At 49.5% G+C, this 59,660-nt stretch overlaps 1 protein-coding gene and 1 pseudogene across 1 annotated transcript; both read left to right on the forward strand.

Annotated features, from left to right (window-relative positions):
• The first annotated feature begins 28,054 nt into the window (after positions 1-28,054).
• On the forward strand, positions 28,055-28,972 carry LOC135882905 (plasma membrane calcium-transporting ATPase 1-like; annotated as a pseudogene).
• A 513-nt stretch (positions 28,973-29,485) lies between these two features.
• On the forward strand, positions 29,486-31,477 carry LOC135882906 (plasma membrane calcium-transporting ATPase 1-like). The gene is made up of 2 exons (XM_065409938.1): positions 29,486-29,672; positions 30,558-31,477. The coding sequence occupies exons 1-2, from the start codon at positions 29,486-29,488 to the stop codon at positions 31,475-31,477; spliced, it is 1,107 nt and encodes a 368-aa protein (XP_065266010.1).
• Positions 31,478-59,660: the final 28,183 nt, after the last annotated feature.

Here is a 59,660-nt window from a genome sequence, read left to right on the forward strand (position 1 = left end):
GTTACCATCCGTCCGTATTTCCCCGGACATGTCCGGCTTTTGCGACTCTAAATAGCCGTCCGGGAGGAATTGTTAACAAGGTTAAAAGGTCCGGGTTTTTCCCCCCCTCGCCTCCCTCCCTCCCTCCCATGCAGAGTGCGGCTGCTGATTGGGTGGCTGGGCCGATTGAGCCGCTCCCATTGGCCTCCAGCAGCCAGAGCCCTCCCCTGCTCCCCCCTCCCCCTGCCTGCAGCCCTGTGTAACACACAAACAGACCCACCCAGCAGCGTGTTTTGCCTACACGTGGAGCCAGCATAGTAAGGGGAGTCCCGGGGGGGGCAGTCAGGGAGCAGGGGGAGGGTTGGATGGGTCCCCAGCCTCCACCTGCCACCCCCCTTCCGCGCATCCCCCCCCCCATGGGCCCCCATCTCTGCCTGCCTCTCCCTTGCCTGCTTGTACTGCCAGAGCCAGCAGCAACTGCTGTCTGTTGCCCCCGGGTCCTAGTGCCCCCCATCCACTAATGGGAAGACAGGCTGCCTTTATCCTGCCCTTCCACCCTAGCCCTGAGCCTCTCCAACGCCCCAAACCCCTCAACCCCAGCCCCAGCCCTCACCCCCCTGCACCCTAATCCTCTGCCCCAGCCCTGAGCCTCCTCCTGCATTATGAACCCCTCATCCCCAGCCCTGAGCCCTCATCCCCCTGCACCCTAGTCCTCTGCTCTATCCCTGAGCCCCCTCCTGCATCATGAACCCCTCATCCTCAGACCCACAGCCCTCACCCCTGCACCCCCTATCCCCAAACTCCCTCCCAAACCCCCTCCCCCTTCCCGCACACACCCTCCTGCCCTCAAACTCCCTCCCAAAGCCTGCACCCCCTCCCTTTGCACCCCCTCCCACCCCCAAACTCCATCCCAGAGCCTGCACACCCACCCCCTGCCCCAGCCTGGAGCCTGCACCCAGCACCCAAACTCTATCCCAGAGCCTGCACCCTGCACCCCTCCTGCACCCTAATCCCCAGCCCAGGACCTGCACCCCAGAGCTCCTCCCCCCACCCAACCCCCCTCCCAGAGCCTTAGGTAGGTGGGGGGGGCGGGTTCTGGGCACCACCAAAATTTCTACAACCCTGCCACCCATGTGAGTGGATAAGGGTCAGGGCAGTCAGGGGACAGGTAGGGTCCTGGGGGGCAGTTAGGGTGGGGGGTTCTCAGCAGGGGGCAGTCAGGGGACAAGAAGTGGGAGGGGTTGGGGGTTCTGAGGGGGGAAGTCAGGGGGTGGGAAGTGGGAGGGAGTGGATGGGGGCGGGGCTAGGGCAGGGCTTCTCCCCCCCCCCGCCAGTGTCCTCTTTTTTTGATTGTGGAAATATGGTAACCCTACTTAACATCTGATTCCAGGTGGAAGCAGAGGTTGGTAAAGGAAGAAACACAACTTTAAGTCTAACTTGCTAGCAAAAATGGATGCTATCTCTTGAAATTGGTAGCAGCTGAGAATTTAAAAGCTAGTGTTTGTGTTGATGCAAATTACCTGACTGACTGGGGGAGGAAAGACTTGCCAATAGCTGTTAGCAAAGAAAACACCCAATCAGCCAGTGAATTCTGTTAAGCAAAAGAAATCAGTATTTGATCCTACAGGACAAAGAGAAAAGAGAATTTAATTTTGCAAAGGGAAGCCACAGAGTAACCCTAAAATACCAAAACTCCAATGGTATTGGGCCAGAGGTATGGCATGACAAAAATGATTGCAAATGGACACTTGGCATTTCCAGGGGCATGCACACTGGAATAGTATAATGAATATAGAAAAGGAAAACATTTATTTACAGAGGGATGAATGACATAGGTGCTGGAACTAGGGGAGTGCTGGAACCCCCTGACTTGAAGTGGTTCCATTATATGTGACATGCGTCTGACGAAGTGGGTATTCACCCATGAAAGCTTATGCTCCAATACTTCTGTTAGTTTATAAGGTGCCACAGGACTCTTTGTCCTTTTTACAGATCCAGACTAACACGGCTACCCCTCTGATACTCGGCTGCTGTGGGGAGCCCTGGACCTGTCCTGGACAGTGCACCCAGGGGACCGGGAAACGTGGGCTAGGGGCTGCTCTCGGGCACTCTGGTTCCTCACCCAGGGCAGGTGGGGGATCCGGGGTTCCCCACAGCTGCCCGGACTCAACTAGCAGCTCTTACTGCAGTCTACATCCTGTTTTGGCCAGGACAGTCCCCTTTTTAAGTTCTATGAAGTCCTGACTTTTTTGGCAAAACTGGGCATTTGTCCATCAGTTGGCAAGAGCAAAGGGGACAAATGCCCAGTTTTGCCAAAAAGGGCTTTGGGGGGAGGGGGAGAGGAGCTTGGGGGAGCCTCTAGAAGGGAAGGTCTGTTTACAAATACAGGGAGCAAAGTAGCAGTGTGTATATATTTAAAAGAGAGGGGCTGTCAAGGCTCCTTCCCCACTCTGAACTTTAGGGTACAGATGTGGGGGCCTGCATGAAAACTTCTAAGCTTAACTACCAGCTTAGATCTGGTCCGCTGCCACCACTCCCAATGTGCTAATTCCCTTCCCTGGGTAGCCTTGAGAGACTCTTCACCAATTCCCTGGTGAATACAGATCCAAACCCCTTGGATCTTAAAACAAGGAGAAATTAACCACCCCCCCCCTTTCTCCCACCAACTCCTGGTGGATCCAGACCCAATCCCCTTGGATCTAAAAACAAGGAAAATCAATCAGGTTCTTAAAAAGAAGGCCTTTAATTAAAGAAAAAGGTCAGCATCATCTCTGTAAAATCAGGATGGAAAATAACTTTACAGGGTAATCAAACTTAAAGAGCCCAGAGGACCCCCCTCTAGCCTTAGGTTCAAAGTTACAGCAAACAGAGGTAAACACCCTAGTAAAAGGTACATTTACAAGTTGAGAAAACAAAGATAAAACTAACACACTTTGCCTGGCTGTACTTACAAGTTTGAAATATGAGAGACTTGTTCAGAAAGATTTGGAGAGCATGGATTGATGTCTGGTCCCTCTTAGTCCCAAGAGCGAACTCTCACCAAAACAAAGAGCACAAACAAAAGCCTTCCCCCCACCAAGATTTGAAAGTATCTTGTCTCCTTATTGGTCCTTTGGGTCAGGTGTCAGCCAGGTTATCTGAGCTTCTTAACCCTTTACAGGTAAAAGGATTTTGGAGTCTCTGGCCAGGAGGGATTTTATAGTATTGTACACAGGAGGGCTGTTACCCTTCCCTTTATAGTTATGACAGGGGCAATTTTGGCTGTCTATAAGGCCCATTCAAATAGGGAAGGAATTAATCTGAGTGAGGGTGAGAGGGGAGCAGAGAAGCCTAGATAGCACTTATATAATTTTCTGGGCTGGCTGGAAAAGTCTTTTGAAAAAAACAGCTATGGAGGAAAACAACAAAGGCACAGTATACAGTTGCTGCACTTTATTTTACTGCCTTTATTGTTTTAAATGAGTTAGAACTGCCTATCTTATTGCAACTGGTGAATAAAGAAAAACATGTAATGATTTAAAATACTTCAATTATTCCTGTTTAACTTAGATATGAAATGTAAATTTTCCTTTTTAAGTGGTTTGAGAAGCTGATGTAGTCAGAACATCTCAGCACAGGCTGTGGAGCCAGAAAAATGAGTTCTCTTCCTCACTAGGTGATCTTTGCTTGTTGCATAATTTTGCATTGTCTGAGTTTCCACATCATAAAATGATTTTTACTTACTTACCTCCCAGCAGGGAGTGAGGATTAATTTAGCTTTTATAAAACAGCTTTAAGTTTAAAACATTAAATATAAACTCTGTGCAGGAGGGAAGGAGAGGGGATCGGGGCGGGGCCAGCTTTGAGCAGGAGGGAGGGGGGAAGGAGAGAGGCTCGGGGGGGCAGCTCCACATGGGGTGGGAGAAGAAGAGGAGATGGGGGGCAGCTCCTGTACCCAAACTCCCTCCTAGAGCTCACACCCCCTCCTGCACACCAACCCCGTGTCCCAGCCCAGAGCTCCCTCCTGCATCCAAACTCCCTCCAGGAGCATGCACCCTTCACCCCATCCCACACCCCAGCCCTCTGCCCCAGCCCTGAGCCCCCTTCCAGAGCCAGCACCCCAAACCCCCTCCCGCACTCCACCTCCCTCCTGCCCCAGCCCTGAGCCTCCTCCTGCACCCAAACTCCCTCCCAGAGCCCTCACCCCCTCCTGCACTTGATTGCTTGCTTGTTTGTTTGAAAAGTGTGAATTGGGAGTGCTTTGTTCCAGGTAGGCCTTGAGTGGGCCTGACTGGTATATAAGGGCAGTCAGCAGCGAACCAGCTGAGCGGCGAACAGCAGAGGCTAACAGAGGGAGTTTGCCTGGGGAGAGCTCACTGAGGCTTTCATCTGCAGGTTTCTCTGAGTAGTTCCTGCAACAGGTGAGGAAGCTCTTAAGAGGAAGGTGATATGGAAGGTGAGCGATCAGCTGTTGTAACCTGCACAGGTTGTGCCATGTTTGTCTTTCTTCCACAGGACAGAAGCAACTTTGTCTGTACAAAGTGCAAGCTATTCTCCATATTGGAAGAGAAGGTTCGAGGTCTGGAGAAACGAGTATCAACTCTGCGTTGCATAAGGGAAAATGAAGATTTCCTGGACAGACGTCAGGAGATGCTTTTACGGCCACAATGTTCTGAAGATTCAGAGCAGGCGCAGCAGGGACAGAAGGATGGTGAAGTTTGGCAGCATGTGACCTCCAGAAGGAGAAAGAGGAGCATCCATGTACCAGCAATGGAGATATAGGAGAGCAATCGTTTCCATGCTCTCTCTACAGGTACAATGCGGAGAGTGGACTAGATGACCCATCTGAGGGAAGGGAGCAGAAGGAGACTCCACTGGTTAGAAGGCAAAAGATGCACTGTCCTCGGGATGGGGGTTCCACGACAACCACTCCCAAGAGGAGGAGGAGGGTGGTGGTGGTCGGGGACTCCCTCCTCAGGGGGACTGAGTCATCTATCTGCCGCCCCGACCGGGAAAACCGAGAGGTCTGCTGCTTGCCAGGAGCTAGGATACACGATGTGACGGAGAGACTGCCGAGACTCATCAAGCCCTCGGATCACTACCCCTTCCTGCTTCTCCACGTGGGCACCAATGATACTGCCAAGAATGACCTTGAGTGGATCACTGCAGACTACGTGGCTCTGGGGAAAAGGATAAAGAAGTTTGAGGCGCAAGTGGTGTTCTCGTCCATCCTCCCTGTGCAAGGAAAAGGCCTGGGTAGAGACCGTCGAATCGTGGAAGTCAACAAATGGCTACGCAGGTGGTGTCGGAGAGAAGGCTTTGGATTCTTCGACCATGGGATGGTGTTCCAAGAAGGAGGAGTGCTAGGCAGAGATGGGCTCCACCTAACGAAGAGAGGGAAGAGCATCTTCGCAAGCAGGCTGGCTAACCTAGTGAGGAGGGCTTTAAACTAGGTTCACCAGGGGAAGGAGACCAAAGCCCTGAGGTAAGTGGGGAAATGGGATCCTGGGAGGAAGCACAAGCAGGAGAGCGCAAGAGGGGAGGACTCCTGTCTCATACTGAGAAAGAGGGACGATCGATGAGTTATCTTAAGTGCCTATACACAAATGCAAGAAGCCTGGGAAACAAGCAGGGAGAACTGGAAGTCCTGGCACAGTCAGGGAACTATGATGCGATTGGAATAACAGAGACTTGGTGGGGTAACTCACATGACTGGAGTACTGTCATGGATGGATATAAACTGTTCAGGAAGGACAGGCAGGGCAGAAAAGGTGGGGGAGTTGCATTGTATGTAAGAGAGGAGTATGACTGCTCAGAGCTCCGGTATGAAACTGCAGAAAAACCTGAGAGTCTCTGGATAAAGTTGAGAAGTGTGAGCAACAAGGGTGATGTCGTGGTCGGAGTCTGCTATAGACCACCAGACCAGGGGGATGAGGTGGACGAGGCTTTCTTCTGGAAACTAGCAGAAGTTGCTAGATAGCAGGCCCTGGTTCTCATGGGAGACTTTAATCATCCTGATATCTGCTGGGAGAGCAATACAGCGGTGCAGACAATCCAGGAAGCTTTTGGAAAGTGTAGGGGACAATTTCCTGGTGCAAGTGCTGGAGGAACCAACTAGGGGCAGAGCTTTTCTTGACCTGCTGCTCACAAACAGGGAAGAATTAGTAGGGGAAGCAAAAGTGGATGGGAACCTGGGAGGCAGTGACCATGAGATGGTCGAGTTCAGGATCCTGACACAAGGAAGAAAAGAGAGCAGCAGAATACGGACCCTGGACTTCAGAAAAGCAGACTTTGACTCCCCCAGGGAACAGATGGGCAGGATCACCTGGGAGAATAACATGAAGGGCAAAGGGGTCCAGGAGAGCTGGCTGTATTTTAAAGAATCCTTATTGCGGTTGCAGGAACAAACCATCCCGATGTGTGGAAAAAATAGTAAATATGGCAGGAGACCAGCTTGGCTAAACAGTGAAATCCTTGCTGATCTTAAACGCAAAAAAGAAGCTTACAAGAAGTGGAAGATTGGACAAATGACCAGGGAGGAGTATAAAAATATTGCTCAGGCATGCAGGAGTGAAATCAGGAAGGCCAAATCGCATTTGGAGTTGCAGCTAGCATGAGATGTTAAGAGTAACAAGAAGGGTTTCTTCAGGTATGTTAGCAACAAGAAGAAAGTCAAGGAAAGTGTGGGCCCCTTACTGAATGAGGGAGGCAACCTAGTGACCGAGGATGTGGAAAAAGCTAATGTACTCAATGATTTTTTTTGCCTCTGTCTTCATGAACAAGGTCAGCTCCCAGACTGCTGCACTGGGCAGCACAGTATGGGGAGAAGGTGACCAGCCCTCTGTGGAGAAAGAAGTGGTTCGGGACTATATAGAGAAACTGGATGAGCACAAATCCATGGGGCCGGATGCGCTGCATCCGAGGGTGCTAAAGGAGTTGGCGGATGTGATTGCGGAGCCATTGGCCATCATCTTTGAAAACTCATGGCGATCAGGGGAGGTCCCAGATGACTGGAAAAAGGCTAATGTAGTGCCCATCTTTAAAAAAGGGAAGAAGGAGGATCCGGGGAACTACAGGCCAGTCAGCCTCACCTCAGTCCCTGGAAAAATCATGGAGCAGGTCCTCAAGGAATCAATTATGAAACACTTAGAGGAGAGGAAAGTGATCAGGAACAGTCAGCATGGATTCACCAAGGGGAAGTCGTGCCTGACTAACTAATTGCCTTCTATGATGAGATAACTGGCTCTGTGGATGAGGGGAAAGCGGTGGATGTGTTATTCCTTGACTTTAGCAAAGCTTTTGATACGGTCTCCCACAGTATTCTTGCCGCCAAGTTAAAGAAACATGGGCTGGATGAATGGACTGTAAGGTGGATAGAAAGCTGGCTAGATCGTCGGGCTCAACGGGTAGTGATCAAGGGCTCCATGTCTAGTTGGCAGCCGGTTTCAAGCAGAGTGCCCCAAGGGTCGGTCCTGGGGCCGGTTTTGTTTAATATCTTTATTAATGATCTGGAGGATGGTGTGGACTGCACTCTCAGCAAGTTTGCAGATGACACTAAACTGGGAGGCGTGGTAGATACACTAGAGGGTAGGGATCGGATACAGAGGGACCTAGACAAATTAGAGGATTGGGCCAAAAAAACCCTCATGAGGTTCAACAAGGACAAGTGCAGAGTCCTGCACTTAGCACGGAAGAATCCCATGCACTGCTACAGACTAGGGACCGAATGGCTAAGTAGCAGTTCTGCAGAAACGGACCTAGGGGTCACAGTGGACAAGAAGCTGGATATGAGTCAACAGTGTGCTCTTGTTGCCAAGAAGGCTAACGGCATTTTGGGCTGTATAAGTAGGGGCATTGCCAGCAGATCGAGGAACGTGATCGTTCCCCTTTATTTGACATTGTTGAGGCCTCATCTGGAGTACTGTGTCCAGTTTTGGGCCTCACACTACAAGAAGGATGTGGAAAAATTGGAAAGAGTCCAGCGGAGGGCAACAAAAATGATTAGGGGTCTGGAGCACATGACTTATGAGGAGAGGCTTAGGGAACTGGGATTGTTTATTCTCCAGAAGAGAAGAATGAGGGGGGATTTGATAGCTGCTTTCAACTACCTGAGGGGGGGTTCCAAAGAGGATGGAACTCGGCTGTTCTCAGTGGTGGCAGATGAGAGAACAAGGAGCAATGGTCTCAAGTTGCAATGGGGGAGGTCTAGGTTGGATATTAGGAAACACTATTTCACTAGGAGGGTGGTGAAGCACTGGAATGCGTTACCTAGGGAGGTGGTGGAATCTTCTTCCTTGGAGGTTTTTAAGGCCCGGCTTGACAAAGCCCTGGCTGGGATGATTTAGTTGGGGATTGGTCCTGCTTTGAGCAGGGGGTTGGACTAGATGACCTCCTGAGGTCCCTTCCAACCCTGATATTCTAAAATCACACCTGCAAAATCAGGATGGAAGGTAACTTTACAGGGTAATAAAAAGATTTTAAACACAGAGGATTCCCCTCTAGGCTCAGCTTCATAGTTACAAAAACAGGAATAAAACTACCGCTGTAGCATAGGAAAAATTCACAAGCAAAAACAAAAGATAACTTAACTTATTTCCTTGCCCTACTTACAATTTCTGTGGTTTTAGATGGATTATTCCAGGTATAATTTCAGATGTTTTACCTGCTTGGCTTCTCTCTCCTTCTGGACAGGGAACAACAAAAGAGAACAAACAACAAATCTTCCCCCCCCCCCCGCCCAGATTTGAAAATATCTTCTCTCCTCATTGGTCCTTCTGGTCAGGTGCCAACTAGGTTATTTGAACTGTTTAACCCCTTACAGGTAAGGCAATTCAGTACAGCTGCCAAGGAGGGATTTTATGCTACTGCATCCATAAAGGTTGTTACCCTTCCCTCTATATTTATGACAGATGCCTATTATAACAATATCCTCATTTAATAGGAGGCACTCTAGTTCACCCATCTTATTATTTAGACTTCTAGCATTGGTATATAAGCACTTAAAAAAACTTGCCACTTTTTAACTGTCTGCCATTATGTGGTAGGGGGCTTTTTTTCATTTGTCAGTTTCTCATCAGATCCTACCCGCATTTTATCATCATCATCTCTCCTTACTAGGACATAGAGAATCTCCATTGATAGATCCTCCCCTAAGGGATGTCTCTGTCCGAACCACATGCTCCTCCACACTCTCAGCTTTCCCCCAGCCCTTAGTTTAAAAACTGCTCTACGACCTTTTTAATTTTAAGTGCCAGCAATCTGGTTCTATTTTGGTTTAGGTGGAGCCCATCCTTCCTGTCTAGGCTCCCCCTTTCCCAAATGTTGCCCCAGTTTCTAATAAATCTAAACTCCTCCTCCCTACACCATCATCTGATCCACACGTTGAGACCTGCAGTTCTGCCTGCCTAACTGTCCCTGCATGTGGAACTGGAAGCATTTCAGAGAATGCTACCATGGAGGTCCTGGACTTCAGTCTCTTACCTAGAAGCCTAAATTTGGTCTCCAGGACCTCTCTCCTATCCTTCCCTATGTCACTGGTACCTACATGAACCACGACCACCGGCTCTTCTCCAGCACTACACATAAGTCTATCCCGATGTCTCAAGAGATCCACAACCTTCGCATCAGGCAGGCAAGTCACCATGCAGTTCTCCCGGTCATTGCAAACCCAGCTATCTCTGTTTCTAATGATCGAATCCCCCATAACTATTATCAGTCTCTTCCTAATAACTGGAGTTCCCTCCCCCCAAGAGGTATCCTTAGTGCAAGAGGATACCACAACATCATCTGGAAGGAGGGTCCCGACTATGGGATCATTTCCCCATGGGCAGCCTTCACCTAGTGCAGCCACTGCAGTGGAACCCTGGATATGGGTTTGGCATGGAAAATTTTTGCTTTTTCCGGGGTGGCTGAGGAGGCAGTATGAGCTATTCAGCTTCCTGGGTTCATCAGTAATCTCCCTGGACTCCAGGGAGATTACTGATGAACCTGGGATGCTGAGTAACCCATACCGCCTCCTCAGCTGCCCCAGAACCTGCATGGGGCATAGCAAAAGCTCAGGTTCTTCTTTCAGAAAAGAGAACAACATTTGAATTTTCATGGGGAGGCTTGGGATCTGCAGAGGGGAGGCACGGCTGCGGGGGCTCTGGCCAGCCCAGGCCTCCTCCGAGCAGGTTGGGGAGGGGAGGGGCTCAGGGGTCTGGCTGGCCCGGGGCTCCTCCGGCCATGGAGAGAGAGGGGCTTGGGCCACGCGGCGGGGGGGAGAAAGTCTCAGGGCTCAGGCCATGGGGGGAGACGGGGTTCTCGGGGTTCCGGCCACGGAGGAGGGAGGGGGGCTCAGGCTAAAAGGGGGTCAGGGGTCTTGGGGCTCCGGCCATGGGGGGGCAGAAGGGGCAGAGCTGAGGGATAGCCTCCCCGAAGTGGAGCTCCACCTGCTGCCCATGCATTTCCCTCTGCTCCAGTTGGATGTTCTCCTTCCCTGAGATTTTCATCTTCCTCAACAGCACAGAGACTGTCAGACCGGGTGTGGGACCATTCTACTGTGTCCTGGAAAGTCTCATCTATGAACCTCTCTGTCTCCCTTAGCTCCTCCAGTTCAGCCACTCTGGTCTCCAAAGTCTGTACACAGTCTCTGAGGGCCATGAGCTCCTTGCACCGAATGCACACATATGCCACCTGCTCATAGGGCACGTAATCATACATGCTGCATTGGATGTAATAAACTGGATAGTACCCACTCTGTTGCTGGACTTCTGCCTGCATTCTCCTTTTACTGCTGCAGCTCGTTCCTTTGTTGATGTTTTGTTTTTATCAGGGGATGCTTTTGGCCTTAAGTTTAAAGAATGTTAAGTGTATCTAGCCCCCACTCACACTCCCCTCTAAACTCACTCGCAATACTCCCTTGTTAGCTGCTCCTGGTCGCCAGCTCCATATGGATACATTGGGTATATGGATTGGAGTTTAAGTCAAGGTACTAGCTGGTTGGAGAATGTCATGTATGTGTTGTTGGCTGTTTAGGAGGGAAGATGCAGAGATATGTTCATGCAAGATTATAATTTAGAGAGGCTTCCTCATAAGGGACAGTATTATGAATATAGAAATTTTGAGGTGTGCCCTGGAAGCAGGGGTGAGAACACATGTAGCTGTACAGAGATGCTCTCTAGTTTGGTTTTAATAAAAGTTGTGTTCCTTTCTCATTCACTAGTTTGTTGTTAAATTAACCTCAGGGTCATTGCACCTAATGCTCTACCTTCCACCTTGTGAACTCTGCTGGGGCTGTGACCATCCCCTGAGGCCCAGGCCTGTGGTGGCCACACCCTCACTTGGGCCTGATTGGCAGCCAGTGCTGTTCAGACTGTGTCAGCCACAACCACAGCACCTTGCAGTTACTGGTACACTGTTGGCAGGTAGGCTGGGCCTGCAAGGCCACACTTGGCACTACAAGGCTGGGCCACACTGAGCACTGTTAGGCCACACTGGGCACTGTCAGGCCAGACCAAGCTAGGCACTGCAAGGCAGGCCACACGGGGGAAGGTTAGGCTGGGAGAAACTGGGCACTCTCTGGCTGAGCCATTCTGGGCATTGTCAGGGCATGCTGGGCTCTGTCAGGCTGGATGGGGCACCATGAGGCTTGGCCATGCTGGCCACAGTCAGGCCACGCTGCACTGGGCACTGTGAGGCCGTGCTGGGCACTGTGAAGCTGGGCTGGTCACCATCAGGCCAGACTTGTCACTGTCAGGCCAGGCCATGCTGGGCTTTGTGAGGCCGTGTTGGGCACTGTAAGACCAGCTGGGCCAGGCTGTGATTTAGCACCATGTAGCTGGGTTGGGCCAGGCTGTACCAGACACTAGGAGCCTGTGCTGGGCACTGTGAGGCCACGCTAGGCACCCTCAGGCCAGGTAACACTGGGATTTGTCAGGCCAGGCCAGCTGGGCTGGGCAGTGTCAGACTGGGCTGAGCCATGCAGGGCGTTATCGGGTCTGGCTGAGCTGGGCATCATCAGGCCGGGCCAGGCTATGCTGGGCATCATTAGGCTATGCTGGACTGGGAACCATCAGGCTGTGCTGAGCACCACAGGTTGGCTCTGTTGTGCTGGGCACCAAGGGACTCAGCCGGGTTGTGCCAGTCTGCCCTGATAAATGGGGTGAGTTGGACTGTATGATGGGAATGCGTGTGATGGTGGGGCACAGGGCTCAGCAGCCCTGGGCGTCCCTTCTGGTTTATGTCTTATGTTCCTAATATCTCATATTTCAGGGCTTCAGCTGGTCACTTACAGAGGTCAGGAACAGATCCCCCCCTGCCCCCCCCATTGTACTGTAATTATGTGACTGCCTAGACAAAATACCTATGGTGCAAATGGGCCAGGAATACTGCAATTTGGAGGCAAGCACTGTAGGTGCTAAGTGTGGTGAATTCCAATAAACACTCAGACACAGGGCTAAGTGAAAGGATATTTTACTAGGGCTGGCAGGGAAAGGAAAGGTCACAGCTACCCTGCTTAAGGAATTATTGTTCAAAGTATGCAATACTGGTTCCTGTTTGGGTACCTGGGAAAGTCCAATCAAGAGTCAGGGATCTTCAGGCCCAGAGCCTGGGGTGCCATCTCCAGTTAAGTCTTTATTGAAGTACATAGGCACCTGCAGGTTTCCAATCCAGGTTCCAAATCAGTGTCTCTCTCAGTGGGACCCTTCTGCACTGGCTCTCTGCCCAGCCACTGCTACTCCCCCATAAGTCCCATACAAACCTACACCCAGCAGTGTCATTCAGCTGTCACAGCCTGTTCCACATGTAGCTCTGTCCACAGTTTCTGGGGCTTCTCCCTGCTGCCATATTGATCCCACTCCCCAAACAGAGCCCAGCCACATGCTGGGTCGGGAGTTGGACCTTTCCCCCTACCTGGCCCAGGGAAAAAGATGTGCAGTGGGGAAGGGGCTGATGGGTGTTGTATTCCCCTACTTTTCAAATACATCACAGTATTCAGTGGGTTGTGTTTTTCTGTTTTTTTTTATCTCCTTTGTCTGAAGCATGAGAGCTGGCCACAGCTGGAGATGGGACACTGGATGGTCTGGGGTTGGTGATCTGACATAGTACCAAGCATTCTCTCACTCGGGTGCTTGCTGGCTGGTTCTTGCTCACATGCCCAGGGTCTAACTGATTGCCATATGTGGTGTTGGCAAGGAATTTTCCCCCAGGTCAGATTGGCAGTGAACTTGGGTTTATTTTATTTTTTATTGCCTTTCTCTGCAGCCTGGGTCACATGGCAGGATCATAGAATCATAGAATATCAGGGTTGGAAGAGACCTCAGGAGGTCATCTAGTCCAACCCCCTGCTCAAAGCAGGACCAACCCCAAATAAATAATCCCAGCCAGGGCTTTGTCAAGCTGGGCCTTAAAAACCTCTAAGGATGGCGATTCCACCACCTCCCGAGGTAACCCATTCCAGTGCTTCACCATCCTTCTAGTGAAATAGTTTTTCCTAATATCCAACCTAGGCCTGCCCCACTACAACTTGAGACCACTGCTTCTTGTTCTGTCATCTGCCACCACTGAGAACAGCTGAGCTCCATCCTCTTTGGAACCCCCCCTTAAGGTAGTTGAAGACTGCTATCAAAACCTCTCTTGCTCTTCTCTTCTGCAGACTAAACAAGCCCAGTTCCCTCAGCCTCTCCTCATAAGTCATGTGCCCCAGCCCCCTAATCATTTTCGTTGCCTTCTGCTGGACTCTCTCCAATTTGTCCACATCCTTTCTGTAGTGGGGGGACCAAAACTGGACGCAATACTCCAGATGTGGCCTCACTAATGCCGAATAGAAGGGAATAATCACTTCCCTAGATCTGCTGGCAATGCCCCTTCTAATGCAGTCCAATATGCCGTTAGCTTTCTTGGCAACAAGGGCACACTGTTGACTCATATCCAGCTTCTCGTCCACTGTAATCCCCAGGTCCTTTTCTGCAGAACTGCTGCTTAGCCAGTTGGTTCCCAGCCCGTACCAGTGCATGGGATTCTTCTATCCTAAGTGCAGGACTCTGCACTTGTCCTTGTTGAACCTCATCAGATTTCTTTTGGCCCAATCTTCCAATTTGTCTAGGTCACTCTGGACCCTATCCCTACCCTCCAACATATCTACCTCTCCCCCCAGTTTAGTGTCATCCGCGAACTTGCTGAGGGTGCAATCCATCCCATCATCCAGATCATTAAGGATCAATGAGTATATCTCACTTAATCATTTTCCTGACATTGCGGGGGCCTCAGGCATTGATGGACCTCAGTCCCTCCTATTCTCTGCCTGTGGCACACAACAGTTTAATCTCCTGAGGGCTGTGATACTTTGGTCTAATATCAATTGCTGGGTTTAGTGTGCAGATGCTGGCTAGTGTTGGTAGCCTGTGATGTACAAGATATCAGATTGGATGATCTGGTGGTCCCTTTTGGCTTTAAATTCTGTGACTCTAATTAGAGATGGAGGGAAAATGTGTGGGGAAGGAAGAGAAGTGACAGTAATGAAGAAACTTTAGAACTATTGTAATAGTGGCTGAAAAGCCTCCTGCTGCAGCATGAATCTCAGTGATATTTGTATTTTCAAAATAATTCCTCACAATTTTGGCATCTCCTTTAGCACCTGCTACCAAGGCTGTCAATAAGGCTAGGCTTTGCTGGCAACTCCAGAATAAAAAGAAGTTTCAGTTTAGGTTAACCAAAAATGAAAAATTTCAAAATTTTCAGTGACTTGAAAAGTTGGAAAACATTTTGAGTTGGGTCAAAAAGTTTTTGTTCAACCTGATTCAACATTTATGTTTTGATTTTGAGAATTTTCACCAAAATAAAGGCAGTGTAGCTTCCCAGAATGGCTGGAGGAGAAGGAGGTGCCCTCCTTATATCATTTAGCCCAGTGGTTAGGGCATGGAGGATATCCACATTCAATTCCCTACAGTGTCTAATGGAGAGAAGGAGTTTGAACTTGGGTCTGAAAAGGCCCTGACTGCTGGGCTATGGGATATTCTGAGATGCACTTTTTTCAGTCTCTCCTGGTGAGGATATTCCACTTTGTATAAATAATTAAGCAGTCATTGGAGCAATGACCTGAACTTAGGACCCTCATGCTAGATCCATATAGAAACCACCAGGCTATAGTGTCAGTCTTGCGTTCTTTACCTGGACAAATGACTATGAATTGCCCTCCTCTTGATTTTGACTTCTGGCTGTCCCTTCCTTTCCTCACAATCTCCCACACTTCAAATCTTCCGTGTTGATGACCCATCTGACCCCTTACCTGTATGTTTCCTCACCCTCCCCTCTTTGTTGGTTCAATTCTGCCACTCACTTGCCTTTGTCTTCATCAAACTCTGATCTGTCTGTTGCTGAGTTCCTCCTCTCTGACCATCTCCTGGTCTCTTTCAATACTGCCTATCAGCCCTCTGCCCCTTGTGCCATGTCACAGCTTTCTATGACTTTCAGTCCATCAGCATTGATGACTTCTCATTTGTTCTGAGTCCTCTCCTTTCTTTCACCAATATGGTTGTTGACTCTCTCCATGCTTCACTCTCCTCCATGCTTCACTCTTTTGCTCCTCTCTCCCATCATGAGGTCTGCCCTACCAAATCCCAGTCCTGGTTCACCTGCAATATCTGCTTCCTCTGCTCCTGCTCTCACACTGCAGAGTGACTCTAATGGAAATCTCATGTTCAGGCTGACTTCCTCCACTACAAATTAATTCCCTCTTTCAGTTCTACCATGTTCCTAACTAAACAACTCAACTTCTCCATCTTAATTGAATCCTATGCCTGTAATCCAAGCCACCTTTGACTCACTTCTAAAATTCGCTCCCTCTCCTGCATCCAATTCTCTTTTCGCACAGTATCTCTCCAATTTCTTCCAAGGGAAAATTGCCAAAAGACATTATGACATTGCCCCCCCCATCTCACTTTCCCTTCTCCTCCTACAACTCTCTTTCTCCCTGGTCACAGGGGTAGACGTTTCTTGTCTGCTCTCCTCCTCTAATCCCTGCACTTGCCCTAATGACCACATCCCATCCCAGCTCCTGATCTCTCTCGAGCCCACCCCCATCCCTCTCTTACTCTTCTCCTTAACCTCTCACTTGCCTCTGAATCTTTCCCCTCACAAAGCAAACATGCTCTAGTCTCTCCAAGCTTAAAAAACCCAGCCTGACCTCACTTGCCTATCAATTACAACCTCATCTCCTGTCTCCCTTTCATCTGTCAGCCCATCGAACACACTGTCTACAATTATTGTCTGGAGTTTCTCTTCTCCAATTCCATCCTAGACTCTTTCCAATCTGGTGTCTGCCCCTGTACTCAACTGAAACTGCTCTTGCAAAAGTCTCTAATGACCTTTTCCTAGTTAAAGCTCAGAACCAGTACTCTATTCTCATCCTCCTTAACCTGCAAGCCACCTTTGGCACCATTGACTATGCTCTTCTTCTTGAAATCTTGTCCTCACTTGCAAATCGGTTCTCTCCTGGTTCTCTTCCTACCTCTCTAATGCGACTTCAGTGTGTCCTTCATAGATCCTCCTCATCTGCCCTCCAACTTTCTCTGGCGTTCCACAGAACTCTGTCTTTGGTCCCTTTCTCTTCTCCTTCTACACCTTATCTCTGAATAATCTCATTTGCAAACACAAATTCAATTACCTTTTCTATGCTGATGACTCACAGATCTACCTCTCTATTCCATATTTGTCCAAAGTAAAATCTCAGCCTGTCTTTTCTTTCAGTATCCTGGGCCCAGGCCACTTAGGGTACATTTACGCTACAATTAAAAACCTGCAACTGGCAGTGCCAGCTGACTCAGGCTCAGGGGCTTGGGCGAATGGGATGTTTAATTGTAGTGCAGATGTTTGGGCTCAGGCTGGAGCTTGGGCTCTAGGACCCTGGGAAGTGGGAGGATTCCAGAGCTCAGGCTGCAGCCCGAACCCAAATGTCTACACTTCAATTAAACAGCCCATTGGCCTGAGGCCAGCAAGCCCAAATCAGCTGGACTAGGCCAGCTGCGAGTATCTAATTGCAATATAGACTTACCCTCAGAGTCTTAGGCCTGGTCTACACTAGGCGTTTATGTCGAATTTAGCACCGTTACATCGAATTAACCCTGCACCCGTCCACACCACGAGGCTATTTAGTTCGACATAGAGGTCTCTTAAATTTGACTTCTGTACTCCTTCCCAACGAGGGGAGTAGCGCTAAATTCGACATGGCCATATCGAATTAGGCTTGGTGTGGATGGAAATCGACGCTAATAGCTCCGGGAGCTATCCCACAGTGCACCACTCTGTTGACGCTCTGGACAGCAGTCCGAGCTCGGATGCTCTGACCAGCCACACAGGAAAAGCCCCGGGAAAATTTGAATTCCTTTTCCTGTCTGGGCAGTTTGAATCTCATTTCCTGTTTGGACATCGTGGCGAGCTCAGCAGCACTGGCAACGATGCAGAGCTCTCCAGCAGAGGTGACCATGCAATCGCTGAATAGAAAGAGGGCCCCAGCATGGACTGATCGGGAAGTCTTGGATCTCATCGCTGTGTGGGGCGATGAGTCCGTGCTTTCCGAGCTGCGCTCCAAAAGACAGAACGCAAAGATCTATGAGAAGATCTCTAAAGCCATGGCAGAGAGAGGATACAGCCGGGATGCAACGCAGTGCCGCGTGAAAATCAAGGAGCTGAGACAAGGCTACCAGAAGACCAAAGAGGCAAACGGACGCTCCAGATCCCAGCCCCACACATCCCGTTTCTACGAGGCACTGCATTCCATCCTTGGTGCGGCCGCCACCACTACCCCACCACTGACCATGGACTCTGAGGATGGGATATTGTCCACGGCCGGTTCCTCGGACATGTTAGCGGACGGGGAAGATGAGGAAGGAGATGAGGAGGACGAGGCAGTCGACAGCGCTTACCAAGCTGATTTCCCCGACAGCCAGGAGCTCTTCATCACCCTTACAGAGATCCCCTACCAACCCTCCCCAGCATGTAACCCGGACACAGATTCAGGGGAAGGATCAAGCGGTAAGTGCTTTAAACATCTAAACATTTATTTTTTACAAAACTGGAATATTAAGAATAAGAACAATGTGTGCTTCATGATTTCTTTACCCTGGGCGCTTAAGTAATCAGTTCCAACTATTTAAAAAAAATCAAACAGTGTCCGGTTGTGCATGATTCTGCTGCCCAAGCTGCTCCACTCTATAGTCCCTGCAACTGCAGCTATATGAAAATCCGGTCTATATGTCCGGGGATAGAGCAATAGTCCTCCACTGACATCTCAACGAAGCTCTCCTGCAGGTAATGGGAAAGCCTGTTCATCAGGTTCCTGGGGAGAGCGGCCTTACTGGGTCCTCCGAAGTAGGAGACATTCCCACGCCAGGAGACGAGCAAGTACTCCAGTATCATTGCCTTGCACAGCATGGCGGCATAGGGCCCTGGTCTTTGCAGGCTTTCTCGAAACATCCTTTCCTTCTCGGTGTCCGAGATCCTCAGGATAGTTATGTCGCTCATGATGACCTGCTTTGAATTAGGTAGGGGACTGTTAGTATTGGGACTGCTTGCAAGTTCCTTTACAGAACTGTAACCGCTGGTTTGCAGCCACGCGATGGATGCGGGAGAGGGGCAGCATACAGGGATCTTTCCCTGGGACATCCGCGAGGGGGTGGGACAGGGCCAGAGTTCATGCTTGGCCGATTGCTGGCAGCAGAGACTGGCATTGCTTTCAATGTGAAAGGAGGCCAGTGGTACTACTAAAGTTTTAAGCAGCCACAAGTCGACGGCTTACCATCTTTGCCTGCTACAGAGATTACGGTGTCCTGCCACGCTTCCCAGATCTGCAGTGCAAAACCCCAGGCACTGAAGGCGAGGTCCGAAAATTCGACCTTGTCCTGAGTGCGCATGTGATAGGTGCGGTGCATGGTCTTGTTCACAGAGAAAGACTATGTTCTTTGTTCACAACTACATTTATCTTTCGGAGGAATTCACTACCTTTTTCTCATTCCCACAGCCACATCTGCGACTGTCTCCCAACCCAGCCTGGCATCACACTCCCAGAGGCTAGCGCACATTAGGCGGAGGAAGAAGAAGACGCGAGAGGACATGTTCTCAGAACTAATGGGCTGCTCCCGAGCCCAGGCAGCACAGCAGAACCATTGGAGGGAGAATTTGTCCCAAATGCACCGGACACACATGGAACGTGAGGAGAGGTGGCGGCAGGAAGACCAGCAGGCGACTCAAACGCTGCTTGGACTTCTGAGGGAGCAAACGGACACGCTCCGGCGCCTTGTTGATGTTCTGCAGGAACGGAGGCAGGAGGACAGAGCCCCGCTGCAGTCTATCAGTAACCGCACTCCCCCGCCACCAAGTCCCATACCCCCCTCGCCCAAAGTCCAAAGAAGGAGGGGCGGCAGAGTCCGTGAAAACTCTCACTCCACCCCTGCAGACTGCTCAAGCACCAGAAGGCTGTCATTCCCCAAAATTTGAAAAGTCCTTTCCTGCCCGCCTCACCCAAGCCCCCGTCCAAGTTTCACCCCCCAGTTTCATGTGTGGTTGTTAATAAAAAATACGTTTCTGTTCATTACTGTTTCAGTCATGTTCTTTTGAGGGAGAGTCTGTCTGAAGGGGGGGAAGGGGCTTGGTAATTGGACAGGACAGTCACCTTTAGCAGGGTACAGAGGCGGGGGCAGGTCCAGCAGCAGGGCACATACACAGTGCAGTGACTAGTTACCCTGGTCAGTCTGGGAGGTGGTTTTCATGTTCTGTGCGTGGGGGGAGGGGGGGTTGCACTGTGACTTTGTTGCGGGGGAGGGCAGTTACAAATCTTATGCAGCGGTCCTTGTCCTGGATCACAGAGCCATGCAGCAGGGGATCTGTAACCCTCCTCCCCCTGCCATAAACTCACATAGCCCCCACATACACGCAGTTCCGCTCAGGAGGGCTGGCAGGCTCCGTTGAAACAACCAGTCCGCCACTGCGAATCCTGTCATTCCTGGAGTTTAGAAGGATCATTTGCATCAGTACACTACACCCGCTCCCCACCACAGTCTGCGTCCCAGGTTTCAAACATTCCCGCGAAAACAGTACTAAAGACAACGGTGTTCATTAACAAAATAAAACTGATTTTATTTTTTTGGAAGGGGGTGGAGGGGGTCTGTAACTGGAGAGGATAGTCAACGTTAACTGGGTAAAGAAACGGTCGCAGGTTCAGCTTCTCTGTACAGAAACTTAAAAGTCACTGGTTACCCTGCTCACTGTGGAACCTAGCTTTCAAAGCCTCCCGGATGCACAGCGCGTCCCGCTGGGCTCTTCTAATCGCCCGGCTGTCTGGCTGGGCGTAATCAGATGCCAGGCTATTTGCCTCAACCTCCCACCCCGCCATAAAGGTCTCCCCCTTGCTCTCACACAGATTGTGGAGCACACAGCAAGCTGCTATAACAATGGGGATATTGGTTTCGCTGAGATCACAGCGAGTCAGTAAGCTTCTCCATCTCCCCTTGAGACGGCCAAAAGCACACTCCACCACCATTCTGCACTTGCTCAGCCGGTAGTTGAACAGTTCTTTTTCAGTGTCTATGGCTCCAGTGTAGGGCTTCATGAGCCAGGGCATTAGCGGGTAGGCTGGGTCCCCAAGGATCACTGTAGGCATCTCCACATCCCCAAGAGTTATTTTGTGGTCCGGGAAGTAAATACCTTCCTGCAGCCGTCTAAACAGACCAGAGTTCCTGAAGACGCGAGCGTCATGAACCTTGCCCGGCCATCCGACGTTGATGTTTGTAAAACGTCCCCGATGGTCCACCAGTGCTTGCAGCACCATTGAAAAGTATCCCTTTCTGTTAATGTACTGGCTGGCCTGGTGGTCCGGTCCCAGGATAGGGATGTGAGTTCCATTTATAGCCCCACCGCAGTTTGGGAATCCCATCGCGGCGAAGCCATCTATGATGACCTCCACGTTTCCTAGGGTCACTACCTTTGAGAGCAGTACCTTAACGATTGCGTTGGCTACTTGCATCACAACAACCCCCACGGTAGATTTGCCCATGCCAAACTGGTTCGCGACAGACCGGTAGCTGTCCGGCGTTGCAAGCTTCCAGAGGGCTATGGCCACTCGCTTCTGGACAGTCAGGGCTGCTCGCATCCGGGTGTCATTGCGCTTCAGGGCAGGGGACAGCAACTCACAAAGTTCCATGAAAGTCCCCTTCCGCATGCGAAAGTTTCGCAGCCACTGGGATTCATCCCAGACCTGCAGCACTGTGCGGTCCCACCAGTCCGTGCTTGTTTCCCGTGCCCAGAATCGCCGTTCCACAACATCCACATGACCCATTGTCACTGTGATGTCCTCGGCGCTGGGTCCTGTGCTTTGTGACAGGTCTGTGCCACTCTCAGACTTCAGGCCCTCACCGCGGTGCCGTAGCCTCCTCGCCTGGTTTATCTGCATCTGCCTCTGGGAAAGGTGGATGATAAGCTGCGAGGCATTGACAACGGCCACAACTGCAGCGATGGTCGCAGCGGGATCCATGCTCGCAGTGCTGTGGCGTCCGCGCTGTCACTGACTGGAAAAGTGCGCGAACTGATTTCCCGCCGGCGCTTTCAGGGAGGGAGGGAGGGCGGTAGTGACGGACGGATGACGACAATTACCCAAAAGCACCCTCTACCCTTTTTTTTACCCAGAAGGCATTGGCGGCTTGACCCAGAATTCTAATGGGCAGCGGGGACTGCGGGAACTGTGGGATAGCTGCCCACAGTGCACCGCTTCCAATGTCGACGCTTTCCCCGTTAGTGTGGACTCACAAAGTCGAATTACTGTCCTTAGTGTGGACACACACGTTCGACTTTGCAATATCGATTCCACAAATTCAATTTAAGAGAAATCGAACTACCCTCGTAGTGTAGACATACCCTTAGAATCATAGAATATCAGGGTTGGAAGGGACCTCAGGAGGTCATCTAGTCCAACCCCCTGCTCAAAGCAGGACCAATCCCCAGCCAGATTTTTACCCCAGTTCCCTAAATGGCCCCCTCAAGGATTGAACTCACAATCCTGGGTTTAGCAGGCCAAAGCTCAAACCACTGAGCTATCCCTCCCCCCTTGGAGGACCTTTACTCATTATTTTATGGGAAGCCAGTGTAGAGAGTGGAGGCTAGGTTTGATGTGCTCACAGTAGCCTCTGTAGCTGGGGGACATGCTGCAGCATTCTGCACTAATTGGAGTTTCCTACAGGATAAGGGCTCATGGCTATGCATTGCTGTAGTCCAGATACCAGGTGACAAAAATGTGTGTGATGATACATGACCATAAGTTTCTGTACTAATTGCATATTTTGATCTGACTCCAAAATGTGATTGTTGTGTTTGATTTCTAAGATTTTATATTAAACTAACAGGAGTCAGTTTCCAAACTCTCACCTACAGGGAACAAAAATTCATTAGGCCAGTGATGATTACTCATCAAAACTGAATGGGGGAATTCTCTTGGCTAGGCCCTGCTGGATGTTCCAGTTGACTTGAAAAAAAATAGTTCGAACAGAGAAGGAACATGACAGAAACCCACAGGCACAGGAGGCTCTGGGCTTGCTCCAAGAATGTAAGCCATGTCTGTTCTATTCCTGGAACTTAAGAGGAAAGCCCATCTAACTTGGCCTGTAGTGAAGCGTAAGTTTAGATTTGCATGCAGGATGTTTGTTATTTTGAAATCCTTTTTTCTTTAATGCTTTGTTCCAGTTGCTAAATAAAGTGAGAGTTCTGAAGGTAAAGGTGCTTCCCAACAGTACCCTTTGGGTGTGTCCCTCCAGGAAGGGCTCAAACCATTTTAGCTCATTCCCCTGAACTCCTGCCACCAGGCTCAGGCAAGACAGCAGTATATCATGGTCAACAGTCTAATAGTTGCATCCTCGAAGATGAGAATAGATGTCTGCCCTCCATCCAATGACAGTAGGAGATCATCCATCAGTGCCACTCAAGCTGTTTCCATCTAATGTCCTGATCTGAATCCAGGTTGTGCTTGGTCTTAGGGTATGTCAGCACTTAAAACACAGTGCTGCAGCTGTGCTGCTGTAGCACTTCAGAGTAGACACTACCTATTCTGACAGTAAGGGTTCTCCTATCAGTGTAGATAATCCCCTATTGACGTTCCCCTGGTGTTATCTGGACCAGTGATCTGCTAGGCCACTCCAATCCTCGGCTCTGGGAGCCAGACTTACCCTGCTCTGCTGTGAGAACCCCCACTCCTGGGCTGTTCACGCACAGCCTCTGGCATGTAAGCTGCTCCCAGATACGTGAATGAGCACTTTTGGCCAGCTGCTGCTTGGATTGTGTAACCGAATGACACTAGACAATAACTCCGGTCCCAGACAGAACCCTAGGAACCTCTGTCTTGCAGTGTCCGGTTATGCCCACTGGATGCTGCAAGCTTATATGAGTTCGTCAATTTAACAAAGAAATTGACATGTACCAGGCTTGTTCTCTGACATGCTTCAAACCAAATGCACTGCTTCAGGTAGAATAAACAAACAAATTTATTAACTACAAAAGGTAGATTTTAAGTTATTATAAGTCAAAGCACAACAAGTGCTATGATGAGATTACTGGCTCTCTGAATATGGGGAAAGCGATGGATGTGACACATCTTGACATTAGCAAAGCTTTTAATATGGTCTCCCACAGTATTCTTGCCAGCAAGTTAAAGAAGTATGGATTGGATGAATGGACTATAAAGTGGATAGAAAGCTGGCTAGATTGTCAGGCTCAACGGGTAGTGATCAATGTCTCGAAGTCTAGTTGGCAGCTGGTATCAAGCGGAGTGCCCCAGGGGTTGGTCCTGGGGCCAGTTTTGTTCAACATCTTTATTAATGATCTGGATGATGGGATGAAGGGCCTGGCTGCAGGGAGCTAGACACAGGGTACCTGTAGTGGAGCAGGGCTGGGGAAAGGCTGGGGAGCTCCAGCCTGGATAGCCCCAGGCTGCGGCCTAGTAGGAAGCCCAAGGAGTCTCTCTCTCTGCCTTCAGAGAGAGAAGGGCCTGGCTGCAGGGAGCCAGAGACAGGGTACCTGTAGTAGAGCAGGGCTGGGGAAAGGCTGAGGAGCTGGGGAGCTCCAGCCTGGAAAGCCCCAGGCTGCAGTGAGTCCGCTCGTCTACACGGATGCAGATGACACTAATCTGAGGGGAGAGGTAGATACACTGGAGGGTAAGGGATAGGGTCCAGAGTGACCTAGACAAATTAGAGGATTGGGCCAAAAGAAATCTGATGAAGTTCAACAAGGACAAGTGCAGAGTCCTGCATTTAGGAAGGAAGAATCCCATGCACCGCTACAGGCTGGGGACCAACTGGCTAAGCAGCAGTTCTGCAGAAAAGGACCTGGGGATTACAGTGGATGAGAAGCTGGATATGAGTCTGCAGTGTGCCCTTGTTGCCAAGAAGGCCAACTGCATATTGGGCTGTATTGGTAGGAGCATAGCCAGCAGATTGAGGGAAGTGATTATTCCCCTCTATTTGGCACTGGTGAGGCCACACCTAGAATATTGCTTCCAGTTTTGGTCCCGTCCCCCCCCACTACAGAAGGGATGTGGACAAATTGGAGAGAGTCCAGTGGAGGGCAAGGAAAATGAGTAGGGGTCTGGGGCCCATAACTTACGAGGAGAGGCTGAGGGAACTGGGGTTATTTAGTCTGAAGAAGAGAAAAGTGAGGGGGGATTTGATAGCAGCCTTCAACTACCTTAAGGGGGGGTTCCAAAGAGGATGGAGCTAGGCTGTTCTCAGTGGTGGCAGATGACAGAACAAGAAGCAATGGTCTCAAGTTGCAGTGGGGGAGGTTTAGGTTGGATATTAGGAAACATTATTTCACTAGGAGGGTGGTGAAGCACTGGAATGGGTTATCTAGGGAAATGGTGGAATCTCCATCCTTACAGGTTTTTAAGGCCCGGCTTGACAAAGACCTGGCTGGGATGATTTAGGTGGTGTTGGTCCTGCTTTGAGCAGGGGATTGGACTACGTGACCTCCTGAGGTCTCTTCCAACCCTAATATTCTATGATTCTAAGTCAGATTTGGTCAAATGAAATAAAAGCAAAATGCATTCTAAGCTGATCTTAACACTTTCAGTGCCCTTACAAACTTAAATGTATGGTTGCCCTTCAGCCAGGCTCTCCCCTTTGATCAGCGCTTCAGTCGCTTGGTGGTGGTGTCTGTAGATGGGGTGGAGAGGAAGAGCGTGACAAACATCTTTCCCTGTTATCATGCTCTTTCTTCTCTCTTGGCTTTGCCCCTCCCCCTTCAGAGTCAGGTGAGCATTACCTCATCATAGTCCCAAACTGACCAAGGGAAGGGGAGTGACTCACTCGAGAGTCCAACAGATTCTTTGTTGCTACCTAGGCCAGTGTCCTTTGTTCCTGTGAGGCTGGGCTGGGTTTGTCCCATACCTGCCCTGATGAGGTGTGAACTGCCCCTCTGCTCTTGGAGAGTTTTGCCTGGGCCTCTGCTGCTGGAGTGTTTTTGCCTGGGCTTGTATTAAGCCATGAGGACACATTTTCAGCCTCATAACTATATACATGAAATTATAACCTATAACATTACTATAACAACAATGCTCAGTGCATCATGAGGCTTCCGAAGATTCCCGACATGACAAACCTTGCATTAGATACCACACAATCCTATTATAAGCATGAATATGAGGGTGCAGGGTGTTCCCCCAAGGTACAGAGTGTCACACTCCACTCCCTGAGAACCAGTAGCTAGGTCTTTCCTCTGGTGATCTAGCATTGTCTACACCAGGGGTTAGGTCGGCATTGCTACATCTCTCAGGGCTGTGGATTTACAGCCCCGAGAGACGTAGCTATGCTGATGTGAGGGATCAGGGGTGTTATGCTTATAAGAAGCATATGGGATCTTTTTCAGGGGAAAAGGCAATACGCCGCGTTTATTGAAGATACAACAATTAGCATATGCATTCAATCACACCACAGACACACTGTCCCACCAGTCAATGTTATAGTTACAAGTCCAGAGTCCAGATCAATCTAGTGGCCAGCTAGGTTGATCACGGGTAGGTAGGAGCCAGGTTCTGGGTTTAGTAGGCCAAGGCTCAAACCACTGAGCTATCCCTCCCCCTCCGAGCTATCCCTCTCCCCCTGAGCTATCCCCCCACATCCCAGACACCCACACCACCTACCTTGCAGAGTCTGGGATCCAGAGGGAAAAACAACCTGATGCTGAGTCCTGGGCTTGTGTGGAGTTTACTGCACGCCACCTCCTTCCTTCAGGGTGTGCTGAGAACTACAGCTGCTGGGAACCCTCCAGCTCCCTCTCCCTGGCAGTGTCTTCTATTTCAGAGCTGGGTTCTGCTGGGTCCAGAGGCCCCTAGTGGTGGCTAGCAGCTCTGCAGCCCATTTCTGTGCGGAGGAAAAAGGAAATTCTGAATGCACAACATTAATTTCTGTGCAAATTCTGCATGCGCAGTGGCACAGAATTCCCCCAGGAGTAATTTCTGGAGTCACCCTTAGGGAGCAATCTTTGCAATGCCCTGACTGTATGATAAGGACTCAGAGCACACTGAGCCACCAGTCTTCACCGTGGTTCCTCCTTGCCTGGGAATGCGTCCCTCCCCAACCTTAATAGTCTCTTAATGCCAGTTTTTGTATGGAAATATTACCTCTCCCCTCCCAAGACTGGAATGCCCCCCCACATGCACATACTACACACACATGCACATGCACAAACTGCCTTAAATTTCCTCTCCAGAATTAAAGGAAGTAGCCCCTACCCAAACAATATGAATGTTGGGAGCAGGCCTGTGATCTGGAGCATGCTGCCCTGTTGTTACCCTGTAACTGCAGGAGCAGCTTGGTGCAAGGTGCTGGCCCAGCTACTGGTGTCCTGAGGAGTTGGAAGCTGAGAGAAGTTGGAAACAGTTGGTGTGAGCACTGCAGCCAAATCCTCTGAGTCCCGCATGATGTCTCCTCAGGCCTCTTCCCCTGGTGATGTCTCCGACGCTCATCTCGTGTGATGCCTCCTCAGCCCGCAGACCTCCCTGCTGGTGCATCATCCCACTTTCCCCTCCCCAACTCTCTCACTTTGCATCAATGAATGTGAATTATGCTGGTGGAGGCTGGAGCATGCAGGCTGAGCCTGACTGCAGTGTGGAGAGAATGAGTGAGCCACAGCAGATATCTGTCTACACCAGGGGTGGGCAAACTTTTTGGCCTGAGGGCCGCATCGAGTTTCGTAAATTGTATGGAGGGCCGGTTAGGGGAGAGGGTCATGGCCTGGCCCCCACCTCCTATCTGCCCCATCCCTGGACTCCTGCCCCAGCCACACACCCCACTCCCTGTCCGCTGACCGCCCCCGGACCCCCGCCACCCCATCCAACCCCTCCTCTCATTCCTGACTGCCCCCCCAGGACCCCTGCCCCAATTCAGCCCCCGGTCCCCCCCCCGACCGCCCCAACCCCTATCCACACCCCCGCCCCCTGACCCGGAAGCTAGCCTCCTGGGCCAGGAGCTCAGGGGCCAGGCAGGATGGCCCCGCAGGCTGGATGTGGCCCGTGGGCTGTAGTTTGCCTACCTCTGGTCTACACTGTAGTTGGGAGCAAGTCTCCCAGCCTGGATAGACAGACTTGTGCTAGCAGGACTTGAGATAGCACACTCAAAATAGCCATGTGGACATTGCTGCTCGGGCTGGAGTGCAGGCTCTTGAGTCCATCCAGCCCCCCAGACTTGAGAGCCCACACTCCAGCCTGAGCTGTAACATCCACATGGCTATTTTTAGCTATGCTAGCACAAATCTATCTACCTAGGCTGGGAGGCTCACTTCCTGCTGCAGTGTAGACAGATACAGAGGGGCCCTGGCCCCGAAGGACTCACCTTCAGGCTGTGGTTGTCTCCTTACTCCCTGTCTTCACTGCTCAGGAATAGGATATCCCCCCCCCCCAGAGGAGAGGCGCTTCTGCAGCAGTAAGATCTGTGTCTGTTCTCAGCCCCAGTGACTCTCTGTATCTCCAGATAAAGGACTTTGTTTCTCCTATAAATATTCAAATTGACGGAAATGTGTAGGGTGACTCTTGGACTCAGTCTTCTTCCCTTTAAAGGTCTGTGTGTTGTCATAGGAAGGCAAGAACATGTCTAGAAAACCACCTGCACCGGATACAACAGTGCTGGCCAGGGAAGATCACTATGAAGCAGAAGATTTTGAGATGACCCTGGCAGAGCTGCGTGTCCTGATGGAGCTATGATCTGTGGATGCTCTGAAAAAAATAAAAGAGAGTTATGGAGATGTCTTTGGAATCTGCACACGGCTCAAAACATCCCCCCAAGAAGGGATAAAAGGGGACCTGTTAGATGTGGCCAGAAGGCAAGCAGTTTTTGGGAAGAACTTTATACCCCCTAAAAAACCTAAATCATTTCTTCAGCTGATATGGGAAGCTTTACAGGATGTAACATTAATTATATTGGAAATTGCAGCCATTGTATCACTAGGACTTTCTTTTTATACACCTTCACGAGGACAAAATACAGTGTGTGTAGACAACCATTCTGCTACTGAAGAGGGTGAAAATGAGATGGCTTGGATTGAAGGAACTACAATTCTTTTGTCAGTAGCTTGTGTAGTATTAGCAACAGCATTAAATGACTGGAGTAAGGAGAAACAATTTAGGAGGTTGCAGCATCATATTGAAAAAGAACAGAAGTTTGCTGTCATCAGAGATGGTCAAGTCATCCAAATACCCATAACTGACATAGTTGTTGGGGATATTGTGCATATCAAGTATGGTGACCTTCTACCAGCTGATGGTGTGCTTCTCCAAGGGAATGACCTCAAAATGGATGAGAGTTCACTTACAGGAGAATCTGATCATGTTAAGAAGACTTTGAGTGGAGATCCCATGCTGCTTTCTGGTACCCATGTGATGGAAGGCCCTGGAAGAATGATAATTACTGCAGTGGGTGTAAACTCACAGATGGGAATTATCCTCACTTTGCTTGGGGTGAGAGGAGAACTAGAGAAGGAGAAAGTGAAAAAGAAAAAGAAAAAATAAGATGGCTCTCCTGAGAACAGCAACAAAGCAAAAGCTCAGGATTATGCAGCCACAGAAATGCAGCCAGGAACTAGTAAACAAAGCACTAATGGAGAAGAGACAGTCAACAGGCAATCAAATTTGCCAAAAAAAGAAAAATCAGTCCTACAAGGGAAATTTACCAGATTAGCAGTTCAGATTGGCAAAACAGGGTTGGCAATGTCTACAATCACAGTGGTTGTCCTTATAGTTTATTTTTTAATTAAAACATTCTTGATTCAGAAGCATACTTGGACTGCTCAGTGCACCCCAGTTTATATAAAATATTTTGTGAAGTTCTTCATTATTGGAGTTACGGTCTTGGTGGTGGCCATGCCAGAGGGTCTCCCACTTGCTGTCACTATCTCACTCGCCTATTCTGTAAAGGAAATGATGAAAGATAATAACCTAGTGCGGCATTTGGATGCTTGTGAAACAATGGGCAATGCAACAGCCATTTGCTCAGATAAAACAGGAACATTAACCGCGAACAGAATGGCAGTAGTCCAGGCTTTCATCAGCGAAATGCATCATAAAATTATTCCTGCACATGAATCAATTCCTCAGACTACTCTGAGCTATCTTTTAACAGGTATTTCTGTGAATTGTGCTTACACTTCCAAAATATTGCCTCCTGAAAAAGAAAGTGGCTTGCCACGTCAGATTGGCAATAAAACTGAATGTACCTTGCTGGGATTTCTTCTGGATTTAAAACAGGATTATCAGGCTGTAAGAAATCAAATATCAGAAGAAAAGTTGTATAAAGTATACACCTTCAATTCTGATAGAAAGTCAATGAGTGCGGTATTGAAAAATGTTGATGGTAGTTACCAGATATTCACCAAGGGTGCTTCTGAGATAGTACTTAAAAAATGCAATAAAATCTTGAATGCTGCTGGTAAACGTAAACCATTCAACTCAAAGGACAGTGATGATATTGTAAAAAATGTGGTTGAACCTATGGCTTCTGATGGACTCGGAACCATATGTCTAGCATTCAAAGATTTCCCAGCTGGGCAGCCTGAACCAGAGTGGGACAATGAAAACGATATTATCATGGAACTTACATGTATTGCAGTTGTTGGTATTGAAGATCCATTGAGGCCTGAGGTTCCTGATGCAATAACAAAATGCCAGAATGCTGGCATCACAGTGCGCATGATTACTGGCGATAACATTAATACTGCACGCTCAATTGCTTTGAAATGTGGTATTTTGCATCCTGGGGAGACCTTCCTTTGCTTAGTGGGAAAAGAGGTGAACAGACTAATACGTAATGGAAAAGGCAAGATTAAGCAAGAGCTCCTAGACAAGATTTGGCCAACACTTCGGGTGCTTGCAAGTTCCTCCCTGACTGACAAACACACATTGGTAAAAGGTATAATTGACAGTACCATCTCAGAACAGAGACAAGTTGTAGCAGTAACTGGCGATGGTACTAATGATGCGCCAGCATTGAAGGAAGCAGATGTTGGTTTTGCTATGGGCATTGCTGGAACAGATGTAGCTTAAGAAGCATCGGATATTATTCTCACGGATGACAACTTCACAAGCATCGTTAAAGCAGTTACGTGGGGCAGAAATGTATATGACAGTTTCTCCAAATTCTTGCAGTTCCAGCTTACTGTCAATGTAGTAGCAGTAATTGTTGTATTTGTGGGAGCATGTATTACACAAGATTCACCACTGAAAACTGTGCAGATGCTGCGGGTGAACCTCATTATGGACACATTTGCTTCTCTTGCTTTAGCTACAGAAAAACCAACTGAGTCTCTCTTGCTATGGAAGCCTTATGGAAGAAATAAACCCCTAATTTCCCGCACAATGATGGAAAAACATTTGGGTCAGGCATTCTATCAGCTCGTGGTCATCTTTACACTTATTTTTACTGGTGAAAAGCTTTTTGATATTGACAGTGGAAGAAATGCTCCTCTGCATTCCCCACCCTCCAACCATTACACGATTGTATTCAATACTTTTGTGTTGATGCAGCTTTGTAATGAAATCAATGCCCGAAAGGTTCATGGTGAAAGGAATGTCTTTGAGGGAATATTCAGTAATGCCATCTTTTGTGCTATCACTGCTGGCACATTAATTGTACTTATAGTAGAGTTTGGTGGGAAGCCCTATAGTTGTACTGAGCTTACAGTAGAACAGTGGCTATGGTCACTTTTCCTAGGGATAGGAACATTACAGTGGGGCCAGCTGATAACAACAATTCCAAATAGCTATTTGAAGTTCTTGACAGAACTTGGTCATGGGCCGCCAAAGGAAGAAATCCTTGAGGAAGAACTAGCTGAAGATGCAGGAGAGATTGACCATGCTGAAAGAGAATTACGTCGTGGTCAGATCTTATGGTTTAGGGGGATGAACAGAATTCAAGCTCAGAGCCGAGTGGTGAATGCATTTCATACTTCCTTTTACGAGGAGTTAGAAAAACCACAAACACAAAGTTCAGTTCGCAGCTTAAGAGAATCTCAGCAATGAATTTTAAGTCCTACCTTCCCATTATTGAAACATCACTCAAAAAATAATACTGGGCTACATGTTAACACATTCACTGCCTTAAGAAATAAATGGAATTTTTTTCACACAGAGTGATAACAAGACAATCTTTTTGTCTTGAACTGCAAAGGAAGGCACACTGGCGTGAATGGAGATTTTTTGATTAAAGAGCTTTCTGACAGATTTGAGGGTTGTTGTTTTTTTGGAGAATGGGAAAATAAATTCATATAGATAACAATAATTCAGCATAAAAAGGCTGCTCCTAGCTGTACTCAAAAATGGGTCTGAAGAGCATATTAACAGCGCTTATGTTTATCTCGAGCCTTTCATTTGGCTTTTTTGCAGGAAAGGGGTGACTATGCCTCCGATCTATTAACTCTAAATTCTGATGTCAGCTGTTAAAATGTGACTAGTTTATTTTATAAAAGACAGAGATCTTTTTATAAAGTTCATAGATTCTTTTAATTTTGCTCTATTTATGGAGGGCAAACATCTTTCTATGCGAGTCAAAGAAAAAAGTCATTTAAATAGTGCTGTATTTTCTGGAGCAGGGGGTTTCTATTGAAACAAAACTCAATTCTGTTTCCAATTTACATGATAAATTCTAGAGATAAATTGCTAGAGCTAATGCTTCAATACAGGCACTGCTAGTGCTTTGTGAACTCAGAGCAGTGGTGTGTGGGGCTGGAGACTTTACAAGAACCTAAGGGAGTTTGCTACACAACACCTATTGAAATGGAGTGGGAGATGCTTGCCTGGCTCCTTTACCCTGGCCTAGTGAATAAATTAGAGCCTCTGTTCTAATTAATGTTTGTAGTACTGAAAGGAGGCCAGTCACAGCTTTGTAAAAGATCCAGCAGCTTTAGAAATCTGAGCTGACTTTCCCCAGTAACCCAGGCAAGAGGGGTATTGGCCATATTTGTAAATTCGATGGTATATATTCTTTGGGAAAGAAGCTCGTCTTTAGAACTTTCAGCTCTACCCAATGCCCAGCATGGTCCTTGTAAGTTATGTTGCAGCCTGACTTCTGTCCTGCTGAAGGATGGGACTTGGGAGTAGTGTTTCTATAATAATATGTTGTTTTCTAAAGTGTTTAATCACAATCCATATTCCATAGAATATTCAAAATCAAAACATGTTAGGGAACATTGCATATTGTGAAAAACTAAAGCCCAGGCCGAGCAAACCCAGTGACTCTGGGGTCCATGCAGCGCGGCAGCTCGGAACACATTTTTATCTCTTTTGCAAGCTTGGGCCAAGTCCAGCTCAAGGTCCATGGGAAACTGGTCCTTTCTAAGCCAGCAGTGTTCCCTGGTGAGTGGAACATCACTGGTAGAAGGGAAGGTGCTCTGGGGCACCATGCAAGGCAGGAAGCAGCAACTCCAGACTTCCCCAGGACATGAAATGCAAGGTGCCAAATGCCCCTCTCGCTCTTGTTCCCTGAGGCATTCAGCACATAACATAGTGCTATCACTGGAGTTTTGAAAGGCCTTCACTGCACAGCATGAATGGATTTGAGTACATTGTTTAATGTTGTTAAATCTTGAGAACTGTATGGAATAACTGGTTTTGTTAAAAATTCAGTAGGATGCTGTTAAATTTGGAAGATTGATAAACAATGGAACTTGCTTGAAATGTTTTTTTAAATCTAACAAAATGTGTTAAATCAAAATCGATCAGTACCTTAGTCATTTTTGTCAACATATTAGCTCGTTGCTGTCCTGGGGCCCCATCCAGCTCTCATTTAAGTCAATGGAATATTTGCCATTGACTTCAGCTGACTAGGATCAGGCCCTTGACAATCTGTGAATGGGACTATGTTCATTTAAATCGAAGTGTTTAAAAACCTCCCTCCAACAGGGGGTTGGCGTGTACAAGGAGGAGTGTTACGATAGGCGCAGTTGGCATGTTTTTGTTTTGTTCACCATAGTTGTTTATGAACATTCCTTATTATTAAATAAAAATAATTTTGTAAAAAGCTCTCTTCTCCCACATTACTTGATCAAGATAGAGGCCAGAATCTGGGAGAAATCAGCAGGAAAGTGCCTAAAGGGGTGGGTTGTCTCCTTTGGAAGCACATGGCAGAAAGTTGGGGGAGCAGCTCCAAAGGGTCCTGTGCACTTTAAGAGGATGAATGGGAGGGGCAGGACCATGGCTAAGGCAATGGCTGCTCATCTCACATTTTCAAAAGGCTCCCACCTCTCCCTGCAGGTGCAGCTTCTCTAAGGGCTTGTCTATGTTTACAGCACTGCAGTAGCGCTACTGTAGCACTTAGGGAATATCTATACTTAAAATACTGTTAATGAAGACACTCTAAGCTGATGGGAGAGAGCTCTCCCATCAGCATAGTTAATCCATCTCCCCAAGACACAGAGGTGTTGCGCTGTCTACACAGGGGATTATTTTAGTATAATTACATCACTCAGGGCTGTGGATTTTTCACACCCCTGAACGACATAGTTATACCGATATAGGTCTGTAGCGTAGACCAGACCTTACTGAAGACGCTATCTATGCCGACAGGAGTGCTTCTCACATCAGCATAGGTACTTCATCTCTCCGAGAGGAAGTAGCTAAGTTGATGGGAGAAGCCCTCCCATCGACATAGCACTGTCTACACTGTGTGTTAGCATTTTCCATGCCCCTGAGCAACATAGTTTTATCAATATAAGTTTGTAGTATAGACCAGGGCACCCATTGCCTCTCATAGCTACAGCACACACACCCATATGCTGACTGCGATGATAGTATGTGTTGGAGACAGAAAGACAGACAGAGTGACAGATCTACTTGCCCTGGCCAAGGAAGGAGAGACAGGAGGGAGACTAGGCATACCTCTGGGGGAGGCCAGAGGGAGGGGCTGATGTATATTTTTTGGTGGGATGAACCTTGTCAGGCTGGGGGGATGTTGCACAGTGCTACACCTGTCATACTGCTTCCAGCCATGATTCTGTTCTATATAAAGAGGCAAGAGGAGGAGGACCAGGCTGGCGCTGGCCCAGAGCTGGAAGAAGAGGAAGACACAATTCTACTCTGCTAATAGGATGTCTGAGAGTGCCAGGGTCTTCCTTGACCTCCCAGAAGCACAGGCCATGCAGTGGTAGAAACTCACCTCTGAACTCACCATGCAACTGTAGAATGAGCTCAGTGAGAACTTAGAGAGAGCCACAAAAGGTACACATGCTCTTTGTGCCTCCAGCACAGTCATTACCACCTGGGGCCTTCCAAAAGACCAGAGGGGAGACTACAGACATAGCACAGCCTCATGGAGTCTCTTCAGGCCCTCGTCAGAAGGGCACCAGCTCACATCAGCTTTTCATGGAAAGAGCCACTCAACTGTTAACCATGTTGGGGTTCCACCCACCAGCCCACATCCCCTCAGTGCTGGGTTGTAGTGCCACAGGCTGAACAGTGCAGGCTTTCGTAATGGGTCTGTGCAAGGATTCCCAGTGACTGTCACACTTTTGTTTTGTCCTTAATAATTCAGACCTCCCAGCGTTGGATGGAAGTCAGGAGGCAGATGATGGATTCCTAGTGGGTGAGTACCAGACACTGCTGAAGTGCACACTGTCATGCTGTCTGGAGTGGCTCAGCCTGTCAGAAAACAGGCAAACACCCCAAGCTCGCGGTATGTTCTGTAATTAGATTTCACCAAGCCAGTAACAAATGTGAACTCCTGGATCACTGTACCAGTCTTACCGTGGAGTCACAGACAGTCCCCTCAGACTCTCCAGTCTATCTTGCCACCCAGACAAACTGGACCTTGTGATAAAAGGTCACTTATGCCAAAAATACACCACATTAGGTTACTCCCAGTCCCAAGAGACCAGCCACTTACCCCAGATCAATTGGTACTCTGGATCTTATGCCAAAGACAACCCTGGCATCCAATTCTATAGTAAACTAACTAAAGGTTTATTAGTAGGGCCCTACCAAATTCACAGTAATGTATAACAGACAGTGAAATCTGGTCTCGCCCCATGAAATCTGGTCTTTTGTGTGCTTTTACCCTATACTCAACAGATTTCACAGGGGAGACCAGTATTTCTCAAATTGGGGGTCCTGACCCAAACGGGAGTTGCAGGGGGGTCGCAAGGTTATTTTAGGGTGGTCGTGGTATCGCCACATTTACAACTGCACTGCCTTCAGAGGTGAGTGGCCGGAGAGCAGCGGCTGTTGGCCGGGCGCCCAGCTCTGAAGGCAGCACCCTGCCGGCAGCAGCACAGAAGTAAGGGTGGCAATACTATACTATGCCACCCTTACTTCTGCACTGCTGCCTTCAGAACTGGGCAGCTGAAGAATGGCAGCTGCTCACTGAGGGCCCAGCTCTGCAAGAAGCAGCGCAGACGTAAGGGTGGCAATACCATATCATACCAGCCACTGCTGCTGCTGGCAGTGGCTCTGCCTTCAAAGCTGGGCTACCGGCCAGCAGCTGCTGCTCTCCAGCTGCCCAGCTCTGAAGGCAATGCCGCCGCCTGCAGCAGTGCAGAAGTAAGGGTAGCAGTACTGCCTCCTTCCCCTACAATAACCTTGCGACCCCCCAACAACTCCTTTTTGGGTCAGGACCAATGTCCCCTCTAATTTTTTCCATCCATGTGCAGAATGAATTTTGTTATGTTTACCAAATTATCGTGGTAATATGCAGATGTGTGCCACCAGTAGAAACAAAAAACCTAGACATAATATATATTTTTAAAAAGTTACCATAGGGATAATTACTCCAGCCAGGACAGATTAGGCATTTTAGAAATCACTACTCAAAGAACTGAGTTTAAGTGTAAGAGAGAAATAAAAATTATGAAATGCATAGACCAGTCAAAAAACTCAAATAGCAGCACTTTGAAAGAATAAAATTACAGAGAATATATGTGCATTGCAGGAAGTAACAACAACCACAATAATACAAGTATGTATTGGGAGGTGAGTGTGAAAGACAGTATGTGTGTGTGACAGAGACACACTGTGTGTGTGTGTGTGTGTGTGTGTGTGTGTGTGTGTGTGTGTGTGTGTGTGTGTGTGTGTGTGTGTGAGACAGAGACATGTGTTTCCCCTTTAAGTATGTTCACAGCCTGGCAGGACTCCCCAGTGGACAGCAGCTGCTCTGGGGCATCCTTCAGGTAATCAGTATTGCTAACGCTCACGCTATATGGTGCTTTTGCTTAAAGCCCCAGTGTGTACACATGGGCATAGGAGGATGATATTGAGGCGGAAGTGTATATATACAGCATCCGTATGCCCAGAGTGTGGAGTCCTGGCTGAGTGACAGCTCCGACATGGAGCCGCACGCCGATAGAGAAGTCGGGCCATTGCCCCAGTCCCGGGGCACTAACACCAAATCACCAGTATCAAATGATCAGGCTGATCAGACGAAACTTTCTGACTTTCCTGACTGTTTTTAAGGTTCTGTTGGACTAAATTAATCGTAACTTGTATATTCTCCTTAAAACAAGTGATGTACTCCCTTACTGGCTGTCCTGTTTCCTCAGTACGGCCGTCCCAAGAGCCTCAACTCAAATCTAGGAGTCCCCTCACCTGCCTCCTATGCAGGAGATCAACCAAGAAGGTCAGAGGATGTGCCTGGTGGGTTGTATGTGACACAGCATCACCATGGATGCCCTTGTCAGAGGAGAAGGACATGGGACAGCATCTAGCTAGTGTGGCAGAGGAAGACAAGGGGGATGAGGAATAATGAGGAAGCCCAGAATCAGAAACCCCAAAGATCTGCTAGGAAAAGATGACCCTGGAAGAGAGTGACCTGCTCCTGAGGCTCCTACCCATATAGTCATGGTTTCAGCTAAGAGCTGTGCCAGTAAAAAGCCTGCAAGAGCAGGATGTGTGCACTCCTGGGACTGCACCAGCCTACCAGATAGCACAGAACACTCACAAAGCCTCTGTCCCATAAACAATGTAGCCAGCCACATTTGGTGGCTGGGGTATGAGTCCCCTCAACTCTCTGGGTCTAGGCATGGTTGGCACTGATGAGCCTGAAGGTGCTTTGCCCTGGTCCACATTTACCATGGAGAGCATCATGTCAGCGAACTCCATTGTTGACAACCATGTTCAGACATAGCAATGTTTCATAACGACAACCAGACCTAGTGAGGTGACAGTGTATCTCCCAATCACAGTGTGGCAGATCACTAGGATGCCCAGAAAGCTCGGTTGCTCCTTTGACCTGAGTGGTTAGCTGGGGTTGATTCCTTTAGGAGGAGAAATTGATAATATGAGTCAGGAATTTATTTATTTACAAGGAATGTACACAGGCCTTGTGACTGGAGTCTCAGGGGAGCCAACTGAGGTCACTCAATTAGGGTGAACTGCAAAGAATGGGGCAGGCAATCCCCAAAGCTGGTGGATATTTCAATACTTAGATTTACCAAGCAAGCACAAAATAGCTTCTATAATACTTCACTGGCTACCCAGAAGCCAGCAACACAGTTCCCTTGAAGTAACCCACCCTTAGGCCTCCACCCAGACACCCAAGTCAAATATGATGAGGATTACTGAAAATCTTATTCATCATATAAAAAAGTTCTACCAATCCCAAAGGATCGGACACATTACCTCCCAGGTTAATGAATATTCCAGATCTTACCCACGGGGTGGTGAGTTGTATGGGCACGTGGTGTCCAGGCTCCAACAAATTCAGGGCCCGGGGGCCTGGCTCAACCAATGTTCAGGGCCGGGCCGCCCCGTGCGCCTCCCCCAGAGTGTCCCTGCCTGCCATGGGCAGCGGGCGGCTGCCCCCTGCAGCTTCGCACTGCACTCCCTCAACACACACTTGACACACTGCTTCGGTGCAGCTGCCCTGCTGTAGCACTTTAATGAAGATGCTCTAAACCAACGGGAGAGAGCGCTCCAGTCAGCATAGTTAATCTACCTCTCCAAGGGGCGGTAGTTTATGTTGGTGGGAGAAGCTCTTCCATTCATAGAATCATAGAATATCAGGGTTGGAAGGGACCTCAAGAGGTCATCTAGTCCAACCCCCTGCTCAAAGCAGGACCAATCCCCAACTAAATCATCACAGCCAGGGTTTTATCAAGCCAGGCCTTAAAAATCTCTAAGGAAGGAGATTCCACCACCTCCCTTGGTAACCCATTCCAGTGCTTCACCACCCTTCTAGTGAAAAAGTTTTTCCTAATATCCAATTTAATTAGACCTGGATTAATTACTGAACCTAGAAGGTGTGGCTTTGGCAGGGAGAGGGAATTAATTCACATAAATTATTGAGGTAAGTGAAAATGACTCACTTGAACACTTGTAAGTTAGTGAACCAGCAATTCACAGCTCCTTCCTTTTAACAGATAATGCTAAGATGGGGTACAAGTTAATGTTTCCTACAGAACATCAAATCACACTGGGGAACAGATGCAAGGCGGCTTAAGCACCTAACTATGATGTGTAGGGAAAAAAACTGCATTATCATGGGGGGCTTCAATAACTGGATAGCTCATGCTGCCAGTACTAAAATGTCCTCATCATTTCTAAATATTATTGATGATAATTTCCTAACTCAAAATGTGTTGTACCCAACACAGAGGAATTATATATTAGACCTCATCTTGACAGATTAAAAGGAACTGATCACAGAACTAAAAATTAGTGATTTCTTAGGTACATACGATCATAGTTCCACGTGACATTATCTTAAGCAAACTAGGGATATGGGCTAGATGAAATTTGTATAAAGTGAGTGTGTACCTGGTTGAAAGACCATACACTTTGGTCCACTGTCAAACTGGGAGGACATATCCAGTTATCAATGGTCCACTGTCAAACTGGGAGGACATATCTAATGGGGTCCCACAGGGATCTGTCCTGGGTCTGATACTATTCAACATTTTCATTAATGACTTGGATAATAAATAGATTAATAAATTCCAGAGTCAGAAGGGACCATTGTGATCGTCTGACCTCCTTTATAACACAGGCCAGAGAACTTCCCCAAAATAATTTCTAGAGCAGATCTTTTAGAAAAACATCCAATCTTGATTTTTAAATTGTTAGGGATAGAGAATCCACCACAAGTCCATCCACACACTACCTTGGTAAACTGTTCCAATGGTTAATTACTCTCACCATTAAACTTTTACACCTTATTTCCAATCTGAATTTGTCTAGTTTCAACATCCAGCCATTGGATCCTGTTAGACCTTTCTCTGATAGACTGAAGAGCCCATTATTAAATATTTGTTCCCCATGTAGATAGTTTCAGACTGTGATCAAGTTACCTCTTAACCTTCTCTTAGTTAAGCTAAACAGATTGAGCTCTTTGAGTCTATCACTGCACAGCATGATTTCTAATACTTTAATCATATTCGTGGCTTTTCTTGGAACCCTCTGCAATCAACCTCCTTCTTGAATTGTGGGCACCAGAACTGGATAGAGGATTCAAGCAGTGGTCACACCAGTGCCAAACACAAAGGTAAAATAACCTCTTTACTCCTTCTTGAGATTTCTGTTTATGCATCCCAGGATCGCATTAGCTCTTTTGGCCACAGAATCACACTGGGAGCTCATGTTCAGCTGATTATCCACCATGACCACCAAATATTTTTCAGAGTCACTGCTTCCGAGGATACAATCCTCCATTCTGTAAGTGTGGCCTGCATTCTTTGTTCCTAGGTGTATATATTTACATTTACCCATATTAAAATTCATATTGTTCGCTTGCACCCCATTTACCAAGAGGTCCAGATTACTTTGAATCAATTACCTATCTTCATTATTTACCACTCCTCCAATTTTTGTGTCATCTGCAAACTTTATTAGTGATGATTTTATGCTTGCTTTCAGGTCATTGATAAAAATATTAAATAGCTTAGAGCCAGGAACCAAGCCCTGTGGGACCCCACTGGAAACACACTGCTTAACGATGATTCCCCATTTACAATTACATATTGAAATCAGTTAGCCACTTTTTAGTCCATTTAATGTGTGCCATGTTAATTTGATATCATTCCGTTTTTTAATCAAAATCTCATGTGGTACCAAATGAAACACCTTACTAGTCTAAGTATGTTATAACAACACTATTATTTTTATCAACTAAACTTGTAATCTCATAAAAAATATGAAGTTAGTTTGACAGGATCTATTTTCCTTAAACCCATGTTAATTTCCATTAATTACATTACCCTCTTTAAATTCTTCATTAATCTAGTTCTGGATCAGCTGCTCCATTATTTTGCATGGGATCAATGCTGATAGGCCTATAATTTCCTGCCCGACCCAAATATGGCAATCAGCTAAACCCTGAGCATGTGGGCAAGACTCACCAGTCAGCACCCAGACAATTCTTTTAAAACTCTTGGATGTAAGTTATCCTGCTGATTTAAAAATGTCTAATTTTGGAGCTTCCATTTAGCATCCTCTAGAGATAATAGTGGAATTGAAAGAGTGTTATTGGCATCATATGATGAGACCACATCATCTGTCTTTTCCCCAAATACAGAACAGAAATATTTATTGAACACTGCTGCATTATTATTGATAAGTCTACCATTTCCAAGTAGTAATGGTGTGACGAACTGGGACTGTTCTTACTGTGGTCTTTGAATGCTGACAGGGGAGTGTGGCTAGGATAGTCTGCATTGGGGGATGGGAGACTGACCGACAGAGAATACCTGAGCATGTAACATGAGAACCCAGGAAGGGGTTAGAAGCCAGGTGACACCTTTGCCCGGGAAACTGAACAAAGGCTGTGGGAGGGGTCGCTGAAGGCAGAGTTTCAGGAGCTGGCTGGGGAGATGGCTGGGAGGCAGACAGGGCTCTGACCTCCCAAGGGGGCTGGGGCGCCCTGGGAGCCCAAGATGGACCTAACCGAGGGGGGTCCTGTTGTCTGTGCCTGCAAGACCTGTCTTGGACTGTATTCCTGTTGTCTAAATAAACCTTCTGCTTTACTGGCTGGCTGAGAGTCATGGTGAATCGCAGGAAGCCGGGGGTGCAGGGCCTTGTGTCCCCCCACACTCCGTGACAACTGATGGCAGTGGCGGGATCTACTGCACCCAGTGGATGGCGCTTCCTGCAGTAAGTGACTGGGGAGCAGTAAAACGAAGGGGGATTGACGGGGACCAGGCGTGCTGAAGAGTCAGAGAGAGACGGTTTCAGGGGATGATTCACCCCTGGGAGTGTGTGACCAGTGAGAAGGACTTTTGCAGTAACAGGGTCCCCCGGGGGATCACAGCGAGTGGTCCCAGGGGCGGAGGAGTCTGCAGCTCGACCCTGGCAGAGAGGTGGTGACCTCGAGAAGGGCTGGCACACTAGGGGTCTCCCTGGAAACTGCGGGGAGCGGTGAGCACACAGGCCTGTGAGTGGCCAGCAGGAAGATGTATGCCAAGCGGCTTAAGAGCGACCTGGTGGAGCTGTGCAAGCAGAGGGGGCTGCGCAGTGGGAGGCTCACCAAAGAACAGCTCATTGCCCAGCTGGAGGAGGGAGATCGCTCGAATGAACCGATCCCTATCTCTGAGGGAAGCAGCCTGGCAGATGCAGCGCAGGCACCAGTGTCTGTCCCAGCTGGGAGTGGTCAGCCGGTTGCTGAGGGCTTCCCGAGGCCCCTCCTTCCTATGCCTAGGGGAAGGGTGGGGAGGAGCCCAACAAATACCGAGGGTGCCGTGACCCCCCCGGCCAGCAGGGGATCCTCCCGGCGAAGCTCGCCGGCCAGCAGAGGATCCTCCCGGCGACACGCGGCATCTGTGGAGCGGAAGTGGCTGGAATGGGAGAAAGAGCTAAAACTGAGAGAGCTGGAGGATCTTGAGAAAGATAGACAGCATGAACGGGAGGAGAAAGAGAAACAGAGGCAGCATGAAGAGAGACAGAGGCATCATGAACTGGAGCTGGCGAGGCTGAGGGGCAGCGAACCCCCGGCTGCGGTGAGTGAGGGGGGACCCAGGACGGCACGGAGCTTTGATAAGTGCATCCTGGCCTCACGTAAGGAGGGGGAGGACATGGATGACTTCCTGGATGCCTTTGAGACGGCCTGCGAGCTGCACCAGGTTGACCCTGTGGACAGACTCCGGGTTCTCACCCCCTTACTGGACCCCAAAGCCGTGGCATTGTACCGCCAACTGGAAGAGGCGGAGAAAGGGGACTACGAACTATTCAAAAAGGCCCTGCTACGTGAGTTTGGGCTGACTCCTGAGATGTACCGGGAAAGGTTCCGGAGTCAGGATAAAACCCCTGAGATCTCATATCTGCAACTAGCCGTCCACATGGAGGGATACGCCAGCAAGTGGGCAGATGGGGCCCAGACGAAGGAGGACCTGGTTAAACTGCTGGTACTGGAGCAACTGTATGAGCGGTGCCCATCCGACCTGAGGCTGTGGTTGAGGGACAAAAAACCAGAGAACCCGCGACATGCAGGCCGGCTGGCCGATGAGTTTGTAAAGAGCCGGTCAGGGGATAACAGGGAGGAGTCCCAAAGGAACAGTCCCACCACAACACAGAGAGAGAGTCACCATGGGACCTCCCAGTGGGAAAATACGGAAAACCCCCATCAAAGGGGAACATCCGGCGTCAGGGCCATCCGACCCACTCGAGGGGACCCATGGGACATGGGCTGCTATCACTGTGGCCAGAGAGGCCACATACGGGCCCAGTACCCCAGGCTCAGGGACAGACTGAGCAGACCGAACCCACAGAGGGTTGACTGGGTAGAGACCCAGCTGGGCGAGAGGCAGCATTCCAAGGGAAGGGGGGCTGGCAGAGTACCACCTGCTAAGGAGGTAGGAGAGCTCTAGGCCAGCTCCTCTGGGGGGCTGGATGCTCCAGACTCAGGGTTTTTGGTTTATACGGTGGGCGCGGGGCTGTCCCTCCGGAGAGAGTACCTTGTTCCCCTGGAGGTGGATGGAAGGAAGGCCCGGGACAAGGGGAAAAGGCTTTAGGACCCTTGCCCAGCATAGAGGAGCCTTTCTGGAGGGTGGCCAAGGTTAAAAGGGGGGCTCTGAACCAAGAGAGCCCAAATCACAGACCTCCAGACTGGAACGCAGGGAGAAGACCCCAGCCCAGTTGGAACCCCAGGGGTATTGGGGTGGGAAAAGGGCACAGGCCGCATAAACCTTCCCACATGCGAACTACGAGTGCCATCGAGCACACCCGACCTAAGGGGGGGGCGTGAAACTGGAGGGGCCTGGTGTAATTCTCACCAAGGAATGGGAGGGATGCTGGGGCATCCATGGGAACGGGGGTAGATTCGAACTTCCCCGGGTCACTGGCTAAAGTGACCCCGCTCAGTTCGGTCTCGAAGGGGGGCGAGATGTGACGAACTGGGTCTGTTCTTACAGTGGTCTTTGAATGCTGACAAGGGAGTGTGGCTAGGATAGTCTGCATTGGGGGATGGGAGACTGACCGACGGAGAATACCTGAGCATGTAACATGAGAACCCAGGAAGGGGTTAGAGGCTAGGTGACACCTTTGCCCGGGAAACTGAACAAAGGCTGTGGGAGGGGTCGCTGAAGGCAGAGTTTCAGGAGCTGGCTGGGGAGATGGCTGGGAGGCAGACGGGGCTCTGACCTCCCAAGGGGGCTGGGGCGCCCTGGGAGCCCAAGATGGACCTAACCGAGGGGGGTCCTGTTGTCTGTGCCTGCAAGACCTGTCTTGGACTGTATTCCTGTTGTCTAAATAAACCTTCTGCTTTACTGGCTGGCTGAGAGTCATGGTGAATCGCAGGAAGCCGGGGGTGCAGGGCCTTGTGTCCCCCCACACTCCGTGACAAATGGGTCAGTACCATTGTCAGGATTCTTTTTGTTCCTAAAATATTTTTTAAAACTCCTTCTCATAGATTTTTCCTTGTATCCTTTTGTTTCTCTTATCAATTTTCTACATTTCCTAACTTCTGATTTATATACATTACTATCAACTTCCCATTTGTTATATATTATTTTTTATAGCTGCCTTTACCTCACCTCTAAATCAGGTCAGTTTTTTTGACCAGTACAACCGTCTTTCTCAATTGTGGAATTGTGGCTTTGGGCAACTCGTAAGGTCTTCATAAATGATTCCCACTTATCATTCCCATTTTTGATTAAATTCTTCCTCCCAGCTGGAGTGTAGTGTATGCTTAGAAAATCTGTGGATAACACCAAGGTGGGAGAGGTTGCAAGCACTTTGGAAGTGTAGCCCCCTTCTCCTGTTCACTGGCCCAGTATGAGGTTGTTCAAGATAGGGGAAGCCTGCCTTGTGACTTTTTACACAACTTTGGGAAACTGGGCCTGAGGCTCCTTTGTGTGCTCTGTGTTGTGTGTCAGTGTGTGTTCATGTTATATCCTTGGGGGCAGCAGTTTTAGAAAGAAATCACTTGAGACACAGAGCTGTAAACCTTGAAAGCAGCCATTTATTGTCACACACTGAACTAACCAAACCAGCCAAAACTGGCTGGGCTATCCCCTAATAATCTAACTCAGTTGCCATAGCAACAACAAGGTTCTTTTACCACGATAACCAAATACACAACAGTTCACCTCAGACCAAACCCACTCAGAAAAACCTCCAGGAACAAGGCTTTATTCTGTAAAGAACATAGAACAGGATTACAGTCCAACAGGCTCTTGGTTTGCCTGTTACGTGCTGCCAGCTCAGTCAGTGCTGAGACCTCCTGCTGTGTGTGTCGGGGGGGGGGGGGCAGAGGGTACATCCTGGCAGGAATCAGGAAGTTCTCCCAACATGCCGCAGTTTGTAGTCCACAACTTGTAGTTCCCAGGGCTGCTGTTGAAGCACATTGGATTTTGGACTACACCCTTCCCCCACTTATTGAAAGGGCGACCTTGTCTCTTCCTTAGTCAAAAGCCTCTCAGCTTGATTATCGCATGCCACCCCCTTTTTCAATGTTTCCAAGTGCTTCCTGCTGCATGTCACCCCACAGCAGCACTGGCCAAACCCCTGGTCTCTGCTCCTCTTTCATCAGGCAGCCTACTGTTCCAAATCGACCTGGACAGGTGCCCTTCGCTGTCTTGTTGAGCGCTGAGGAGCTGGTGAACTATCTCTGGGCAACTCTCTAATATGGTCCCACTCTGTCTGCCCTTCTCCAATCCAATTAAGTTCATTCAGACTCTCCTCAGTTTGGTCGGTCTCCTCCTGTGGTCCCCATGGTCTGGTCAGGCTCTTCCAGGTCAGATTACTAAGGGTCTGAGTCAAAATGGTCTGAGTCTGGGTCTTCTGACTCAGTACAGTGTAACCCTGGCTCCCCTTCCTTGCACTGCTCATCCCCCATGTCCTAGGTATCCCCTGTGTACGTCACCCCCCTAGTGGTTTTCTTTCCCCTATAGCAATCTGGTTTATCTACAGAGCCCCCACTAAGTTCCTTCTCTGCCCCTGCCTCCAATGGGAAGTTTCCCTTGAGTCCCAGCTTGGCTCCCTCCATTTGTACCTTCCTGCCTGCTGGTTGATTGATTCCATCGATAGGTAGAAACATGCATGGTGTAAATCAGGGGTCCCCAAAAACATGCACGGTGCCTGCGGTCGCCATGGCGCCTGCCGGGGTGTCTAAGTGCGCCCGCGTACTGGCCGGTGGACGAGCATCCGCTGAAATGCCACCGAGAAGCAGCGTCATCCAGAGGTGTTGCTGCCGAAATGACGTCGATTTTCGGCGGCATTTTGGCGGTGATGCCTCTAGATGACGCTGCTTGTCGGCGGCATTTCGGCGGTGATGCCTATTGACGTTGCTGCTTGTCGGCGGCATTTCGGCAGATGCTCTTCCGCCGCCACGGTCCTCCGTGGCTCGTCGTCTGGTGCCTGCCAGACGGAAAAGGTTGGGGACCACTGGTGTAATTTGAGTATGACGTTCCCCTCCTGCTGATTCCAGCTGTACAGCATAGACAGGCAAGTCCCCTTGTCTTCTGATCATGATATAAGGAATTGGTTCCCATCTGTCTCCCAATTTCTGTCTCCTTTTCTTCTCCCTGGCTACTAGCACCCTGTCTCCAGGAGTCAGTGGGCCTTCTCGTATTTGGTGGTCATAGTACTGTTTCTGGTGATATTTGGCGGCTTCAGATGCCTGTGCAGCCTGATGATATGCTCTCTCTAGGCATTCCCTTAGCTGGGAGATGTACTTCTCCACCTCCACCCTCTCATCTCCCCAGTGGGGGAAACCCAAGGCCAGATCTACCTTCAGCCTTGGGTGCTGGCCAAACGTTAAGAAGAATGGGGAAAACCCAGTGGACTCATGCCGGGTGAAGTTATAGGCATGAGTCATGGGCTCAATATAGTCCTTCCAGTTCACCTTTTGGCCCGGACGCAGGGTTCCCAGCATATTCATGAGTGTTTGGTTGAACCGCTCAGTAGTCCCATTCGCTTGAGGGTGATAGGGCGTGGTTCTGCTCTTTGAAGTCCCCAACAGTTTCCAAAACTGGATTACTTTCAAAAATTCTCACCTGATCTCTTTATATCCTTTCAGGGATGCCATAGTGGCAGATGAACTGTTTCCACATCACCTTGGCCACAGTAGATGCCCACTGGTCACGAGCAGGATATGCCTGAGCATCGTGAGTGAAGTGGTCAGTGACTACAAGGACATTCTCGATGCCCCCACCCCGCCCGGGATGATTCCAGGGTGAGAAAATCGAGGCAAACTAGCTACAGGGGCCTACTGGTATGGATTGAGGTAAGTGATAGGATCAGAAAATTCCCCTTCAGAGTGATAGGATCAGAAAATTAAAAGGAAGATGCAGACATAAACCCTATAAATTTACTATTCATTTCCCAGTCTCAGAATCTGTCACCTGTAGGTTCTGTAAATAATAAGGAGTCATAGTATCTTGATGAAAACAGGAACAAGTGTATTGTGGGGATTGGTATACAGGATAAGGGAAAATGGGGTGAGAGAAAAACAATTCAAATACAGCGATTACAATAGGTGGCATGAAGCTGGCCCCTTACAGACCCTTAGGCCAAATCATAGACAGCAAGGTAAGTAATCGAATAAGAGTCCAATTATAGCAACCTTCTTCACAGTTCAAGTGCCGTCATCAGTTTATGGGGGAGGTGTCGGTTACTTAGGACCTACAATCCCTTGGCTAATGTAAAGCCGCAGGAGAGGATTAGAATCATAGAATCATAGAATATCAGGGTTGGAAGGGACCTCAGGAGGTCATCTAGTCCAACCCCCTGCTCAAAGCAGGACCAATTCCCAACTAAATCATCCCAGCCAGGGCTTTGTCAAGCCTGACCTTAAAAATCTCTAAGGAAGGAGATTCCACCACCTCCCTAGGTAACCCATTCCAGTCCTTCACCACCCTCCTAGTGAAAAAGTTTTTCCTAATATCCAAGCTAAACCTCCCCCACTGCACCATTACTCCTTTTTCTGTCATCTGCTACCACTGAGAACAGTCTAAATCCATCCTCTTTGGAACCCCCTTTCAGGTAGTTGAAAGCAGCTATCAAATCCCTGCTCACTCTTCTATTCTCCTGACTAAATAATCCCAGTTCCCTCAGCCTCTCCTCATAAATCATGTGCTCCAGCCCCCTAATCATTTTTGTTGCCCTCCACTGGACTCTTTGCGATTTTTCCACATCCTTCTTGTAGCGTGGGGCCCAAAACTGGACACAGTACTCCAGATGAGCCCTCACCAATGTTGAATTGAGGGGAATGATCACATCCCTTGATCTGCTAGCAATGCCCCTACTTATACAGCCCAAAATGCACTTGTCCTTGTTGAACCTCATGAGGTTTCTTTTGGCCCAATCCTCCAATTTGTCTAGGTCCCTCTGTATCCTATCCCTACCCTCCAGCGTATCTACCACTCCTCCCAGTTGAGTGTCAGCTGCAAACTTGCTGAGAGTGCAGTCCACACCATCCTCCAGATCATTAATGAAGATATTGAACAAAACCAGCCCCAGGACCGACCCTTGGGGCACTCTGCTTGATACCAGCTGCCAACTAGACATGGAGCCATTGATCACTACCCATTGAGCCCGACGATCTAGCCAGCTTTCTATCCACCTTATAGTCCATTCATACAGCCCATACTTCTTTAACTCGCTGTCAAGAATACTGTGGTGGACCGTATCAAGAGCTTTGCTAAAGTCAAGGAATAAAACATCCACTGCTTTCCCCTCATCCACAGATCCAGTTATCTCCTTATAGAAGGCAATTAGGTTAGTCAGGCACGACTTGCCGTTGGTGAATCCATGCTGACTGTTCCTGATCACTTTCCTCTCCTCTAAGTGCTTCAGAATTGATTCCTTGATTTTGCCAGGGACTGAGGTGAGGCTGACTGGCCTGTAGTTCCCTGGATCCTCCTTCTTCCCTTTTTTAAAGATGGGCACTACATTAGCCTTTTTCCAGTCATCCGGGACCTCCCCCGAAAGCCATGAGTTTTCGAAGATAATGGCCAATGGCTCTGCAATCACATCCACCAACTCCTTTAGCACCCTCGGATGCAGTGCATCCAACCCCATGGATTTGTGCTCATCCAGTTTTTCTAAATAGTTCTGAACCACTTCTTTCACCACCGAGGGCTGGTCACCTCCTCCCCATGCTGTGCTGCCCAGTGCAGTAGGCTGGGAGCTGACCTTGTTCGTGAAGCCAGAGGCAAAAAAAGCATTGAGTACATTAGCTTTTCCCACATCCTCTGTCACTAGGTTGCCTCCCTCATTCAGTAAGGGGCCCACACTTTCTTTGACTTTCTTCTTGTTGCTAACATACCTGAAGAAACCCTTCTTGTTACTCTTAACATCTCTTGCTAGCTGCAACTCCAAGTGTGATTTGGCTTTCCTGATTTCACTCCTGCATGCCTGAGCAATATTTTTATACTCCTCACTGGTCAGATCAGCAAGGATTTCACTGTTAAGCCAAGCTGGTCGCCTGCCATATTTACTATTCTTTCTACACATCGGGATGGTTTGTTCCTGCAACCTCAATAAGGATTCTTTAAAATACAGCAGCTCTCCTGGGCTCCTTTGCCCTTCATGTTATTCTCCCAGGGGATCCTGCCCATCAGTTCCCTGAGGGAGTCAATGTCTGCTTTTCTGAAGTCCAGGGTCTGTATTCTGCTGCTCTCCTTTCTTCCTTGTGTCAGGATCCCGAACTTGACCATCTCATGGTCACTGCCTCCCAGGTTCCCATCCACTTTTGCTTCCCCTACTAATTCTTCCCTGTTTGTGAGCAGCAGGTCAAGAAGAGCTCTTCCCCTAGTTGGTTCCTCCAGCATTTGCACCAGGAAATTGTCCCCTACACTTTCCAAAAACTTCCTGGATTGTCTGTGTTGCTGTATTGCTCTCCCAGCAGATATCAGGGTGATTAAAGTCTCCCATGAGAACCAGGGCCTGCGATCTAGTAACTTCTGTTAGTTGCCGGAAGAAAGCCTGGTCCACCTCATCCCCCTGGTCTGGTGGTCTATAGCAGACTCCCTCCACAACATCATCCTTGTTGCTCACACTTCTAAACTTAATCCAGAGACTCTCAGGTTTTTCTGCAGTTTCATACCGGAGCTCTGAGCAGTCATATTGGTCTCTTACATACAATGCAACTTCCCCAACTTTTCTGTCCTGCCTGTCCTTCCTGAACAGTTTATATCCATCCATGACAGTACTCCCATTTCCCCACTTACCTCAGGGCTTTGGTCTCCTTCCCCTGGTGAACCTAGTTTAAAGCCCCGCTCACTAGGTTAGCCAGCCTGCTTGCGAAGATGCTCTTCCCTCTCTTCGTTACGTGGAGCCTGTCTCTGCCTAGCATGCCTCCTTCTTGGAACATCATCCCATGGTCAAAGAATCCAAAGCCTTCTCTCCGACACCACCTGTGTAGCCATTCGTTGACTTCCACAATTCGACGGTCTCTACCCAGGCCTTTTACTTGCACAGGGAGGATGGACGAGAACACCACTTGCACCTCAAACTCCTTTATCCTTCTTCCCAGAGCCACGTAGTCTGCAGTGATCCGCTCAAGGTCATCCACCATCCACCTTTGACTGGCATAAGATTCTAAGGTGTCCCTTAAGATTCTAAGGTGTCCCTTGAGGAGGAGATCTTAATGTGATGTTGACGTTACTAGTCCTGATCTAGTCGACCTGAAAAGGAAAATGTGTGCAGTTCTGCCACTAAGATGGGCAGCCCGATTGTGAAGGCTGATCAGCCTTATATATTTTCCTTGGGCAGCACCTTTCACAAGAGAGGCATCACCCCTGCATGGTGACCTGGCCAATAACAGCGAGTGTGGATGAGATCCATCAATGCCCATGTGTTCCATGTCCGTGTCTCTGGAGTTTCTCTGGCAGCACCACCTGTTGGATCTGTCCCTCTCCCAGGATTGTTATCCTCCTGTAAAGGATCCCCTCTACCAGCTGCAATTGCTTCCATTGATTCAGTAATGTCCATACTGGTGTTTCTTCCTTCTGCCTCTCCCGGGCACTGGGTGCCCATTGCCTGGGCAGGTAGGTCCTTACTTGGGAGATTACTGTATCCTTTTCCTGTAACCTTTTCAATTCTTCCTTAGGCATGCCTGGGATTAATTCTATGCCTGGCCTGTAGAGTGGCTCAGCTCTCTCCATTGCATTCCTTTGGCATTCATCCTGGGTTGCTATGGAGGACACATTGCATCCAGCATTCAAAACTGTTGCCACCTCCTCTCGGGGTAACCAAGACAGGCTATCCGCATTGGCATTACTTTTCCCAGGCTGGTACTTTATGTCGAAGTTGAACTCTGACGGCTTTGCCATCCACCTTTGACTGGTTGCGTCCAATTTAGCAGTAACACAGTTCAGTAGATTGTTGTCAGTCAGCACTGTAAATTGGTGTCCTAGTTGATAGTCTCTAAATTGATCTGCAGCTGCCCATTTTAATGCCAAGAACTCCAGTTTATGGGCAGGATATTTTTTTGCAGAGGGAGTTAAGCCCCTGCTGGCATAAGCTATGACCCTCTCCTTCCCTGACTGAATCTGAGCCAGTACAGCTCCTAGCCCCTCTGTGGATGCGTCTATCTGGAGTATGAATGGTAAACTGTAATCAGCATATCCCAGTATTCGTGCAGTAGTCAGCTTTGTCTTCAGCTCTTTGAAAGCCTGGTCACAGTCATCTGTCCAAACAAAACTGGGTATCTTAGTGGGACCCCTCTGATTTCTCCTTCTGGTCTGGGCTTCACCTGCAGTTAATCTGAATATTGGGGCTGCTAGTTTGGAGTAGCCTTTGATGTATGTCCTGTAATAGCCAGTGAATCCAAGAAATTGTAACACTTCCTTCCTGTTAGAAGGGGTCTTCCAATCCCTCACCTGCTGTATTTTATTTGGATCTGTTGCAATGCCTTGGGCAGACACTATGTGCCCAAGGTATCCTACCTCTCTTCTTGTAGCAAGTGACACTTCCTGGGCTTCAGCTTGAGACCGTGTTGACGGAGTCTATCAAAAACCATCTCCAGGGTCTGTAGATGCTCCTCAAAAGTATGGGAGAACACTATGACATTATCAAGGTAAATCAGTACTGCTGAGAAGTTTAAATCCCCCAAGACATGCATCATCAGCCTCTGGAAGGTAGCCGGAGCATTCTGTAGACTGAAAGGCATCCAATTACATTCAAACAGTCCCATAGCATTTATCCTCCTCTGCCATTTCCACCTGCCAATACCCTGAGGTAAGATCCAGTGTGGAGTAATATTTGGCTCCTCCTAGGGCATCCAGGGCTTCTTCGATACGGGGCAGAGGAAATGCATCTTGAGTGGTTCAGTACACACTCACATAGAACCATCTTTCTTCCTTATCACTACCATTGGTGAAACATACCTTCAACTACCTGGAGGGGGGTTCCAAAGAGGATGGAGCTAGGCTGTTCTCAGTGGTGGAAGATGACAGAACAAAGAGCAATGGTCTCAAGTTGCTGTGGGTTTGGTCTAGGTTGGATATTAGGAAAAACTATTTCACTAGGAGGATGGTGAAGCACTGGAATGGGTTACCTCAGGAGGTGGTGGAATCTCCATCCTTAGAGGTTTTTAAGGCCCGGCTTGACAAAGCCCTCGCTGGGATGATTTAGTTGGTGTTGGTCCTGCTTTGAGCAGGGGGTTGGACTAGATGATCTCCTGAGGTCTCTTCCAACCCTAATTTTGTATGATTCTATGATTCTAAGGGCTTTGACTCGGTCTGATTGTTCCCGCCTCTGCCATCCCCCGCAAGTGTTTATGGACCTCCTGGTATCGTGGCGGAGGTATTCTCCTATAGGGTTGTCTCACAGAAATAGTATCAATCAGGGGTATCTCATGCTTGACTGTGGAAGTGCAGCCCAAGTAGAGATCATTTTTAGAGAATATGCCTGCATTCCGCCTCAGCAATTCTTCCAGTATCTTCAGTTGAGCTGGGTCCTGCACAGCTACCTGACTCAGGTCCACTTCTTGCACAGCCGCTTCGGCCTGTGCCACTTCCCTCAGTGCTTGTCCTGGAGAATATTTTAAGTTGCCGCTCACACTAGCCATGCTATAGACTACTGAAGCTGTAGCTAGATGCTGGTTCCTCTTTATTACAGCTGTTGTTTGTCCTACATTCTGCAGATAAATATAAACCTTCCAGTGTTCAACATCTGTTATGCCTTTCCTCCACCCTCAGGTCTTCTGGCAGTGAGTCTTAATATCAGGTTCTACCAGAATAGTGTGTGGTCCCCATCCTGTACGCCAGGGGGCCTTCACAGGTACACTTTTTCCTTCTCCAGCTCTTAACAAGATGGGCCGCTTGCCAGTGTATCTCAAGGATGGCCTCTCTTGGCCAGAGACCACTTGCTTGTAGGCTGCATACGAGACTGGTGATTTCCCTTTCAGGTAGGCTGGGTATTGGTTCCCCCACTGGTTAGCTAAATCTTGCCAATTGGAACAGATTACAGATTACATTAGTTGAAACAATCGTAAAGAATAAAATTGTCAGACACATAGAAGAACATAAATTGTTGGGCAAAAGTCAACATGGTTTCTGTAAAGGGAAATCATATCTTACTAATCTATTAGAGTTCTTTGAAGGAGTCAACAAATGTGGACAAGGGGGATCCAGTGGATATAGTGTACTTAGATTTCCAGAAAGCCTTTGACAAGGTCCCTCACCAAAGGCCCTTATGTAAATTAAGTTGTCATGGGATAAGAGGAAGATCCTTTCATGGATTGAGAACTGGTTAAAAGACAGGGAACAAAGGGTAGGAATAAATGGTAAATTTTCAGAATGGAGAGGGGTAGCTAGTGGTGTTCCCCAAGGATCAGTCCTAGGACCAATCCTATTCAATTTATTTATAAATGATCTGGAGAAAGAGGTAAAAAGTGAGGTGGCAAAGTTTGCAGATGATACTAAACAGCTCAAGATAGTTAAGACCAAAGCAGACTGTGAAGAACTTCAAAAAGATCTCACAAAACTAAGTGATTGGGCAACAAAATGGCAAATGTCAAGTATCAGAGGGGTAGCCGTGTTAGTCTGGATCTGTAAAAAGCAACAGAGAGTCCTGTGGCACCTTTAAGACTAACAGATGTGAATACCCACTTACATGCGTCTGACAAAGTGGGTATTCACCCACGAAAGCTTATACTCCAATACATCTGTTAGTCTTAAAGGTGCCACAGGACAAAATGGCAACTGAAATGTAATGTGGATAAATGTAAAGTAATGCACATTGGGAAAAATAACCCCAACTATACATACAATATGATGGGGGCTAATTTAGCTACAACTAATCAGGAAAAAGTTCTTGGAGTCATCGTGGATAGTTCTCTGAAGACGTCCACGCAGTGTGCAGCGGCAGTCAAAAAAGCAAACAGGATGTTAGGAATCATTAAAAAGGGGATAGAGAATAAGATGGAGAATATGTTATTGCATTTATATAAATTCATGGTACACCCACGTCTTGAATACTGTGTACAGATGTGGTCTCCTCATCTCAAAAAAGATATACTGGCATTAGTAAAGGTTCAGAGAAGGGCAACTAAAATGATTAGGGGTTTGGAACGGGTCCCATATGAGGAGAGATTAAAGAGGCTAGGACTTTTCAGCTTGGAAAAGAGGAGACTAAGGGGGGATATGATAGAGGTATATAAAATCATGAGTGATGTGGAGAAAGTGAATAAGGAAAAGTTATTTACTTGTTCTATTAAGCAGGCCTGCACAACTCGCAAAGCGGCGAGGGCCATATTACTCCAAAGAAAACAGCTGAGGGCCGAAACCCCCCGAGCGCCGCCAACCCCCCCCCAGCGCCACCCAGCCCCCCCAAAACACAACACACACCCCCAGCACCGCCCGCCCCACAGAAACAACCCCCCTAGCGCCAGGGCCGGCTCCAGGCACCAGGCAACCAAGCTGGTGCTTGGGGCGGCACCTGGAGGGGGGCGGCGCGGCGCTCGGGCCGCCGGGGAGAGCGGGGCCACAGCCGGGCTCGCCGCCCTCCCCCCGGCGCTCTGGCCGCCCTCCCCCCCGCGCCCTCCCCCCGGCTGCCGGGGGGAGAGCGGCGAGCCCCTGCCGGGGCTCGCTGCCCTGCGCTCTGGCCGCCGGGGGGAGAGCCGAGCCCCAGCCGGGGCTCGCCGCCCTGCGCCCGCCGGGGCTCGCCGCCCTCCTCCCAGGGCTCCGGCCGCCCTCCCCTCCGGCGCCCTCCCTCCGGCCGCCGGGGGAGCTCGCCACCCTCCCCCCCCCGGCGCCCTGCCCCCGGCCGCCGGGGGGAGAGCGGAGCCCCCGCCGGGGCTCGCCACCCTCGCCCCGGGGCTCCGGCCGCCCTCCCCCCGGCGGGAGAGCGGAGCCCCCGCCGGGGCTCGCCGCCCCCCCTGGGCTCCGCCCCCCCCGCGGGGGGGGGGGGGGCAGGCGGCCGGAGGCTTTTTTGCCTGGGGCGGCAAAAAAGCCAGAGCCGGCCCTGCCTAGCGCTGCCGAAACACCACCCCCGCCCCGCGCCACCTGCCCCGCGGAAACAAACCCTCCTTCCCCAGCGCCGCCCCCCCGAAACAGCAGTATTGAACCTCGGTAATATGTTATAGCGGGCCCCTAAGGTAGTATAATTAAGGTAAAAGAAAAATGTCTTTTTGCTAGAAGTAGAATAAGATCTTCCCCCCACTTTGTAATCAATTGCCCTGTTGAATGAATGAGGTGTGAATGAGGAAGGCGTGGAAGGCAGGCACCTCCAGACAGCTGCAACCCTTGGAGAGGGCAGGGCTGGCTCTAGGATTTTTGCCGCCCCAAGCAAAAAAAATTTTGGCCGCCTCCCCTTTCTTTTTCGTGCCCCTCTGCCCCCGGCCCCACCCCAACTCCACCCCTTCTGAACCCCTTCCCCAAATCCCCAGAACCGCCTCCTCCCCCGGCGTGCCGCATTTCTCCTCCCCCATTGCTTCCTGCGGGCCCTCCGTGACCTCCCGCCCTAGCTCACCTCTGCTCCGCCTGCTCCCCCGGGCGTGCTGCCGCTCCGCTTCTCCCCCCTCCCTCTCAGGCAAGGGAGGGCGGAGAAGCGGAGCAGTGGCGCGTTCAGGGGAGCAGGCGGAGCAGAGCTGAGCTAGGGTGGGGAGGGGCACAGGAAGTAATGGGGGGGTAGAGGAACCGCTCCCCGCTCCAGCTCACCTCCGCTCCACCACCACCACCGCCTCCCCGAGCACCCGCCACTCGGCTTCTCCTCCCTCCCAGCCTTGCTGCGCGAAATAGCGGTTTCGCACGTGGCAAGCCTGGGAGGGAGGGGGGAGAAGTGGAGCAGCGGCGCATTCAGGGGAGCAGGCGGAGCGGAGGTGAGCTAGGGTGGGGGGATGCAGGAAGTAACGGGGGGGGGTAGAGGAACCACTCCCCGCTCCAGCTCACCTTCACCGCCTCCCATGAGCACCCCGCCACTTGGTTTCTCCTCCCTCCCAGCCTTGCTGCGCGAAACAGTTGTTTCGCGCACGGCAAGCCTGGGAGGGAGGGGGGAGAAGTGGAGCGGCGGCGGGCGCTCGGGGGAGCAGGCGGAGGCGGAGCAGAGGCGAGCTGGGGCGGCGAGGGTACTTTTTCCCCATGCCCCGGAGTCGGCACCTATGATGGCCGGTGCCAGAATGCCGCCCCTAGAAATGTGCCACCCCAAGCACCTGCTTGTTTTGCTGGTGCCTGGAGCTGGCCCTGGGAGAGGGGATGGGAGCCAGACCAGATCAGTAGAACAGGTCAGCCACCGACTCACCACTCGCCTCCTCAGCCCCCCTCCCCCGGCTCGCCTACTCACCCCCCGCCACTGCCTGCTCGCTCGCCTCCTGAGCCCCCCACCCCTCCGGCTCGCTGGCTCACCTGCCCCCCCGCCACTGCCCGCCCGCTCGCCTCCTCAGCCCCCCACCCCTCCGGCTCGCTGGCTCACCTGCCCCCCCTGCCACTGCCCGCCCGCTCGCCTCCTCAGCCCTCCACCCGCCCGGCTCACCTACTCATTCCCCGCCACTGCCCACCTGCTCGCCTACTCAGCCCCCCTCCCTCACCTGCCGCTTGCCTACTCACCCCTCCGCGGGCCGCACAGTGAGCCCAGGCGGGCCGCATGCGGCCCCTGGGCCGCATGTTGTGCAGGCCTGCCATAATATAAGAACTAGGGGCCACCAAATGAAATTAATGGACAGCAGGTTTAAAACAAATAAAAGGAAGTTCTTCTTCACACCGCGCACAGTTAACTTGTGGAACTCCTTGCCTGAGGAGGTTGTGAAGGCTAGGACTATAACAGGGTTTAAAAGAGAACTGGATACATTCATGGAGGTTAAGTCCATTAATGGCTATTAGCCAGGATGGGTAAGGAATGGTGTCCCTAGCCTCTGTTTGTCAGAGGGTAGTGATGGACGGCAGGAGAGAGATCACTGTTAGGTTCACTCCCTCTGGGGCACCTGGCGTTGGCCACTGTCGGTAGACAGGATACTGGGCTGGATGGACCTTTGGTCTGACCCGTACGGCCATTCTTATGGTCTTATGTTCTTACGTCCCTAACAACATGGGGACTCCCTGGCGGTACTTCCTCCCAGGCACCACAAGGGCAGGGACTCCCATGTAGATTCAGCCAAGAAAAGATAATTCTAACTTGATTGTTCCTTGATGGGAGACTCCTTGGCCACCGGCTCCCTCTATTAGGATATCTACAGACATGGGATGCAACTTGCCCAGGGCACGGTGGTTTCTCAAGAAATCCTCTGTGATGGTTGTGATCTGAGACCATGAATCAATTAGAGCCTTGCACAGGATACCATTCACTTCCACAATTTCATCATTCAAGGGCCCCAACAGGCCAGGATGCCAGGTTGCAGCTGGTAGAGTACGCTGGGAAGTTGTGCACACTCATGCTACTGGAGGACTTCTCACCAGTTCTACGGCCTTCACCTGCCCCTTGGTGTCAGGCTTTAGCAGTTTAAAGAAGAGGGAGCCTCGACTTGCCCTGGCCCCACGGGGTGGGGCTGAGGGGGTTGACTGTAACCCTGGGCTATGTGGCCTTCTTGTCCACAATGGTGGCATATGAAATGGCTTCTGGTGCCACAGACACTAACATCATGGTTACCTTGCTCACTTCTCCATCTAGAATGTTGGGGTGTCATCCTCTCTACTGCACCCTGCTGCAGCATTTGTGCCTCCAGTTGTCCCATTCTCTCATGGCTCTGTCTCTGGAGGACAGTCAGTTCTTGGACTAGCCCAGTTAGGCCCTTCACTGCCACCAGCATCACATGATCTGGGGTTCTGCTGAGTGGAGGCACCTTGGGAGCAGCCTGCACAGAGTCCTCTGACAGGGCAGGCTCCATGCTGTTTATTCTCTGGGCTGGCATATCCATTCTACCCTCTACGTTCCTCTCCCAGGCCAGCTGACAAAGTTCTCCTTGCAGCTGTCGGAATGTCATGTAGCGAGGCTGCATAGGTGCCAGCCTCTCCCACACTTCTCGCTCCCGGATGCCTCACATGAACTGCTGTGTCAACTTATAGTCCTGATCAGGGAAAGGATGGCCCTCTCGGAGCTTCTCCTCTACTACCCACAGTAGGGCCTCTAACTCGATGGCATAGGATGAGTCTGTCTCCCCAGGGCGTTGGTGTCTCTCATAAAAATCTGCCATTGGGTCCAGTGATAAATGGCATTCACTGTACTCTGCACTAAGCTCTTCAATAGCTCGGGCTGGCTCCTGGGACGGCAGGTTAAAGACTAATTTATGCCCCTCCCCCCCAGGTATCTGATGAGGGTGGGGAACTTCAAAGGCCCATGATTTGCCAATGGCTGCTAGCAGGTACTGTATCCTTTTATCCAGTCCTCTACGTCTACCCTGCAATCAGCCCCACCACTGAACACAGGAACCCCAAGGATTTCATGCTCTGCAGGGAGGTATGGCATTACCGTGTTCCTTCCCAAGATTCCGCTCCCCCCCCCAATACCTTCACCCTGAGTAGCAGGAGTCTCCTGGCTACAACACCCATTGGGGTTCTCTATTCTCACTGACACCAAATCAGGGTCAGGCCAACCCTCCTGGGCTCCAAACTGTGAATCCATGCTGTCCTGGTTCTCTTCAGTGGCAGCTTCCCTACTGTGTGCAAAAAATTAAACTTCCTCTATCGGAGTCATGGCACCAATAACTAAAAAATGTAGCCCCCTCTCCTGTTCACTGGCCCAGGATGAGGTTGTCCAAGATAGGGGAAGCCTGCCTTGTGACTTTTTACACAACTTTGGGAAACTGGGCCTTTGTGTGCTCTGCGTTGTGTGTCAGTGTGTGTTCACCTCAGACCAGACCCACTCAGAAAAACCTCCAGGAACAAGACTTTATTCTGTAAAGAACAAAGAACAGGATTACAGTCCAGCAGCCTTCTCTCTGCTTTTCTACTACGTGCTCCCAGCTCAGTCAGTGCTGAGACCTCCTGCTGTAGGGGGCAGAGGGTACATCCCGGCAGGAATCAGGAAGTACTCCCAACATGTCGCAGTTTGTAGTCCACAACTTGTAGTTCCCAGGGCTGCTGTTGAAGCACACTGGACCTTGGGCTACAGAAGAAAGGATTAGAATTAAAAATGACCTTGACAAATTAGAGAATTGGTCTAAAATCAACATGATGAAATTCAATAAAGATAAGCAGACTTCACTTAGGAAGGAAAAATCAAATGCACAACTACAAAATGGGGAATAACTCACTAGATGGTAGAACTGCTGAAAAGGACCTGGGGGCTAGAGTGGATCACAGATTGAATATGAGCCAACAATGTGATGCACTTGCAAAAAAGGCTAATATGACTCTGAGGTGTATTAACAGGAGTGTCATATGTAAGAAACAGGAGGTAACTGTCCCACTCTACTTGG

This window comes from Emys orbicularis, chromosome 8, assembly GCF_028017835.1.
Source record: "Emys orbicularis isolate rEmyOrb1 chromosome 8, rEmyOrb1.hap1, whole genome shotgun sequence".
Classification (NCBI taxonomy): domain Eukaryota; kingdom Metazoa; phylum Chordata; order Testudines; family Emydidae; genus Emys; species Emys orbicularis.

Bases quoted from the DNA above. Each gene is read 5' to 3' on its own strand.
- LOC135882906 (XM_065409938.1), top strand. From the start codon at position 29,486: ATGGCAGTAGTCCAGGCTTTCATCAGCGAAATGCATCATAAAATTATT. The intron at 29,673-30,557 runs GTACCTTGCTGG...TCGTTAAAGCAG, and splicing joins GATTGGCAATAAAACTGAAT to TTACGTGGGGCAGAAATGTA.